Source organism: Vitis vinifera, chromosome 12 (genome assembly GCF_030704535.1).
Source record: "Vitis vinifera cultivar Pinot Noir 40024 chromosome 12, ASM3070453v1".
Lineage (NCBI taxonomy): Eukaryota > Viridiplantae > Streptophyta > Magnoliopsida > Vitales > Vitaceae > Vitis > Vitis vinifera.
The window spans coordinates 9,312,965-9,384,782 of record NC_081816.1 but is presented as its reverse complement, the minus strand read 5'-3'; the positions used below and the strand labels follow the sequence as shown (position 1 = coordinate 9,384,782).

General features: G+C 37.2%; 4 protein-coding genes and 2 pseudogenes across 6 annotated transcripts in view; 5 read left to right on the top strand and 1 right to left on the bottom strand.

Moving 5' to 3' along the window:
- The window catches only part of LOC100854467 (mitochondrial import inner membrane translocase subunit TIM50), a 6,594-nt gene extending 2,555 nt beyond the window's left edge, over positions 1-4,039 (bottom strand). Inside the window, exons 1-4 of the mRNA XM_003633282.4 lie at positions 3,655-4,039; positions 3,159-3,247; positions 473-509; positions 83-144 (exon numbers count right to left, since the gene is read on the bottom strand). Coding sequence (XP_003633330.1) covers positions 83-144; positions 473-509; positions 3,159-3,247; positions 3,655-3,931 — 465 coding nt within the window. The 5' untranslated portion in view covers positions 3,932-4,039. The remainder of the gene's footprint in view (positions 1-82; positions 145-472; positions 510-3,158; positions 3,248-3,654) is intronic.
- A 1,262-nt stretch (positions 4,040-5,301) lies between these two features.
- On the top strand, positions 5,302-10,060 carry LOC100266686 (glucan endo-1,3-beta-glucosidase 9). The gene is made up of 2 exons (XM_010659157.3): positions 5,302-5,828; positions 8,549-10,060. Exons 1-2 carry the CDS (start codon positions 5,356-5,358, stop codon positions 9,657-9,659), a joined length of 1,584 nt encoding a protein of 527 aa, XP_010657459.1. The 5' UTR covers positions 5,302-5,355; the 3' UTR covers positions 9,660-10,060.
- A 592-nt stretch (positions 10,061-10,652) lies between these two features.
- On the top strand, positions 10,653-22,241 carry LOC100261263 (transcription initiation factor TFIID subunit 15b). Of its 3 annotated transcripts, XR_787021.3 has the most exons (7): positions 10,653-10,986; positions 11,229-11,352; positions 11,495-12,215; positions 12,636-12,786; positions 12,862-12,943; positions 21,593-21,812; positions 21,931-22,241. XR_787021.3 is itself a non-coding variant. In XM_059740996.1 (6 exons), the coding sequence occupies exons 1-6, from the start codon at positions 10,758-10,760 to the stop codon at positions 21,708-21,710; spliced, it is 1,407 nt and encodes a 468-aa protein (XP_059596979.1). In that variant the 5' UTR covers positions 10,653-10,757; the 3' UTR covers positions 21,711-22,241. The 3 variants fall into 3 exon arrangements, 2 of the variants coding, with proteins under 2 accessions (XP_059596979.1, XP_010657456.1); XM_059740996.1 differs by having other exon boundaries at positions 10,653-10,968; positions 21,593-22,241; XM_010659154.3 differs by having other exon boundaries at positions 21,593-22,241.
- A 6,404-nt stretch (positions 22,242-28,645) lies between these two features.
- LOC100853881 (receptor-like protein 7) lies at positions 28,646-31,941 on the top strand (annotated as a pseudogene).
- Positions 31,942-40,883: 8,942 nt separating this feature from the next.
- Positions 40,884-43,805, top strand: LOC100245876 (receptor like protein 27). Its single transcript, XM_059740925.1, has 3 exons — positions 40,884-41,507; positions 41,619-41,736; positions 42,082-43,805. Exons 1-3 carry the CDS (start codon positions 40,884-40,886, stop codon positions 43,803-43,805), a joined length of 2,466 nt encoding a protein of 821 aa, XP_059596908.1.
- A 24,901-nt stretch (positions 43,806-68,706) lies between these two features.
- Positions 68,707-69,659, top strand: LOC104880933 (U-box domain-containing protein 34-like; annotated as a pseudogene).
- The last annotated feature ends 2,159 nt before the right edge of the window (positions 69,660-71,818 follow it).

The following is a 71,818-nucleotide window of genomic DNA, read 5'->3' as shown; positions in this document are numbered from 1 at the left end:
AGAAAGAAGAGAGAGAATATAAAAAGGTTGAATAGAGTAGCATAAAACAAAGACAGCTTGGACTTTGGAATATAATGCAAACCCGAATTTGTTCTTCAATTGGCCTCCTGAGATCCAAGTATAGCTCAATAGCTTTAGCAGGAACTGAAATACAAAATAGAAAAACATTGACAACAATGAAAAAATAACTTAAAAGAAGTGTATCAAAGCAAAATAATTCTTCTAAATAATGATGACAATGTATTCTTCAAGAAAGAAGAAAAAGAATATTTTGGAAAGGGATAAAAATTGTGGAGTAGTGCAAGCTCTGGATGAAAGAGCTCATATGATGGTTTTGGTGATCAAATAGGCAGAGAAGACTGCCTTGCAAAAGTGAATTGATAAATGAAACTATAACAACCAATAATTTTTCATACAGAAAGTGAAAGAGAAGGTGGGTCAGATGACTGGGAAAATAGATTCAGAGGCTTACCTGTCATAGCAGCAGAATAAAGCAAAGCTTGAAATTTCTGTGCAAGAGATGAAAATAATGTCAGAAGTGAAACTTAAAGCTGTAAGAAAACACTGATATTAATGACATAATGGACAATGGCAACAACAAGGAACCCTTATATTTGTAAAGCAGGCTTCCATGTATAATCATGTAAAATTTCCAAGACCTTTGCCACCTAAGAGATTTCAGAAACCATACAAATTGTTTTTAAAGAGATGAATACTGCGTTAAGCTAGCACGTAAAAAAATTAGAGCTAAATCCACACTTCTCCATTTTTTTGGCTTTGGATTTTTTGATAAGTACACAGTACATATATAAGAATGAAAATATATAGAAAGAGCTACAAAGGAGGTGCACCAAAATACACAGGGAGTATGCAAAGGGCTAAACAAAAAGAATAAAACAACATAACTCTATTACTAACCAATCCCAAGCCCAACCAATCAACAAAATCCACCATAGACATAAGTGCCTCCTCTATACAATGCCTTACGCAATCCAAAAAATTGCACATAAACAATGAGTTGAGTACTTGCTCCAAATGTTTCACATCATCAAAAGCCTTTAATTTTGCTCTCTAGAATGTCCAAAATAATCATGAAGGGGCAATTGCCCATGCTTTCCTCAATCTCTTCCCAGCATAGAACCCCTTCTACCTAAGCAAGATCAGTCTTGTTGAAGGTGATCTCACCCAAACTATCCCAAACATGGAAAAGACCAATTGTCACAACATGCTTGTTGAGACACAATGTTGAAGAGTAGGGTCAACACATTCTTCTTCCAGTTTACACATGTAACATTTGTTTGCTACAAACTCATCTTCTTTGTCAACTGATACAATCCTTCCCTATAATGCTTCCCATACAAACAACCCCACTCTCAACAACATCCATAGGTTCCAAACTTCCAAATAATACTAGCTGGAAAAGGCCTTGATTGAGAGCATACCATGTTTAGACTCCAACCAAGTCATCCTATCCTTCGTACCCATCTCACTTATCACTATATACTTTTGAAGACTACTCAAAAAAGTCTCGACCATCTCTAATTCTCAATCATGGAATTGCCTAAAAAAGCCAACGCTCCAAAGACCCCTCTCCTTGACCTGCTTCCATGCATCTGCTACCCATAAGCCTTTTGAACTAGCAATGACATATAAGGCGGGAAGGAGTCCCTCAAAGGGGAATCACCACACCACCTATTTGAACAAAACCTTACCCTCCTTCTGTCCCCTCCAATAAAGTGAACCCCACTTTGAAAAACCTCACATTTGTTCCTTATTGCCTTCCACAATCCTTCACCAAAACCTTCCTATGGCACACTGATGCACCAACCTCTCCCTTCTTCCCTCAACTTACTAATGATAACCCACTGCCATAAAGGTTTTCTTTTGAAGGCAAATCCTGAACCCCACCTACCCAAAAGAGCAGAGTTTAAAATAGATAGATTTTTAATGTCAAGGCCCCTTTTTCTTGGGTTTGTAAACTATAGACCACTTGACTAGATGAGGCTATTTTTTTTTCAAGAGCTCCACTCCCACAGTAGAAGCCTCTTTGGAATTTCTCAAGTCATAACATCACCTTTCTTGGAATCACTAGTAAGAACATGTAGATTAGTATGCTAGATAGAGTGCTCTTGATCAATGTGAGTTTGCCCCCTTTCAATAGATACTATCTCTTCCACAACAACAACTTTTTTTGAAATCTCTACTCCGGCACATCCCACACTGTAGTTGACTTGAAAGGCGTGCTCAAAGGAAGTCCCAAATACATGAATGAAGCTCCCCCATCCTACATCCCAACCCTTAAGCCAACACTTCCACATTATCTACCTCCCAACTAGGATAAGCTCACTCTTCCCCATGTTCATCGTTATCCCAAAAATTGCCTCAAGCCACATGAGAGTCCAATTCAGAAGACTAGATACTCTTGGCTAGCCTCATAGAAAATAATAGCATTGTCAGCATAAAGCAGGTAAGCCACCTCAACACTCTCACGATCCCTCCCTCCTACCTTGAAACTAGAAATGAAGTCTCCTTCCCTAGCCTTTATTAATAAATGACTAAGAGCCTCCATGACCAAAATGAATAAATAAGGGGAGAGAGGATCGCTTGCCTTAAGACACCATCTTTCATATCCACAAGCATTCCATATTTGTCATTCTCCTGCTGACCCAAGCTGAAGCAACAACCGCTAATAAATATATGGAATGCTAGAGACCCAACAAATTCTTACACAGAGAGAATGATTTTTTCTACACACAAATTCGACATCAGAACTACAAGCTTGATGTTGAATCTACAGCTATTATACAAAAATGTATACGACCAAAATGAAACATCCCCAAGATTCCAATCAAGAATTCATAAAAATATCAAAAAATTTGGATTGCTTCCATTTTAGACCAATATATTGATGTATAAAATGAGAATTTTGACATGTGGATCTCCTATACCATGCCAATCCTACTTATTATACTGCAATAAGCAGATTCAAGCAAATATGTATGTATATATATATATATAAATAACATTTTCATGGGTTTACAAATATATGGCATTTCCTCTTGATTTGAAAAAATTGCCTAAAAAATACAAATAAAATAACCACAGTAACAATTTAGCAACATGAATTTTATGAGAAAAATTACTTATCCCATACTTACATCAAGAGAAGATGCATTATCTCCTACGGTATACTTTGCTGAGGTCCGAAAAGCCTTTGTCTTCTCATCCACTTCGTCTAAGGTATATGCTGCAAATGCAAGAAAAAACATTAAATTCAAAATGCCATATCAATTTTCCATTTACCAACACTACATGCCTTGTGATTGTTCAGAATTTGATTCCATTACAGATTCCTATTCTAAGAAACACAAAATCCTTGCTTTCACCATAGAATTATTATTATTAAATTTTTTGTTCCGTCTGGGGTCTAAGAATTTAAGTCAATTCCAAAAAATGAAGCAAACCAAACAGTCAAACTCAAATCAGAGGCCTCCAAATCCATTTCCATCTCCACGATCCATGCAACCAAACACACCCACAAAATTTCCAGCTGGGTGCTTTCAATTCCACCAAATCACGAAGCAACCCAGTGTCACGATTACTCCAACAATGACACAAAAAATGAACAAAATAAAAAACAGTCCAAAAACGAACCGTAGCTGGCGTAACCGGCGGCGGCGGTAGCTCCAGCCAGAGTGCCGAAAATGGCGAACTTGAGAAAGGCTGATGATGATTTCTTGGCCACTGGCTCGGAGGGTGGAGCAGAGGGGGCTTGATCATTGATAAGAGATTCAGAAGAAGAAGAAGAAGAAGAAGAAGAAGAAGAGATGATGGCTTCTTTGGGAGGGTTTGCGGAGATGTTTGATGAAAATGGTCGACCGTAGAAACTGAAGGAGTTCGTAAGAGGACGCGATCGCAAGATTCGAAGCATTTTCAGAGGGGTTGTTTAGTAGGGTTTTGCAGGGGTTTTAGGTTCAGCGCCTGGTGGGGAGAGGAGGGTTTCTGTCAAAGGACTCCGTTTCTCTCTGGTAAAGAGTTCTATAGTGTTGTCACCAGACCAACTAGGGCTTGCCACGTCAGCTTTAGTAAATGATTTTTAATTGTTTAAATAATATTATAAAAGCTATTTATTTATTTATTTTGATAAAATCAAGGCTAAGATGCTCTATCTTTAATATTTTGATTCTTACATCAATCAATATTTGAATGATAATAATAATAATTGGCTACATAGATATAATTTGGTTTGAAAAAGCACCAAATAGAGAAAAAATAGTTAAATAAAATAAAAATATAAAATATAGATTATATTATATAAAAATTTAAAAAATATATAAAAATAATCTATTAAATTTAAATATTTTTTCTTAAATTTGTTCTCTAACATTTTCCTTCAATATTTTAAAAACCAATATATTAAAAAATAAAATCAAAACTTTGATATTATATCAAATTATCAATTTATCATAAAAATTGCCAAGAATAACAAATAATAATAAAAGGAAAAATAAAAGAAATTAAAAAATAAATTTAATTTTAATAATTTATTTTTTATTTTTAAAAATTATTTAACTTATTTTATCTTGCATATAAAAATTATTATTATTATTTTTGGTATAATAGACCAATATGAGATTATTTTTTTTTGGTTAGGCATTCCCACGCCTAGGTTTGTGTTTAACAAAGAAAGAGCCTCTTATTTTTTTTGTGCAATTGTTTTCACAATTGAAAAGGAAATTGCAAGAAATTTGTTGAATCTAAATGACAAAGTAATCTAAAAGAATTTGAGTCAAATGTTTTTTTTTTTTATCTTGCAAAGCATTTTTAAAAAATGGAAAAAAAAATACTTCAAAATTTTTTAAAAATACATGATAAAGAATTCGCTCAAAAGTACTTTTAGAAAAATTAGATTATATTTGGTAATTTTATTTTTTAAATAGGTTTTTGTTTTTATAGAAAAATATATAAAATTACGTTTGGTAACAAGATAATTATTTTTTATTTTTTATTTTAAAAATATAAAATATGATGGTTTTAAGAATGTCTTATAATCGTTTTCATTTATTTTTTTTTTATATTTTAAAAAATAATTATATAAATATAAAAAAGGACTAAAAATAAAATATTAAATATAAAATTTATTTTAAAAATATTAAAAACAAGTTTTTGTCTCTTAAGAAATTTTTGTTCCCTATAACATCATAAAATATTTTTTAAAAATTACTTTGGAAAAGTGTTTCATAAATCAGGGCCTAGAATCACTGAAAACACTTTTATTAGAAAACACTGCAAATGTAATCTTAAATGCAATCTTAATCTAAAAACTTTCAAACAACTTGAAACAATTCATTTGGAATGTCCAAACTCGATAGGACACCCAAGTGTGATCCAGGTGGTTCATACCCCACAAACAACAAAGCAAGAAACACAAACCCTCAACAAAATTCTCAAGCTGACCACACCCTGTTTCTGCCCCCAAAAACAATGCCTCCAAATCTTTGTCTGATCCTGCTCCTCTGCATATCCTCCTCCACCACTAGGGCTACTGCCATTGGCCTCAACTGGGGCACCGCCGCTTCCCACCCTCTCCCACCGCCCAGGGTGGTGGAGCTCTTGAAGAACAACAACATCGCCAGAGTGAAGCTTTTTGACGCTGACCCACTTGTTCTTCAAGCTCTTTCTGGTTCTAAAATTGCTGTCACTGTTGGGATTCCCAATTCCATGCTCAGGAGCTTGAACTCTTCCAAGAAAGCTGCGGAGAGCTGGGTCCATGATAATGTCACCCGATACGTCTCCAGTAGTGGCAGAGGCAGTGGAGTTCGAATCGAGTATATTTTCTGTTTTTCTCTTGTGGGTTTGTGTTTTTTCATTTCTGGTTTGATTGTATCGGGGTCTCGGTTTCTGAGTATTGTTTGGTGTGTTTTTCCTCTTCGTTTGGTTGCTGAGAAAAAAGTAGGAAAATGAAGGAAACTGAAGGAAATGGGGAGTTTGGGTTCTGTGGTTATTGTTGTTTTGATTTCTAGAAAGATTAAAGAAAACAACTTAGGCCACAGAGTTGTGTTTGAGCTCTATTGAAGGGGTTTTTTTGGTTAATTGGGTTTCAAATGAGGAAGATGTAAAACATCAAAACTTCAAATTCATTTCTGTTTCCTACATTTTCTTGGCAACCAAACAGAGTTGTTCTTTATGGAAACAAGAAGATGTTGCTGGTTACGGGATTCTTGTACTCGAGGTTTTGTTTACATGATTTGGGCTTTGGAATGTAGATAACTACTTGGTTGGTTTTGTATTTTGGTTGGCTAGAATGTTAGTTCAGTTTCACTCCTATTGCTTTTGAAGATTAGGCTTTCTTATGCACTTTGAGGAGTAGGATTTGGAACGAGGCCTTATAAAAGGTTTTTGGTTTGTAGTTTGGTTGCAGCTTCTTTAATCTGAGTTCTATTTGGCAATTTATTTGGTAGTCCCCTTTTATAGTAGAGAGATTTTGTGACATTGTGCTTCTATGTAAGCGACAACTTTAGAAACAATTCAGTAAGTTAATGAATAGAAACAATATGTGGATTTTCCCACCCATCAATGATGAGATTATGTTTTACTTTGGTTGCTGCTATGGCACCATTAATTCTAAGCCGAGATGCCTACTTCTCAAAAAAAAAAAAATTCTAAGCCGAGATGCTCATTACCCCTATTTTTTTCCAAGCACCCTACTGTTTAAATTAAACTCTAAATCTGTTCTTACCGGCTACCTGAACACTAAAATTCTGAGATTCCATTGCCATCTAGAAATTTCAGCAAGATTTTCCTTTCATTTCAAGCCCTACCTTAAACCATGGCAAATTTAACCCCTGTTCCATGCCTAAACCTACTTCTATATTCTCCTCTAGAAGCCCTAAGTTCAAAGTCCTAGTCCACTTGATGAATGCAGCTACTTTTAAGGGTTTTCTTGCAGCATATCCCTTTTAAATCTGTAAATGACTTGCTTATTTTCAAGAAATGGGCTTGATACCAGTTTCTGGGTGTCATCATATTGCTGTTTCACTCAAATGCCGAGTAAATCTGGTGCATGCTTAGGTGATAGTTGAGGAGGATTGAGTGGTTAACCCAATCAGAAGGGAATGAACTACCTCTATGTATGTAGATGAATTGTGAAGGTAATAAGCCACTCACAATTTGTTCTTGTTTTGTTTCATAAGAATAGTCGCATAAAAATCAATTTTGAGAGGATGGGTGTGCCTGTTGCTGCAGATATTGAGCAAAATGCCTGTAATTCTCTTATTCCTTTTCTACTGTGCCACACTTATAAAGCCATTACATGCAGATATCCACTGATTGTAGGCATTCTGGGATCCAAGATTCTTCTTTTCTTGGATTTTTTTGCATCAAGAACTCCTTTCTCAAACATTGCTCATGTGCTCCATGCTGTTAATGAAAAATGATATATTATTTATTCATTTATTTTTTGGGATAGGCAATGAAAACGATCATCATGCATTCTAACCGGCAGCATTTTGAATGGGTTTATGGTGAGCATGAAGGATAGTGTATTTGTGCAAGTGGGTTTATTCTTTATAAAAAGGTTTTACTGATCTATTCAGGCTTAGCAAAGGTCTTAAAATTCTTTAATGGCTGGGATATAGTAGTTGACATTTTTAGGGATGTTTACTTCTTGAAAGGATGCCTGGTTTGGAAGCTATGAATGGAACTGCTGATGTATGAGACATATCAAACTGTTTGTTTAATAAGTTATTGGGGGCATTTATGTATATTTATTTGGTCAGGTTTATCTGGGCTTCAGTTTAGCATTATGTTAGCCCTGGAGCTGCACTCTGGCAATATCAGTGATGTAGACTTGTTTGCCACTGTGACAAATGAATCTAATCCCGTGAGTCATAGTGAAGTGTCTTTTGATGACTTCTTTTTTACAGTATGTAGGTTTGGTTAACCCACTCAAAATCCCCACCAAACTCACCCTCTCCATGGCAAGAAAAAGGAAAAACCATTTATTGATAGGCTTTTCATTTCATAGGAGTGCAGTTTCTTTGGGGTTGGAATCTTATAATTGAGCTCCTGTGTCTCCTCTTTTATAGTCATTTCCCTGGACAGTGAGTTTATTCTGTTATTGATTTGTAAGATAAATCTAATATAACATTGAGCTTCTGGCAGACTCTATTTTGTCGAAGATTAGCCTATACTTGATATTAGCTCCAAGCATAGGAACAACTAGTTTGGGACGCCGTTTGGGCATTTCCTTTAAAATATACTCTTTGTTTTACCTATCAAAAAAAAAAAAAAAATCTAGTAAGAGCAGTTGTTTATGAGAGTAGCACTGAACTCAAAGCTGGAGGAAATAATCCTTCTCTTCGTACGTTAAGTTATATCTCTGTGAGTTATATCAAACCAATAAATGAATCCTTTTGGGAGTTTCATAGGCTATAAGCTGCACAACCATCCATTCTTTATTTGTTTTTATTGTTTTGATAACTTGATTGATTTGGTTTGGGTATCTCCTTTTCATTCACCCTGTACCAACTAAGTGAACTGTTTACAGGTATGTTGCTGTCGGAGATGAGCCATTCCTGCAAAGTTATGGTGACCAGTTTCATCCATTTGTAATTGGAGCAGCAACAAACATCCAGACAGCCTTGATCAGGGCAAACTTGGCAAGCGAGGTGAAGGTCGTGGTTCCTTTCAGTTCTGATACCATCCAGTCAGAATCCAACCTGCCCTCAAAAGGGCATTTCAGGTCTGATCTCAACAAAACCATGAGCCACCTCCTCACATTTCTCAACAAGCATCACTCGCCTTTCTTTGTGAACATCTCACCTTTCCTGAGTCTCCACCAGAACAAGAACATATCCCTCGACTTCTCCATCTTCAAAGAAACCGCACATCCTCACAGTGACAGCCACAGAACCTACAAAAATAGCTTTGACTTGATCTATGATACTGTGGTTACTGCATTATCAACAGTTGGATATCCGGAAATGGATATTGTTGTTGGGCAGATTGGTTGGCCTACTGATGGAGCAGCCAATGCTACCTCATCCGTAGCAGAGACCTTCATGAAAGGCCTCATAAGGCACCTCCAGAGCAAATCAGGAACCCCACTGAGGCCTCGAGTTCCACCAACTGAAACATACATCTTTTCCCTCTTAGATGAGGATCAAAGAAGCATAGCCGCAGGAAATTTTGAAAGGCATTGGGGTCTGTTCACCTTTGACGGCCAAGCTAAGTACCATGTAGACCTAGGCCAGGGATCAAGAAACCTAGTAAATGCACAGAACGTCAACTACCTTCCTTCCAGATGGTGTGTTGTGAACAACAACCGAGACTTGTCCAACGCAACTGCTAGTGCATCAGAGGCATGCTCAGTCGCAGACTGCACTGCTCTATCTCCTGGCAGCTCCTGTTTCAACATCAGTTGGCCCGCAAGCATATCTTATTCATTCAACAGCTACTACCAGCAACATAATCAACAAGCAGCTAGCTGTGACTTTGGCGGGTTGGGTTTGATCACTACTGTCGACCCATCAATGGAGAAATGCAGATTTTCTATTCAGCTCCACACTTCTCATTCATCCTCGCTTCATCCGCTTCATCTTCTCCACCAAATGCTCTTGGCAGCAGCAACCATTTTGGTATGTTTTTCCCAGTTTTAACATCATACAACAATTCCAGTAAGAGTTCTTTCAGTCATTTTCATCAAAAAGCCTCCTGTTGTGGATGTCTTCTGGGGTTGTGCAAGGTTCAACTGTTCAAGTTTTGTTTGCTCTATTTTTAGATGGAAAAGAGAGGGGGGAATGGAATGACTTTGAGGTTCCACCCCTTGTTCACTTCAAAGCTCTGTGATTGTTCCCATTTGTAATGGGATTTAGCTGTTCACTGAAAATTTCCAGAGTAGAAAGTACCATCTCAATCTATTAGCATCCTGTGAAGCCATCCTCTTTTTTTTTTTTTTTCTAATTTCTGTATTATTTTTCATAAAACATCCATAAAAGTATAAAAAATATTGTGGGTGTTTTAATCCTTGGATGGGAAAAACCTCTCCCTTTCTTGAGCACACTTGTTTACCTATATTTGATTTAATTCTTAATTATTTAGATAATTTCAAATTCAAATTCAAAATCTTTAGAATCTCTTACTTAGAATGGGGTTTTTGCAGGGAAACACTAGTACTGGTTCATGATTCTTTCAAAAGACTTTTTAATTTATTATGAAAATAAAAAATGTTATAAATTTATACATTCTTGATTTTTATTTCTTATTCTAGAAAAGAAAATAAGAGAAATAAAATTTTAAATAATTTATCACATTTAAATTTACCTTTTATTTACTTAAACTCCTCATATCATAGAATGAAAGAAAAAAGGAATAATCTTAAATTATAAATCTCTTTTTAAAAACTCTCTCTAAATAATTTTACTAATTTTTTAATAATAATTAAATTAAATACTTAAAACATAAAAATTTTAAATAAAAAAGATATATGAGTTGGGAATTACTTTCATTGCATAATTCATTAATTTCATAATTTCTTTTTATTTTTTTAAAATAAAAATTTGTTGCATATGAGCAACGCTATACCGAGACACAGTGGATCATTACCCAAAATTTTCATATTAGGGAACTGTTTGGCTGGAAAAGTTGAAAACAAAGGGAAGTCTGGGCTGGCGGAGGCCTTTATAAGTCAAACCCTAGGTCCTTTCTCTCTCTATTTCTCTCTAGAAAAACAAGCCCTAAGGAAAACCCTAGAGAACATGTCTGGTGTGTACGGTCACGACGGCGACGAATCGGGTCAGCCTCCCTCCTCCGGAGGCTACGGCGGTGGCGGTGGATACGGAGGAGGAGGATATGGTGGCGGAGGCGGTGGGGGAGGTTATGGGGGTAATAGTGGTGGCGGAGGTGGTGGACGGGGTGGAGGGTACGGTGGCGGTGGGGGCAGAGGAGGTGGTGGAGGAGGATATGGGGGTAATTCACAGAATCGAGGTACTTCAATCTTTTTTGTTCTCCCTAGTCATCCAATTTTTTTATTGTTTCTTTATTTAAGAGACGGGAAAATAATAACGTGCTTATCTTAGTTTAGTACAACAATTCGGCTTAGTTGATTTGGTTTTTTTTTTATTGTCGGAGTACCGCTCAGTTTTCTAATTCTTTTCTGTTCTTTCCTCAGTATAACTAGGGTCATTCACTTTCGTTTTTCCTTCCAAAATTTCGTCTTTGCTTTTCAGGAGGTGGAGGTGGCGGAGGATACCAAGGAGGGGATCGTGGCGGCCGAGGTGGTGGCGGCGGTGGAAGGGGAGGTGGCCGGGGAGGAAGCGGCAGAGATGGGGATTGGCTTTGCCCCAATCCAAGGTAAATTTTTTCCCTTTAAGATCTGTTTCATGTTGAATTTCTTTTTCCTATTCTCATATGGTGTATCACATAGTATCAAGGGCTTTCCTTTTGATTTCACTTTTTGATGGAGTTGTTACTGAAATTGGGCATTTGGGTGTAGCTGCGGGAATCTGAACTTTGCAAGAAGAGTTGAGTGTAACAAATGCGGTGCACCCTCTCCTGCTGGTGCAGGCAGCGATCGTGGTGGTGGCGGCGGCTATAACAGAGGAGGAAGTGGTGGGGGATTTGGTGGTAATCGAGGGGGAAGAGGTGGTAATTATGAGGGTGGCAGTGGAGGCAATAGAGGTGGTAATTATGAGGGTGGTAGTAGAGGGGGTTCTTATGGTGGTAATCAGGCAAGAGGTGGGGGTGGAGATGGTGGTTTTGGACAAGTTCCTCCAGCTGCACCCCAATCTTATGGTGGTGGGTCTGCTGGATATTATCCTCCTCCAAATTCTTTTGGTGGAAACACTAATTATGGTGGAGAGGCTGTTCCTCCACCAACAAGCTACACTGGTGGGCCTACATCGTATCCCCCATCATATGGCGGCCCTGCGAGTGGTTATGATGGTCTAGGTGATACAAGAGGTGGTGGTCGGGCTGGTCCACCTGCTGGTGGATATGATGGTGGATTTGGTGGTCCCAGACAACAGGGAGGTGGTTATGCTGGGGGTGGAGGTGGAGGTGGAGGTGGAGGCAGTACTACTGAGGCCCCTGTTAAGGTGAAGCAATGCGATGAAAATTGTGGGGATTCTTGTGATAATTCAAGAATTTACATATCAAATTTGCCACCGGATGTGACTGTTGATGAATTGAGAGAGCTTTTTGGTGGCATTGGACAAGTAAAATTTATTTTCTTTCTTTTCTAATTAAATGCACATAGATTACAATGCAATTTTAAAGTTGATAGCACTTGCACCTATTTGCTCTTTCTTATGCATATTCCAGTGGTGCTTGAGTTTCCTATAGTTCATCTGTGTAAGATTATATTATTTAATTTTTCCTACTGGGAAGAGGCATGCTACTGTTATTTGGGAGGGTGCTAGTAAATAGGTTTCCATGTATTATTTAATTTATGCAACTAAATACCATTAGGATTGGACTTTATGTATTACAATGCTTAGGCTATATATTACATTTCTTCTTTGGTCAGCTATGATACGTTTTTGTGGTAAAGGAAATTTTAATAACTAGTGCATACCTTTTGCATTTTCTATTTAGTGGTAGTTTGTTAATTTGTATATGCTACTGTCATCATTCAGGTTGGAAGAATTAAGCAGAAGCGAGGTTATAAGGATCAATGGCCATGGAATATAAAAATATACACTGATGAAGGTGGAAACAACAAAGGCGATGCATGTTTGTCTTATGAGGATCCTTCTGCTGCGCATTCTGCTGGTGGTTTTTATAACAGTATGTTTCAATCAACTTTTCTCTTATTTAGTTTGTCATACTTTCTTTGTATGCTTATTCTGTCTTGTCCATCAGATTATGAAATGAGGGGCTATAAAATCAATGTTGCAATGGCAGAGAAGTCTGCACCAAGGGCTCCACCTGCTTTTGGCCATGGGTATCTCCCCCATCCTTGTGCTCTCTCTTTGAGTTACCTTGATCTCTCTTGTTTAAGTTGCAAATTTGATTTGAGTTGTGCTAAATGAATATTGGATTGTTTCTTTCTATCCCAAATATTTAGTGACTTCTAGAACCAGTCAAGATGTTTAGATCACATCCCACTATCTAATGAGCAACTTTCAGATGCTATTTTGTTGATAAGGGTTTAGCAATTGTGGTTATCATACCCGCTAGTGATGCTAATATGCATGAATGTAAAGTCTGTTCTTACTGTTCTGCAATGGCTGTTTTCTCCTCTTGTAGTTCTACTGCCTTCTATGTGCTAATTTCCTTTGTTGAGTGCTTTCTATATCTAACTGTTACTAGCATATTTATGGAGACAGCACCTTGTGATAGAGAATGCATATTCCCTTTTCTATTTGCAATATTTGAAGCATATTATTGTTGAATGTATGGTCATAGACTGTGTCCTCTATTGTGGCATAGGCTGGATCTTTTTGGAGAATCGTTAGCTTTGTTTATTGATTAGTTTCTCCTTTGATAGGGGAAGGGAGCTCAACCTATAGACATTGGTTGGACTTTCTAGAGAGATTTGTGCTAATTACTAGCATATTTATGGGGACAACATCTTTTCCCTTTTCTATTTGTAATATTTGAAGCATATTATTGTTGAATGTATGGTCATAGACTGTGTCCTCTATTTTTTTGTAAGCTAGATCTTTTTGGAGAATTGTGAGATTTGTTTATTGAATAGTTTCTCCTTTGATAGGGGAAGGGAGCCCAACCTATAGACATTGGTTGGACTTTCCAGAGAAATTGTTCGCCTTTACTTCACCTCCTTTATTTTTTTTTACTTCCGTAGTGTGTTTCTGCAAGGTTGAATGGCATGAATAGTTATAATTAGTAAAGAAACACAAGGAAATTGTGAATGCTTGATTGGAGCCCCACTTCAAGTTAATATCCTCTAGATTGGATAACCTGTCGAGTGTTGAGGACATGAAACAAAGTAGTACTCACCCAAATAGGACGAGCCAAAACCAGATGGTTCTAGCTCAGTTTTTGTAGAATTTTTTGGAAATCAACTATCCGTAGATGGTTTTGCCTTTTGGGGATATTTTTTTGGGAAACCTTCTATTCATAGGTGGTTCTACCTTTTCAACTGTTGGGAGTTTTTGAGAAACTTGATATCCATAGTTGACCAGCTGTTAAGGAATCCTCCCACCTTGAGATAAGCCCATTGGTGCACCACAAGTTGACTTTCCCCTAGAATTCATCAACATGAGAGCCTTGAACGATTGGTTTTTGCCAATTCGTATTGAAGCCATTTCCAAAGATTTAGAGAATTGTTTATTGGAGCATTTCATTGTCTCATAATTAGTTTCTCCATAATTAAGTGGTGTATATCCATAATTAGTTTCTCCATTTTGGTTAATGGAACCTCCTTAGGTTTTTTCCAATCTCTTGGGGTCTAAGGTAGAGAGATCCTCTCTTGCCCTATTGATTTGTGATTGCAATGGAGGCACTTGGTTGCCTCCTAAGGAGAAAAGTGAATGAGGGTTTTTTGTTGACTTGCAGGTGAGAGGTAGAGGTGGTGAAGGGATTTAGGTTTCCCACTTATTGTTCACAAATGATATACTTGTATTTTGTGAGATTTCTTAGGATCAAATGATGTATTTATGCTGGTTACTTATGTGGTTTGAGGCCATTTCGGACTTGAGAATTAATTTGGATAAAAGTGAGTTAATTCCAGTGGGATCTATGGATAATGTGGAGGACTTGGTTGCAGAGCTTGGTTGTAAGGTTGGAAGCCTCCCTTCCTCTTACTTGGGGTTGTTGTTGGGTGCTTCTTTTAAATTTGTGGCTACTTCGAATGGAGTGGGGGAGAGGTTTTGGAAAAGGTTGGTTATGTGGAAGAGATAATACATTTCTAAGGGAGGGGAGGATCACCTTGATACGAAGCACTCTGGCTAGCTTGTCTATTTATTTCACATTTGCTTTCCATACCCAGGATGGTCAAGTTGAGGCTACAATAGATTAAGAGGGATTTTTTGTGAGGAGGTGGGGCTATTGAGCGGAAACCTCATCTTGTAAGGAGGGCAACCATTTGCTTAAATAAAAGAAAATGGGGATCGGGGGTTAAGTGCCTTTCTACTCTCAACAAGGCTCTTCTTTGTAAATGGAGTTGACGGTTTGCGAATGAGAGAGGGACCTTTTGGAACCAAGTGATTAGGGGGAAGTATGGGGAGGAATGAGGGGATGGTGTTCTCAGGAAGTAAGGGACGTGTATGGTGTAGGGTTGTGGAAAACAATTAAGAAGGATTGACACCTTGTTAGCAGCAGACTTTCCTTTGTGTGGGTGATGGGTGGAGGGTGAAATTTTGGAAGGATAAGTGATGCAGGCCATACCTTTGTGTGATTCCTTTCCCACTTTATATGCTTTAGCGGTTTCCAAGGACACTTAGGTAAAAGATGTTTGGAGTTTCTTTCATGGAGGGGGGAGTTGGAGCCCTCTCTTCTCTAAACCCTTAAATGATTAGGAGGTGGATGAAGTGGAGAGGTTCTTGTTGTGTCTGAATGGGAAGAGAGTGCAGAGGGATGGGGATGATAGGGTGCTTTGGAATGGGAGAAAGAGTGGCAAGTTCTCCGTTAGGTCTCTCTATAAATTCTTAGAGTCGAGTTCTCTAGTATCTTTCCCAATGAAAATCATTTGGAAGCCTTGGGTGCAGCCCAAGGTGAGCTTCTTTGCTATGTGAGCAACGTGGGGAAAATCTCTAACCTTGAACCAAATTCAGAAAAGAGGATGGTCCATAGCGAATAGATGTTATCCATGCCAAATGCATGAAGAATCTATAGATGACATCCTTCTCCATTGTGTTAAAACAAGGGCTTGATGGGAGGTGTTCTTTACTATTTTTGGGGTCTCTTGTGTGCTTCCTTCTTCGGTTAGGTTAACACTTTTGGGTTGGGATGGGTCCTTTGTGGACAAAAAGAGAAAGGAAGTTTGGAGAGTAGGCCCTTTATGCATCTTTTGGATGGTTTGGAAGGCAAAAAATAGAATTGCTTTCTACGATGACGTGCTTTCCATCCAAAGACTAAAATGTTCTTTTGTTTGTTTTTTTGGTTGGAAACTAAGTTGTTTGTAAAGGACGATCCTTCAAAACTAAGTTGTTTACAAATGATGATCCTTCGACGCTAATTGGTTTCATTGATTGGTTGGGCTCTCGATAAGGGTGAGAATGTTTTTGTACCTCCATTTTGGCAGGTTTTTTATTTTTTATTTTTATTTTTTTTTATTTCAGTTGTGTGGGGGTGGTTGTATTTATCTTGTATACTTTGGGTTGCTATTTTGATGCCTCTTTTTATATATATACTACTCTATACTTGTAAGAAAAAAAATAAAAACAAGAAACAAAATAGATTAGATCCTTGTGGTCAATGATGTTTTTAACAATTTTAAGCCTTTTGTGTATAGGATACCGATAATGGATTTGGTCCCTTGTGGTTAATGATGTTTCAATAGTTAAGAACTCATATCAAGCTTGCGTGGCTTATTTGTGGTAGTTGGATTGGAGGGTACTCATTATTTATTTATTTTTTTATAAGTAAAAGAGAAGAAACCGTATTGAAAAGAGACACTAAAATAACGGTTCAAAAGATATAGAAGAGATGCACCCCTCCCCAACTGGGACGAAAAACAGCCTTCAAAAGTGGAGGAGCCAAAAAAACCATCTTTTATGAACAATTTTGTCCTTGACTAAAGAAAATAAACAAAAGAACTCTTAAGTCTTTGAATGGACAACACATCAATTTTAAACGCAATTTTGTTCCTTGCCTTCCAAACCGTCCAAAAAATACATTAAGGGCATGCTCTCTAAACTTCTCTTCTCTTTTTTCCCACAAAGGACCCGTTCCAACCCAAGAGCGTCATCTTAATAGAGGCTGACAGCACCCACTGCACCCCAAAGAGAGTGAAAGTCAACGCCCAAAGAGTCCTTGTCTTGGCACAGTGGAGGAGGATATGATCTATCGATTCCTCATGCATTTGGCAAAGGTAGCATCTATTTGCTAAAGGCCATCCTCTTTTTAGAAGTTGGTCCAATGTAAGAGCCTTTCCCTAAGTGGCTTCCCACTCAAAAAAACTCATTTTGGGCTGCATACATGATTTCCAAATGACATTCGATGGGAAAGAGATTGAAGGGCCTGATTCAAATCCCACTAAACACTCTTTCCATTAAGGCCTAATAAAAATCTATGCACCTCCTCCATCTCCCAATCATTGAAGGGTCTAGAAAAATGCGGGCTCCAACTCCCCCCTCCCTCAGTGAAACTCCACACATTTTTTAGCTAGGTGTCCTTGGAAGCAACTAGAACAAATAAAGTAGGAAAAACAACACACAAAGGTGAATCTCCACATCATCTATCCTTCTAAAATTTCACCCTCTAACCATTGCTCACCACAAAGGAGAATTTACTGCTTACAACATGCCACTCCCTCCTAGTTGCTTTCCACAGCCCCACACCATATCCATCCCTCAATTCCTTGGAACACCAACCCCCTTGCTCCTCCCCACATTTTCCCCTAATCACTTGATTCCAAAAGTCCCCCTCTCTCATTTTCAAACCCCTAACTCTATTTGCATAAAAACGCCTTATTAAGAGAAGAAAGACACTTCATCCCAAACCCCCTTTTCTTTTGTCTAAGCAAACAAGTGCCCATCTTACAAGATGAGGTTTCCATTCAAGAGCCCCACCTCCCTACAAAAAATCCCTTTGAATTTGTTCTAACCTCAATCTGACCATCCTAGGTAAAGTAAGCACATACATGAAATAAATGGGCAAGCTAACCAAAGTACTCTGAATCAAAGTGAGCCTCCCTCCTTTGGAGATGTATTGTCTTTTCCACATTGCCAATGTCTTTCGAAACCTCTCCTTCACTCTATCCCAGATAGCCACAGACTTAAAAGGAGCTCCCAAAGGTAATCCCAAATAAGAGGAGGGGAGACTCCCAACCCTACAACCAAGTTTTGCAGCCTAAGCCTCCACGTTTTCCACACATCCCACTGAGATTAACTCACTTTTATCCAAATTAATTCTCAACCCCGAAATGATGTTAAACCACATTAGAGTCCAACTTAAATACGTCATCTGATCTTGAGAAGCCCCACAGAAAACCAACGTGTCATCGACGAACAATAAATGGGACACGTGAGCCCCTTCGCCACCTCTACCCCTCACCTTACAAGCTGACAAAAAATTGGGATTTATAGCTCTCCTTAGAAGGCAGCTAAGTGATAGCAATCACAAATAAGTACGGTGAGAGTGGGCCCCCTTTTCTTAAACCCCTAGAACTTTGGAAGAAGCCTAAGGAAGTCCCGTTAATCAAAACGGAAAAACTAGCTATAGAGATGCACCATTGCATCCATCGGAGTCATTTCTCCCCAAAACCCATCACACCCATAACTAAAAGAAAGGATCAGTCCATATGATCATACGCCTTCTCTATATCAAGCTTGCACAACACCGCCCCCTCATTGCTCTTCAAAATCGAATCTATGACGTCATTAGCAACAAGGGCGACATCTACGATTTGTCTACCCTCAAAGGCATTTTGGGCCTTGGAAACCACCTTACCCACTATCAGCTTTAACCAATTGACTAACACTTTAGCTAACCACTTGTATAATCCTCCCACCAACCTGATTGGCCTGAAATCCCTTAAATATTCTGCACCCCCTTTTTTTAGGATCAAAAGTAGGAAAGTTGCATTCAAACTTGTGACAAAACAGTTTTGGTCATGAAACTCCCTGAAAAACGCCATGACCTCCTCCTTCACTAACCCCCATGAGGATTGCCAGAAAGCCATAGAAAAACCATTAGGCCCTGGCGCTTTGTCTCCACTAAAGTCCTTAAGAGCCTCGAAAACCTCTAGCTCAGAAAAAGGCTCCTCCAGCCTAGCTCTTTCAACAGCCTCCAACCTTGCAAAAGACAGACCACTAATACTGGACCTCCACCCTCTTGCAGTAGACAACAGAAACTTAAACTCATTCACCATTCCTTTGATCTAATTATCCTCTATCAACCAAGTACCATTGATTTTAACCGGAGCCATCAAACTCCTCCTGTGCGCATTAGTCATCTTGTGGAAAAATCTAGTGTTTCTATCCCTCTCTTTCAGTCACAATTCCCTTGATTTTTGCCTCTTAAGAAATTTCTTCTAGGAGAACCCACTTTTTAAAATCCTCCTTTGCACCTCTCGTAGCTTCCAACTCATGAACAGCAAGTGGCTGAGCTGCCTCTACTTTGTCTCAAAAGTCCACCTGATTCAAAGCCAAAGCCTTGTTAACTTCAACTTTACCAAAGACATTCCTGTTCTAGTCTCTCAGTAAAGGCTTTCAGCTTAACAGCCATAACAAAACTAGCAGATCCACTGAAATTGAGACTCTCCCACTAAGCCTGCAACTTATCCTTGAAGCCCTCCTCCTTCAACCACATCATTTAATATACCTTCTCTTTGTTAATTAGCGTGGGCCTTCCAAGGACTGGTTTGGGGTCTTTTGGGGCCATTTGTAATAAGCATACTGTTTTCTCCTTTTGCTGCTTGTATGCTTTAGCAGATGCATTTATAGAGTTGAATGTTTCCATTTGTCTATGGGTTTGTTGCTACCTAATAATAGATTGAAGCTTTACCACCTAGAATGTGGATACCACATGTCTTCCCTATTGCTTGAGATGGAAAACCTTTAAGTTCCTTTATATTTATGAACTCTCAATTCTTAAGTAGTTCCATTTGGGCTGTGATTAGTTTGGAGGTCGAATGGTCAGGCTTTAGTGGTTATTCTTGATTAGTTTTGCATACTACCAGTTGCTGGCCTCTCAAGTTTCATGGCTTACATCTTCTATGTGATTTTGGAGCCCAATATTCTTTGGGATCATGGAATACAAAGGATTAGAGATCATTTAGTGACTTGACAGAGGTTATCTCAATATGAGGGAAAACTAATTTCATCTGATCCACCCGATAAAATATTGTTGCTTATTTTGTTTGATTATTTAAATTGGAAGATTATCAGGATTCAATGACTTTTGTCAGGTTAGGGATTGTGAGAAAGACGGTTAATTCAGTAGTTGAAATAATCTTTTTCTTTGATCTCGAAAACCTATTCATTTTATAGAATAATATAGAAACCATGAATATAGCAATATGAAAAGGATGGATACGACAACCAAACCGTGCTCAAATTATCTTGGAAGTTCTGTGCTGACTTGGGTTTGGAAATTAGTTACAAATATCAATATGTATCTGTGAATAATTTTGCATATTTCTTTATGAACCACATATAAACTCACACCTACCATGAATTGATTGGGCTAGAGCCAAATAGGTAGTTTTCTGGTTAGGGTTGGCTACATGCTGTCTTGACTAGATGAGCACTCCTGAGCTATCAAGCAGGCAGCAATTTTGACCTTATCTTCTAAAGTCCCCAAACTGGATTTCAAACTCAGTGTCTTCACACCATATTCCCTTCCCATGTGATGTATATCCTATGTAAGGAGTTATGGGCCTCTAAAGAGTAGTAGTAGTACTTACCTCTTTTGCTTGAGTGGTAGCTCTAAAGATCAACACTTCTTGCCTTTATTTATCGGCACATAAGAACTATATTAAAACAATGCCCAACAATATGAGACTATTCCCCCAAGTATCTATTTCATGTGTTTGTTTGGTACCTGATGAACAAATAACCATCATAGGTTCTCTTGCATTCTTGGTGTGATCCCTGCTCCTTTGTGAGGACTTAATTTGATCTTTATATGTGATTTTTGATGTTCTTGGACATAAATTTCCAAGATTTGATGAGTCAAGATGGAAAATTTTGGGATTGAGCTTGAGCAGTTACAATGTTGATTTGGGTAGGGAATAAAAGTTTTTTTGAAAATGAAAATGCATGGGACCTCTGGCCTCTCCTGTTCTGAATGGAAGCAGCATTCTTAGTGTGGGTTGTCCATTGCATTCAGCTGTTTCCATCTTTAACTATTTTGCCTATTTGAACTGGTTGGATGGTGCCTGCCCATCAGTGCATGTTTGTTTAGTGAGGTTAATTGGCCATTGGTTTGATGTGCACATATCTGACTGGATTCTTTGTCATCTTCAAAGTGAGGCTAAGACTTTTCTTCCTATATTAAACTTTTGGCCTGGTTTGGTTTCTTAGCGAGGGCCAAATTGAATTGCCCCCTTCAGCATTTTTATTGTAGGACACTCTTCTACTATCCCAATGAATAGTTGTGCTATTTCTTTCCTATACTGTTGTTTGTCTTTGAGGTCATGTGTCAAGGTCAAGTATATATTTCTCAGTATGTTTTTACTTGAAAATCCAAAACATTCGGATCTGTGTTTTTTGATGGTATAGATCTGGACCATTGCTTTCATCTCTGAGTTTAAGGTTCATCTTCTGAAGTCTTGACTTTTCTTTTCTTTATTGATTTGCATATACTTTAGATAAATGATAGTCTTTTGTTCTCTGCTAGAAGTGTCCATATAGTAAAAAATGGGGGAACACGCTTTCTTGTTTTTTATACTGCTTGATGGTTTCCTGAGAAATTGTCCAATGATTTTTAGATGCTGTATGAATGGTTAATCTTTGTGCTACAGGGGTGGTGGTAGAGGTGGCTATGGTGGTGGGGACCGGCGCAGAGACAATTACAGGGACAATGCAGGTTCTGGTCCAGATAGACATCATCATGGTGGAAATCGTTCGCGTCCATACTGAGATAACTTCAGCACTGAGCATTTAATGTACCTTAAATTATGGTCTGAGGGGTTTTATTATATTCCATTCACCCGGATTGTTCTTTAACTGGAGACTTAAGAGGTAGGTTGTTCACTTCTCTGAGCAAGACCCCTTTTTCTCCTTTATCTACTTCTGCTACATGGAGGGGTTTTTATTCTTAAGCTTGGGATTGATTTAAATTGTGTGAATGTTTTTCTAGAGGCAAGTGGATAATCTCCAAATTGCTGCTATAAGGTAGGTTGATATTTTCAGGTGAGTGCTGCTCAATTGAATTCTATCCCTTCTTTCAGAAATTGACCCAAGAGTGGTGAAATATGTGGAGTTAGCTTGCAATGTAGCCTTATGCTTGCATTTTCAGGTGGCACTAATAGAGTACTTTAATTGCATGGATGTGTAGGACATTGTTTCTGAAATTCTAATTTGCTATAGAATTCCTCTAGCCTGTCCTTTCTAAACGTCTAATTTACTGGAGAATTTATAGTTGAATTGAGCATTTTGCTTTGGAACTCAGCCGCCATGCCTTGGGTTGGACCATTTCATTTATGAGAGTAAATACCAAACCAACTCTTTTCAAACACAAACCTTATGACCTAGTTGAAGTGTGGAAACTTGTATACAGGGCAAATTCATTTTAATGTGAACTAGTCGAAGATAAGTTTAGCAAGACTTATCTATTTATGTCTGGGAAACAATTTTATCATATGATCACCTTCACTGCCTTTGTTGGCTATAGATGCGGGGTTCAATGAAGAACCTTCAAAATATTGAATATGAGGTTGTTAGTTCTGTTTAAATTTATATCTCTCTAATGGTTCAAAACTGTTGAACGAACATGGAATGAGCTCTGTAATGAAGGTCCTCGTAATGGATAGGACCATTGAGAACAACCAACTTGGTAGGGAAGAAGATAACAATAACTGAAAAGATCATCCATTGGATGCTGCTGCCCCCAGCCACTGCTATTTAATGCCCACCCTTTGAGGAGTAGCTCTTCTTTTGCCAACCACAGACAACCTTCTCCTGGAACTCAGTTTTGCACGGCTGGCTTCTATCAGTTGCTGCCAACCTACCTGATTCTCAGCGAGTCATCTCTGCTGCTACACCTTCGCGTCCCTCCAACTTGCAGCCTTAATCTTATGCTACTGCAGCTGCTGCAAATTGAGTTTTTGTTGTCCATTTGGGTTCATTTTTGAGCTTTACTAAATGTCGGTTATGGATTGTAGGCGGTTTAGCTTAGTGTTGGAAACTAGCCCTTCCCCTGCGTCAAATTGGTCCTGTGCCTGTGCCTATCCTGGAATTTGACGTTTAGTTGCTATGAAGCCAGTAGGTCTTGTATTTGGTTTTGGTGGATTTTTTTTTTTTAAAATTTGTCTTGTCCTTTTATTTATGTAAAAACTGGAATTATAATTAATTGTATGGGTGTATGGCCTTCAATACTGAAATTAAAGGGTGTTTTTCCCCGGGATTTGACAGCTGATTCTGAGATTTTGGGCACCATTAAGCCTGGATGATAGCTGAGATTTTTATTAAGGAAGCCAAAGGGGTGATGAAGTTCGTTTAGAGAAATGGAGAATGGAGTTCTATTCTCTTGTGTTTTCTCATGCATGGCTGGGGAAAAGCCCTTGCGATAATGAGCAGAAAAGGGTTTACATATGCATGGTTATAAACTGAAAAGTTAAAAGCTTGTTTGTAGATGTTTTTGAAAACAATTTTGTTTTTTTGAAGTTATTAAATGCTCAATTGTTTTGAGGAAAAGGTTTTCGAAAGTATTTTGTATGTTTTCATTTGTTTTCTATAACTTACTTCTAAGTTTTAGTTCAATGACAATTTAACATCAAATTTTAAATATATGTTGAAATAAAGCAAAACCATTTTAGAATAGGATGAAACCTTGAAAATAAGGGTTCTATAAAAGAAAAACTGTGGTGAAGGTGAGTCAAAAACTCAAGTTAGTATCTTTTTGTTTTTAAAAATGGAAAATAAAAACTGCATAGCTTGATTGATTGCAAACAATTTTTAGAGAGAAAAAAAAGGGTGTGTCAACTGTAAAAGGTAAAAGGATTTTCATTTCGATTTTATATTAATATTAAATTAAATTCTATTTAAATTTTGTGGAAAATTAACAAAACAATTTTATCAATAATATTTAGTAAAATATGAATGGTGTTTTTTGTATTAAGAAATAATGATAAAATATGGATATTAATATTTCAATAATGTACAAATTATTTTATCGAAAAAGAACTTGGTTAAAGTATTTTATTTAAAATGAAATAAAAAATAAGGGCAATTCACTCTTTTTAACATATGTAAATAAACTTCTTCCTTTTTTTTTTTTTTTTTTAATTTTATGTACACAATTACTATCTTAAATGCTAGTACATACTCTTTGTCTAAAAATTTAATTGTATTTTGCCCCGAACATTACATGACCCAAATAAAGTATAAACTCTAAGCATCTACTACACTCGTGATGATGTTTAATATTGCTTTAGAAAGAATTTGTGTTTAGTTCAATTAAGTTTTACTCTTCAATGGAGTTTATGCTACATATTATATTACATGTGGGTATAGGTTAAAAAGGTATTTCAAAGTGTTGATGATATTTTCTTATTAAAACTATGTTTGGTTCCGGAAACTACAAAAAAAAGAAAGAAAATGTTAATGAAAATAATTTTTTGTATATTTGATTTTACATTAAAAATATAAAATAAAAGAAAATATAATTAAAATTAATTAGAAATTTATATATTTTTAAATTATTTAATCTTTATACATATAAAAAAAATTGATTTACTTATTTTCCGTTGTTTTCTGATTGTTATGTTGAAAAAACATTATATAAATATAGAGAATAATTACGAATATTTTTTCAAGTCCTAGACATACTTTTGTTTTAGAGAACAACAATTTTCATAAACCGTTCTATAAAATTGTTTCTAGAAACACTTTTCACACGAAAACCTCACTTGAAGAATTATAAAATTGTTATCATTCTCCATATCAATCTCATAATTTTAATTTACATCGATATCTCATCATGTTAATTTTATCTTCTAACTTTTTATTTCTTTAATAATCTAGTTACTATTCTTGATTCATTGTGAAATGATCTATTTATGTGGTTGCCCATCAATTTTAGGAAAAAGAGATGAAATTAGTAAGAAAAATCCTATGAAAAGTATAGATTTGCTTTGCTTTCAATAGTAGAATAGACCATATATACACCATGGATCAGGACATTGAACCAGAAACTCTAAACAGGTATACCTCCATTTATGTGTTAGAATTCCAAAGGGATGTCTGGCCATTAGATTGGTCTTTTGCACGTGTCTAGACCTTTGGTCCTCCCTTAGAGCTTGACAATGGCATGGTGTGGAATAATGGATACATTATTCCATTCCAAATTAAACACACAAAGAGAGAAAACTTGACTAAACAACAAAAAAATAAAAAAGTATGAGCATACACATGAAACATCATGGATTAACAGTTGGATCAATTATGAGCATAAATGTGTTGACCTGTGGTCCTCCCTTAGAGCTTGACAATGACATGGTGTGGAAAAATGGATACATTATTACATCCCTCGTTAAACACGCAGAGAGAGAAGACTTCACTCAACAGAAGAAAACAAAAAGTATGAGCATACACATGAAACATCATGGATTAATGGTTGGATCAATTCTGAGCGTAAATGTCTTGACCTTTAAACATGGTACTTCTATCGTTCTCTTCACGTTTGCTGCTTGAGCTTGGAAAAAGAGTGAGCATGACTCCAAATGAAGATAGGTTGGTTCGTTTTTGAACCCAGCATTCTAAAACGATGTGGTGTGAAGTGTTGCTTGAAGCTCCTCAGCTTACGGAGACTTGGACGTGGTAGTGGGATTTTTTGTGGTGACCAAGACTTGGCAAGGGGCTTATTCTAGATAGCTATCAGTATCACTGCACCTTGTGGGTGTCCTTTCACTCTTCCGAATGAACTTTACCCGGTCTCATCACTAATGGAAATTTGGCTCCGCCAGAGCTTCTATCAAGTCACCGATTAAAGAGAGAGACAGTTCATTAGCTAAAGTCAATGCAGGTCATTTAATAAACAGAGATTTTGCTTAATACCACCCCTAAGCCTACGGAGACGACTTGACTTGTGAGCGAGATTTTTAATATTAGTAATAGAGATTCATGGAGGGGCAAATTCTGAAATAGTTTAAAATTTATGGGTAGACTGGCCTATTGGGTTGCTGTCAATGCACATTACTCATTACTATATAAGACTATGGATCACTTTATATTTGTATACTTATTTTTTTAAGATAGTATTAAAAAGCAATTGAAAATAACTACAAGTAGTTTTTCAAAAATAAATTACTTTTTGTTTTTAAGATTATAAATCTTTTTTTTTTTTTTTTTGATTCTAAAACATGTTTTCCCTCTTTTTTTTTTTTGTTTTTGTTTTAAAGAATAAAAAATGTCTTAAAAATCAAACATGCTTTAAATAATCCGACCATGGTTTTCTTGAGAGATTTAAATCCATATCTATTTCTTGTACAACCCTATTTCTTTTTCCATTTTTCTTTTCTTTTTATTTTGCTGTTGTTTGATTTTTCTCTCTTTTTCTTCTTGAAACTTGTTGTATTGTTGAGTAATGAGATGGTACTAACAATGCAAGTGGCATGTAGTCTGATGATTAAGTTAGTATTTTGGAAGCTGTTGGAAAATAGGGTTTTCCTTTGGGAGTGTTGCTCCGTGATTTTCCTCAAGGACGTTTATCCCTTAGCAGGATGTTTATCCCTTGTTCTTTATCTCTTATGACTTATGACTTATGGCTTACCTCCCTGAGAGCCTCCTCAGAGTTTATATATGTGAGATATTCGGAGAAGGTGGAACGTCGGTCGGATCCGGATGTGAGATATCCGGAGAAGGCGGAACGTCGGCCGGATAGAATTGCGGCTGTGAGATATCCGGCTGGAATGTCGACGGAGAAGAATTCCGGATGTGAGATATCTGGGTGGAATGTCGGCGGAGAAGAATTCCGGATGTGAGATATCCGGGTGGAATGAGCGATGACATGTGTCGCAAGGGGCCGTCTACGTGTCCAAAAGAGAGGGAGCCACGCGACAATTTTTAGGGAGGATCCCACAAGCCCAAGCCATGTCAAGGTGCCTATGGCCTGGGCCTGTTGTTCCCACTCGTCAGGTTCAGCTTCAACGAGCCATGACATTGCTCATTCCACCCGGATGGAAATTCTCACTCATTCCACCCCGATGGAAATTCTCACTTATTCCACCCGGATATCTCACATCCGGAATTCTGTCCGGCTGATGTTCCACCTTCTCCGGATATCTCACATCCGGAATTATGTCCGGCCCACGTTCCACCTTCTCCAGATATCTCACACCCGGCGCATGTCGCCGAATGGGAGAGGAGGACGCTTCAACTTCCCCGGGCAGACATGTCCGGATCATGCTGTAACGCTTATCCGGATAACATTCGTGACCAACGATTCAGATTCCCCAAATAGCTTGGCTCGTCAGATACTCGCAATTTCCCTTGAGGAATTGTTTTTTTTAAATATAATTTGGGAATTTTTTTTAAAAATATATATAAAAATATTTTTTTTAAGAGACGAGTTACCTTGAGGAATTGTTTTTTTTTTTTCCTTTTTTAATTTGGGATTTTTTTTTAAAATATTTTTTTTTCATGGGAACTCGTCTCTTGAAGAGACGAGTTCCCTTGAGGAATTGTTTTTTTTTTTTTTTTTTTTTTAATTTGGGAAATTTTTTTCATGGGAACTCGTCTCTTCAAGAGACGAGTTCCCTTGAGGAATTTTTTTTTTATTTTTATTTTTTTATAATTTGAGAATTTTTTTTGAACTCGTCTTTTCAAGAGACGAGTTCCCTTGAGGGTCTCTTCACGAGTTCCTCAAGGAATTTTTTTTTTTAATTTGGGATTTTTTTAAAAAAAAAATATATATTTTTTTTCATGGAAACTCGTCTCTTGAAGAGACGATTTCCCTTTTGAAATTTTTTTAAAATCGTCTTTTGAAATTTGAAAAGATTATTTTGGTTTAAAAAAAAATTTATCCGTTCACCCTCTCTCCTCTCTCCTATCTCCTCTCTCCTAGGTGGCATTGAAAAGATGATTTTGGTTTAAAAAAAATTTATTCATTCACCTTCTCTCCTAGGTGGCAAAAACTACCATATATTTGTAATAACTTCTTCTACTACAATAATTTAAGTATAACTTTTTTAAATTACTATACTATTGAAAAAAGTCCCACTAGAGCTTCTGTTAAGTCACCAATCGAAGAGAGGTTGTTCATCAGCTTAAGCCAATGTATGTCATTATCATATAATAAATGGAGATTTTTATTAGTAACAAGGACATGGAGGGGCAAATTCTGAAACAGTTAAAATTTGATGTAATAAGGTTGTTTTTAGTATCTTAAATTTTGAACCAATTTTAAAAGCCATTTTCTCTTTAAGCCTCAAAGAATTGTTCTATTTTATATAGGAGTTAGTATCATTTTTTTTTTGTTTTTAAAAATAGAAAATAAAAAGTCCAAAACAGTATCTTGATTCCAAACAATTTTTAGAAAAAAAAAAAATGTCATTTGTAAAAATAATTTCTTTTATTGTGTAAAAAGATTTGTAATTTCAATTTTATATTAATATTAAATTAAATTCCATTTAAATTTTGTGAAAAGTTTTTCATACTCGAAGATAATAATTACCTGGTCTCATCACTAATGGGGATTTGGGCTCCACCAGAGCTTCTTTATAGTCAACAATTGAAGAGGCAGGCAGTTTGCTTAAGTCAATGCAAATGGAAATTTTACTTAATGCCACCCCTAAGCCTACAGAAACGACTTGACTTGTGAGTGAGATTTTTAATATTAGTAACTGGGACTCATGGAGGGGCAAATTCTGAATCAGTTTAAAATTTATGGGCAGACTGGCCTACTGGGTTGCTGTCAATGCACATTACTCGTTACCATATAAGACTAGGGATCCTGCCTGTGATCCCTCATCACTCCCATTTGCTTTCTTATTATCCATAGAAAATATGGGCTCAACTTTGTATCTCTTCATGTTCATGCGCTTTCTCCTTTTACTCACATCTTTTTATCTAATGGTGGCTAACTCTTCTTCTTCTATGCGGCAGCCACTGTGCCATGATAGTGAGAGCTCTGCTTTGCTTCAGTTCAAGCAAAGCTTTTTGATTGATGAGTATGCCTCTGATGATCCTTCTGCTTATCCAGAAGTTGCAACGTGGAAATCCCATGGAGAAGGAGAAGGAGAAGAAAGTGATTGTTGCTCGTGGGATGGTGTTGAGTGTGACAGGGAGACTGGTCATGTAATCGGCCTTCACCTTGCCAGTAGTTGTCTCTATGGTTCTATCAACTCCAGCAGCACCCTCTTCAGTCTTGTTCATCTCCGGAGGCTTGACCTCTCTGATAATCATTTCAATTACTCTGTGATCCCATTTGGTGTTGGTCAGCTTTCAAGGCTTAGGAGTCTCGAACTCTCTTATTCTAGATTGTCTGGCCAAATCCCATCGGAACTCTTAGCACTGTCCAAATTGGTTTTCCTTGATCTTTCGGCAAACCCAATGTTGCAGCTCCGAAAGCCTGGCTTGAGAAATCTGGTTCAGAACTTAACCCACTTAAAGAAGCTTCATCTCAGTCAGGTGAACATTTTTTCAACAATACCTCGTGAGTTGGCAAGTTTATCTTCACTGACATCTCTCTTTCTCAGAAATTGTGGATTGCACGGTGAATTCCCAATGAAAAATTTTCAGTTACCAAGCCTACAGTATCTTAGTGTGAGGTACAATCCAGATCTGATTGGTTATTTACCTGAATTTCAGGAAACCAGTCCCTTAAAAATGTTGTTTCTTGCTGGTACAAGTTTTTATGGTGAGTTACCAGCTTCTATTGGGAGCCTTGGTTCTTTGACTGAATTGGACATCAGCTAGTGCAATTTCACAGGATTGTTCCCATCTCCACTTGCTCACCTTTCCCAGTTATCTTATTTAGACCTGTCAAATAACTCTTTTAGTGGTCAAATTCCTTCTTTCATGGCAAATCTTACCCAACTCACTTAGACCTTTCATCGAATGATTTCAATGTCGGAACCCTTGCTTGGCTTGGTAAGCATACAAAACTCACTTATTTGTATCTCGACCAGTTGAATTTAACTGGAGAAATCCCATCCTCTCTTGTAAACATGAGTGAACTAACTATTTTGAGTCTTTCAAGGAATCAATTGATTGGTCAGATCCCGTCTTGGCTCATGAACCTCACCCGACTGACTGAATTATATCTTGAGGAAAACAAATTAGAAGGTCCTATCCCAAGTTCATTATTTGAACTAGTAAATCTTCAATCTCTTTATCTACATTCCAATTACTTGACTGGAACAGTTGAACTCCACATGTTATCTAAGCTCAAAGATCTCACCAAGTTCCAATTATCCTACAATAGGTTATCATTGCTCAGTCACGCCAGTACCAATGCAACCTTCCCTAAATTTAGGCTTTTAGGACTGAATTCATGCAACTTAACCCAAATTCCTGATTTCCTGCAGAACCAAGATGAATTGGAGTTGCTCTTCCTTGTGATAACAAAATTCATGGTCCAATTCCAAAGTGGCTATGGAACATGAGCAAAGAAACCCTAGAGATTCTGGCCCTTCGTCAAAACCTTCTTACAGGCTTTGACCTACTCCCAGCTGTTCTCAGGTGGTCGAAGATGCGCATTTTAGACCTTGCATCTAACATGCTGCAAGGATCACTCCCAGTTCCCCCACCGTCAACCTATATCTATTCAGTCTCTGGAAATAAACTTACAGGAGAAATTCCACCATTGATCTGCAACCTGACTTCTCTTAGGTCACTTGATTTGTCTGATAACAACTTCAGTGGCGGGATTCCTCAATGCTTGACCAACCTTAGCTCTTCACTGTTTGTACTCAATCTCAGAGGCAACAACTTGCATGGTGCCATTCCTCAAATATGCACCAACACAAGCAGTTTGCGGATGATTGACTTAAGTGGGAATCAATTACAAGGGCAAATATTTAGATCACTAGCCAATTGCATCATGGTTGAGGAGCTTGTTCTTGGAAACAATATGATCAATGATAATTTCCCTTCCTGGTTGGGATCTCTCCCGAGGTTGCAGGTTCTCATTCTGCGATCCAACCTATTTCATGGGGCAATAGGGAGGCCCGAAACCAAATTTGAGTTTTCCAAGCTGCACATCATTGACCTCTCTCACAATCATTTTACAGGTAATTTGCCTTCAGAATACTTCCGAAATTGGGATGCCATGAGAATTGTGGATGCAGATCATTTGAAATACATCCAAGCAGATGTAGAATTTGAAGGCCCACAATATTCATGGAAAAGTGCTTACACTGTCTCAATGACAATAGTGAACAAAGGCTTGAGAAGGGAATATGAGAAGACCCCCGACATCTTAACAGTCATTGATCTTTCAAGCAACAAATTCTATGGAGAGATTCCGGAATCCATTGGGGATCGCAAGGGAATTCAAGCACTTAATCTTTCCAATAATGCTCTTACAGGCCCTATCCCCACATCCTTAGCAAACTTGACCCTGCTGGAGGCCTTGGACCTTTCTCAGAACAAGCTATCAAGAGAGATACCTCAGCAGCTAGTGCAGCTCACTTTCCTTGCATACTTCAATGTGTCTCATAATCATCTCACAGGGCCTATACCACAAGGAAAACAATTTGCAACATTTCCAGATACTTCCTTTGATGGGAACCCGGGATTGTGTGGAAGTCCTTTGTGAAGGGCATGTGGAAATTCTGAGGCGTCACCACCAGCTCCATCAACCCCTAAACAAGGTTCATCAAGTGGATTTGATTGGAAAATTGTATTAATGGGATATGGAAGCGGACTAGTGATTGGAATTTCTACTGGGTATTGCTTGACCGCATGGAAACATGAATGGTTTGTGAAAACTTTTGGAAGGAGGCAACCAAAATGGAGGAGGAAGGCAAGAAGGGGGCATAGAGGCTGAATTTATCAAACCACGATTTCCTTGAAAGGTCTCTTGATCCATGTATATTGCTTCCGTTGTTGGGTTTCATATTTCTTCTTTCCTTTTTCTTTTCTTACTTTGTCGTGGTGTTTTGAACTTTTGTTTTCTACGGTATTGCAAGTCTTTGATTTGAAATAATGGCAAAAACTTTATTCTCTAAGCACCTAACTACAAAACTGAAAAATCAAGGGCAAATAACAAATCAATTCTATGACATACAATATGGAATATTTTTAAGTTCATTAAATGATGAACCTTCTATTTGTCCATGGAATTCCATACAATTTTTTTTTTTCCCATTCTCTTTTATTTTTATTTCTTCTCTTTCTCAAATCTTTTCTTTATTTCATACTCTCTACAAAGCAGGCATTGTCTTTAATCCTGTCATAAGATGGTTTCATGCAAGTGCATTCGATCAAAGATATTATAAGGAATGAAGGCAAAATTAGTAAAGAAGGCATGGGACAAGTGCAGGGGTTACACTGCATTTCTTTCTATAGTAGCATAGATCCCTTATTATATATTTTAAAATTATTTAATTGTTACATAAAAAAGTAAACATAAATGAAACGAGTTTGAAGAAGTATATCAGAATAATTTATTAATTTTATATTTATTTTTTATTTTTCCTTATTATTTTCTTTCCTTTACATTTTCTCTTAATTTTTTCAAAACCAAACATAGCTTAAATTTTTCTAAAATAATGGAAGCCTAGAAAAATTACCTCTAGACATAATCATGAGATTTTGTGTTATGCAAGTATCACAATTCTTTGTGAGTGTATATAATAACTTTATCCTATAAAGTGATGAAAACACACAAATTTATTAAAGATCCTAAAATTTGTTTACCTTTGACAAAGTGGGAGATATCTCTCTTATGATTAATTGGTCACTTAAATCACTGTAAATTTATTTCGAAAATTACAAAATTCTGAAATGAAGTGTTCAAAAATAAGAATAGGTGCATGTGTTAGGGATGTACTGATATTGAAAACAATTTTATGTTCTTTAGAATTGAAGAAAAAAGGAAAACTTGATAATGCATGTACCAAATACAAGACAAGACAAGCCAAGAAGCAGAGAAAATAGAGAAAGGAGATTATGAGAGAACACAAAAATCCAATAGATTATTGTGCTATTGTTGTTTCTAACTTTTTTTTTTCTTTCTGAAGTGTTTCAATCCAATAAATCTGGGTGGAAATCAATTGCAAATAGACATATTCGCATCTCCACGAAAGACTTTGAGACGCGCAAATGGAAAGCTTGTTTTAGACTTTGAAATTTTCCTTCCAACTTCAATAAAGACTTGAAGGACGGGTCTATTATGGCATAACAAGGCCTTAGTCATTTCCGGAGAGCATTGCTCATTACCTGATTCCTAGTATATTCAAGAGTAGTGGTAAAGAGAGTGAATTAGAATTATGGGGTCAATTTTGTGTCTCTTCATCTTGATGCGCTTTCTCGTTTTACTCTCATCATTTCATCTAATTGTTATTAACTCTTCCTCATCTATGCAGAAGCCACTGTGCCATGATAATCAGTGATTTGTCTTGCTTCAGTTCAAGCAGAGCTTTTTTGATTGATGAATATGCTTCTGAAGATTCTTATGCTTATCCAAAAGTTGCAATATGGAAATCCCATGGAGAGAGACGTGATTGCTGCTCATGGGATTGTGTGGAGTGTGATAGGGAGAGTGGTCATGTGATCGGCCTTCACCTTGCCAGCAGTTGTCTCTGTGGCTCTATCAACTCCAGCAGCACCCGCTTCAGTCTTGTGCATTGCCGGAGCCTTGAGCTCTCTGATAGTGATTTCATTTACTCTGAGATCCCGCATGGAGTCAGTCAGCTTTCAAGGCTTAGAAGTCTCATCCTCTCCAATTCTCATTTCTCTGGCCAAATCCCATCGAAAATCTTAGCACTGTCCAAATTGGTTTCCCTTGATCTCTCGAGCAACCCAATTTTGCAGCTTCAAAAGCCTGACTTGAGAAATTTGGTTCAGAACTTAACCCACTTAAAAAAACTTAATCCAAGTCAGGCGAACATATCTTCTACTGTACCTGTTATTTTGGCAAAATTATCTCCTTTGATATCTCTTTCTCTTGAAAATTGTGGATTGCACGGTGAATTCCCCATGGGGATTTTGAAGCTGCCAAGCTTAGAACTCCTTAATTTGATGTTTAATAGATATCTGACTGGTCATTTGCCCTAATTTCCCAATGCTTGTCACCTCAAATATTTGGATCTCTTTGGGACAAGTTTCTCTGGTCAGATACCAGCCTCAATAGGATTATATCTGCTCATGCAATTTCAATGGGATGGTTCCAACTGTACTTGGCAACCTTACCCAGCTTGTCCTCCTGGACCTTTCGTATAACTCTTTTAAGGGCCAGCTCCCTTCTTCATTGGCCAACCTTATCCATCTCAATTTCTTGGATATTTCTAGGAATGATTTCAGTGTTGGGACCTCGTCTTGGATTGGCAAGCTGACCAAACTCACTGTTTTGGACCTTGACAAGATCAATTTAAATGGTGATATCTTGCCTTTTCTTTCAAACCTAACTGCACTACTGCACTGCATTATTTAAATCTGGAGAATAATCAACTAAATGGTAGAATTCCATCATGCCCTGGGAACCTGACTCTGTTAAAACAGTTAGGTCTTGGGTGCAATAATTTGGAAGGTCCAATACCAAGCTCAATATTTGAACTATTAAACCTTAATATTCTTTATCCATGTTCAAACAAGTTGAGCGGCAGTGGAGCTGAACATGCTTGTTAAGCTCAAAAATCTCAGAGCTCTCGACTTAACCCCTAACAATCTATCATTTCTCACTACCGTCTCAATGGTTCTCTTCCAAGGTTTACGTATTTAGGATTAGATTCATGCAAATTGATAGAATTCCCAAATTTCCTAAGGAACCAAGATGAGTTGAAGTTTTTAACACTTTCTGACAACAAAATTCGTGGCCAAATACCAAAATGTATATGAAACAGAGGTAAAGAAACTCTTCTGGTCATGGACCTATCACATAACTTCTTAACTGGCTTTTTGTCCTTCCATGGGTTACTCTGAAAGTTCTAGATCTTATTTATAATCGGCTGCAAGGTTCCCTTCCAGTTCCACCATCTTCCATAGCTAATTATTTTGTTTGTAACAACAGACTAAGTGGAAAAATTCCATCGTTGTTTTGCAACTTGCATCTTCTTTACATCCTTGATTTGTCGAATAACAACTTAAGTGGCCTGATTCCTCAATGTTTGAACAACTCCAGAAATTCTCTATTGGTGTTGAATCTATGAGGCAACAACTTTCATGGGAGAAATGATTGATTTTAGTTACAATCAGTTGGAGGGGCAGATACCAAGATCATTGGGCAATTGTAAAGAGCTTGAGATTCTTAATCTTGGAAACAATCAGATCAATGATACTTTACCCTTTTGGTTGGGATCTTTTCCAGAGTTGCAACTTCTCATTTTGCGGAATAACAGATTTCATAGTGCAATCGAGAGTCCTAGAACCAACTTTGAGTTCCCCATGTTGTGTATTATTGACCTCTCACACAATAATTTTGCAGGTAATTTGCCAGCAGGCTACTTTATCACTTGGGTTGCCATGAGCAAGGTCGATGAAGAGCATTTAGCAAATACAAGGATGGGATTTCTTCTCCCAGGATATGGGCTATACAAAAATTACACTTAATCGATGACAATGACCAACAAAGGCATGGAAAGGGTGTACCCGAAGATCCCTCACAGTTTTAAAGCAATTGATCTCTCAAGCAACAAATTTACAGGAGAGATCCCAAAATCCATTGGGAAACTCGGGGGACTTCATTTGCTCAACATTTCGTCCAACAGTCTTACTGGTCACATCCCATCTTTTCTTGGGAGCTTAGCATAGCTTGAGCCACTGGACCTATCCCAAAAAAATCTCTCAGGATAGATCCCTGAGCAGCTAAAGGGAATGACATTCCTTGAGTTCTTCAATGTTTCTCACAATCGTCTCATGGGACCTATACCACAAGGGAAATAATTTGATACATTTCAGAATGACTCATTCGAGGGAAATCCAGGATTGTGCGGAAATCCTTTGTCAAAGGAGTGTGGAAACTCTAAGCCAACAACACCAACATCAACCTACAAACAAGGTGGGGACTTGGAGAGTACTGGCCGCAAAGTTGAAATGATGATAGCATTGATGGGTTATGGAAGTGGTCTGGTAGTTGGAATGGTAATCGGGCACACCTTGACAACAAAAAACATGATTGTTTTTTCCAACACTTTAGGCAAGAGGCGGAGAAAATAGAGAAGGGAGAGTGATAAAGCATAAAGAAATTGAATTCCTTGCTGTTGTTGTTATTGGTTTTTTTTTTCCAAGTGTTGAAGGGATAATGTTGCAGTATTAGTATGTGGATTAATATTGAGCATTGTGATTTCCATGTAAGAAGTAAATAAAAGGTGCTCTTCTTTGTTATGTAATATTTTGCCATTTTACTTCTGTTTTCTCTAATTTGAGTTTTTGGTTGCATGCAACAATCATAATGAATACCTGTTGGCTGAGTTGGTCTTTGCTTTGGGCTCTTGGCCATGTCTGTTTTGTCTAATTCGATCATTGGAATGAATATCACACATGTGATTTATTTTTTCTCAATAAAGGATTATACTTCTTTTCTATATTTATTATATGATCTTTTCTTTTATACTATTTACAAAGAAATTATTGTTTTCAGTTTAATTTTAAGATATGTTTCATGTAATTGTCTTTTATCAAAGATATTATGAAGAATGGAAGTAAAAATAAATACGGAACATTTGTGACAAGTGTAGGGGTTGCATTTCTTTCTATAGCAGCATAGATCCAACTCCATATGTGAACATTGTTGCCCCACCCTTATCCCCAAGTCACTTGGCATTTTTTTTTTCTATAGCAGCATGGATTTATAATGGGGTGTATTATTTGAAAGGGGAATTAGATCAGCTCACTACTTGAACTAAAAGTACTTTAATTCTATGAAGCCTGCTAGATGATTTGGTGTATCACTTCATTCATCTTTTTTTTTTTTTTTTCTTGAGCCATTATCAAATCTGTTCCACACACTTGCCTATCAATTTCTTCAAATTGTCATAAACATTGGACGGAAAAGAGGTGAAATTATTGGGGAAACTCCCATGAAAAGATGAACTCCAGAAAGTCTTTTGACCTCTGGCGCTTGAGCTTGACAAGGGCTTTTGGTGTGGAAAAATGGATCTATTATTATTTATTCCGTTCATTTTAAAAAAAATAGTTTTTTATTTAAAAAAACAAAAATGATCTCAAATCAAAGGAGATTTGATTCATGAAATTGACTAATTGTTAAAAATAATTAACTTGAAGCTTAACAATTGATCTAATTAATACCAACAAATCATGAAACTTAAAACTGATTCAATTAACATTTAAAAATCATAAATCAAAACTCATCTTAAATGCTTTTGCTAGTTTATTCTTTACATATGAATGTAAATTTTTAAAATTTTATTAGGCAAATAAACTCTAAATTAAGCAAAACTTAATCCATTAGATTCATAAATAAGTCTAGTCATTCAAAATAATTTGAAACTCATATATTAAATGGTTCAAAAGCTAAAATTGGTCCAAATTGACTATGTTATTTCTCTCATGCACATAACTACACTATTATAATTTTTTTAGCAAACAAATATGCCAAATTAGTAGTAGAAAATAACAAACCCAAAGTACTAGTCTATAATAAGTCATGGTTCCACATGGATTTTTGTTATATTTTTATGGCAAATTAAGTAAGCAAATTTGAGATTTCTTTATGTTTCTTCATTCTAAAATGAATTTTAGCCATTACTAAAGAAAGCCTTCATGTTGATCTGCTTCATGTTTTACTCTCATCTTTTCCTCTAATGGTGGCTAACTCTTCTTCTTCTATGCGGCAACCATTGTGCCATGATCGTGACATTTATGCCTTGCTTCGGTTCAAGTAGAGGCTTTTGATTGATAGAGTATGCTTCTAATGATCATCATGCTTACTCAATAGTTACATTAATGTAGAAATCCCTAGATCTTGTTCAAGGTGCTAAATATTCATTCCATGCTTCAGTTACGTTAAGCCTTGTGTTAATGCAAATGTCACAAGCTTTGCTTTATATATATATATATATTTAACCTTAGATGCACATAACTTTTCAGTTCCTTTGAAGTACTTTTTGATTGTCAAAATATTTTATTTTATTTTATTTTTAAACTATTTTTTGAGTACAACAAATATACATATTCCAAAGAAATTAAGCATGGCAGACTGATATGTTGGATGTACTATGGTGTTTCAAGTCTTTCATTTGAAATAATTAAAGAAGCTTTAGACTCTAAGCACCTAACTCTGAAAATTTGGGAGCATGTAACAAATCAATTTAGTGAGCTACAATATATAATATTTTCAAGTTATCAAAAAGACGAATCTTCTATTTGTCCAAGGATGTGAACGTGGTTGCTTTGCTCTCCTGCAAAAGTCTTCCGCGTGTGTTGAAAATTGGCACTTAAAGGTCTATAATGGTGTTTGGTACATATCCGAAGGGAAGAAGAATCCACATGGTACGCAGTTGAATGTCTTATGTTTGAAGATAATAATTATGCTTGAGAGCATCCATGACATATCATGGATTAACTGTTGAATAAATTAATGATTCCAAACAGGATTTTCTCTTTCCCCATTAGACCTTCAAACACGGTTCTTCTGTCCATTTGAAGAAGTCTTTGGCCGGTCTCCTCATGTGTTGCCACCTAAGCTTTGAAAAACGTGAGCTTGACTCAAATGTAGGGTATGGGATTTGAATTCCAACCCATCAACATTTTTATTTCCTTCATTTGTTAATTATTAATGATGGCTTTTGGATCTTCATGTTTTGGCAGTTAGGCTTGACAGTTGACAACAACATTGATTATTAATTTTGTTGACTTGTTCGCTTTGTTTGGGAAGTGAGAGTCACAGAAAGATCCAAAGGAAGCTATATATATATATATATATATATATATATATATATATATATATATATATATATATATGCTAAAGAACAAAGAGGATAGGAGACAAAGTAACCAGACTCAGGTTGCACATGGACTTATTCACATCTCTGCTCTAAGACAAGGATACAAAACATACGTTATTTGCCAAAGTCTTTTGCGGGTCTCTCACTCACAATTTCTATAAAGGAGGGATACCATCAAGTTGGACTAAAACTATGAAAGAAGAGAGGGACAATTATAGTAATTACTTGGAAGAATAGTCTGAATATATACACTGAGCAGCATAGGTAAGGAGAAATAAAATAATTTCACAAAACATGTTTTCTAAGTTTTAAATAGATGTTAATTATTGCAAAACCTCGAAAATAAGGGATCTATAAAAGAAAAACTCTATAGTGGAGGTGAGTCAAAGCTCTTTAATAAGTCAATATTCTCTAAGAAACAAGTTTTATTATATTTGGTTTTGATAGGGAATAAGACAATTTATCATATCACTTATTATATTTTATGTTTAATCAAAGATATGATATGATAAATGATGAAATATATTACTCAACATATTTTTTATATAGCTAAGTTGAGATATAAGATATGTGCTTGGATCACAAATTTATTTTATATTACCATTTAAAAAAAATGATTAAACAAATTATTTTGTAGTTAAAAAAACTAAAAAAACATATAATATATATCATAAAATAACACTAATATATACAATTATTATATACTTAATAACGCTATCTAATATTTTTTATTTATAAATTTTAAATATTTTAATCACAAATATTATTAAAAATATAAATTACTTACTAAAGTATAAATATTTTTTTTTCTAAATTATAAACTATTGGGATGTAATATTTATTTTTATCTTACATAAATATTTAATATTGAAATATAATATTTTTCTTTACAAACTAATTAAAAGTAAGAATGTTACATGTAGAGTCATGCATTAAAGGTTAGATTAGTAAGAACCCTTAAGTGGGGTTGTCTTTCTCTTGACTGACTTGGGCTTGGAAAAAACCACAATATAAAAAAGGACATTGTGGTAGCTAGAAAACTGGGCCTCAATGCAGCTTTAATTGGTCTACTTTATTCTTCACCTAAAAAGGCAGGCCATGAAAAGTAAAAGAAAGAAGAGATCAATAGAAACCCTCCAAGCAAGGCTAAAAATAAAGAGATAGACCAAATCAATCTCACTCACCCTTCAACCTCAACTGCATTTAAAACAACCCCATTTGTCATATTTTCTTGAAGATTTCTAGGCCTAGAACAAAAACTACAAAATGTGATAAGGACACGCTTTCATGATTTTCAGGGAACCTAATCTCTGAAATGGGTTGAAAAATTCTAAATCATACCATATGGGCCCTTCTTTTTTCAATATTATAGACCTTGCAACATTAGAGTAGTTAAACAATAATGCTGCAAACTGAAGGTGTTAGTCTCATCACTTTTATTATTCTTTCTTCCTTTTATCAAGTTGGGTGCATTAGCATAAACTCGGTAATTTATATGGTTAGAAGTATTATCACTAGCTTGCATGTATTAGATTCTTCCACTTATTCATATGGAAAAAGGAAAAAGGCAAAATGACAGTTGCCTTGCATTTGAGTTAAGCTATTTAATGGGAAGTTAAGCAGCAGTACATGTCCCTAGAGGCTGTTTTACTATTGTTGTGGTTAACTAGCTTTATTCCGGCCTCATCCCTTGTGGAATTTGGGCTCCACCAGAGCTTTTATCAAGTCACCAATCGAAGAGAGAGGCGGTTCATCAGCTTAAGTCAATGCAAGTCATATAATAAATAGAGATTTAACTTAATGGCACCCCTAAGCCTAGGGAGACAACTTGACTTGTGAGTGAGATTTTTATTAGTAACAGGAACTCAAGGAGGGGCATGTTCTGAAACAGTTTAAAATTTATGGGCAGACTGGCCTACTGGGTTGCTGTCAATGCACATTAGTCATCATTACTATATAAGAGTATGGATCCTGCCTGTGAACCCTCATCACTCCCATTTGATTCTTATCATCCACAGAAAATATGGGCTCAGCTTTGTATGTCTTCATGTTTGTGCGCTTTCTCCTTTTCCTCTCATCTTTTTATCTAATGGTTACTAACTCTTCCTCATCCATGCATCGACCACTTTGCCATGATAGTGAGGGCTCTGCCTTACTTCAGTTCAAGCAAAGCTTTTTGATTGATGAGCATGCCTCTGGTAATCCTTCTGCTTATCCAAAAGTTGCAATGTGGAAATCCCATGGAGAAGGAGAAAGAGAAGGAAGCGATTGCTGCTCTTGGGATGGTGTTGAGTGTGATAGGGAGACTGGTCATGTGATCGGCCTTCACCTTGCCAGCAGTTGTCTCTATGGTTCTATCAACTCCAGCAGCACCCTCTTCAGTCTTGTTCATCTCCAGAGGCTTGACCTCTCTGATAATGATTTCAATTACTCTGAGATCCCATTTGGTGTTGGTCAGCTTTCAAGGCTTAGGAGTCTCGATCTTTCTTTTTCTGGATTCTCTGGCCAAATCCCATCGGAACTCTTAGCACTGTCCAAATTGGTTTTCCTTGATCTCTCGGCAAACCCAAAGTTGCAGCTCCAAAAGCCTGGCTTGAGAAATCTGGTTCAGAACTTAACTCACTTAAAGAAGCTTCATCTAAGTCAGGTGAACATTTCTTCAACAATACCTTATGAGTTGGCAAGTTTATCTTCACTGACATCTCTCTTTCTCGGAGAATGTGGATTGCACGGTGAATTCCCAATGAAAATTTTTCAGTTACCAAGCCTACAGTATCTTACTGTGAGGGACAATCTGGATCTGATTAGTTATTTGCCGGAATTTCAGGAAACCAGCCCCTTAAAAATGTTGGATCTTGCTGGTACAAGTTTTTCTGGTGAGTTACCAACTTCAATTGGGAGGCTTGGTTCTTTGACTGAATTGGATATCAGCTCATGCAATTTCACAGGGTCGGTCCCATCTTCACTTGGTCACCTTACCCAATTATACTATTTAGACCTTTCAAATAACCATTTCAGTGGCCAAATTCCTTCTTCCATGGCAAATCTTACCCAACTCATTTATTTATCACTTTCTTGGAATGATTTCAATGTCGGGACCCTTTCTTGGCTTGGTCAGCAAACAAAACTCACTTATTTGTATCTCAACCAAATAAATTTAATTGGAGAAATTCCGTTCTCTCTTGTAAATATGAGTCAACTAAATATTTTGAGTCTTTCAGATAATCAATTGAGTGGTCAGATCCCAAGTTCATTATTTGAACTGGTTAATCTTCAAGGTCTTTATCTACTTTCCAATTACTTGAATGGAACTGTGGAACTCCAACTGTTATCTAAGCTCAAAAATCTCATTTATCTCCAATTATCAGACAACAGGTTATCATTTCTTAGTTACACCAGAACCAATGCTACTCTCCCTAAATTCAAGCATTTAGGATTGGGTTCATGCAATTTAACTGAGTTTCCTGATTTCCTGCAGAACCAACATGAATTGGAGATTATCACCCTTTCTGAAAACAAAATTCATGGTCCAATTCCCAAGTGGGTGTGGAACATAAGCAAAGAAACCCTAGTGACTCTAGAACTTTCTGAAAACTTTTTAACAGGCTTTGACCAACGTCCATTTGTGCTTCCATGGTCCAAGTTACACACTTTACGGCTTGATTCTAACATGCTGCAAGGTCCACTTCCAGTTCCACCACCATCAACCGTTGAATATTTAGTCTCTGGAAATAAACTGACAGGAGAAATTTCGCCACTTATTTGCAACATGACTTCTCTTGAGTTACTTGATTTGTCTAGTAACAATTTGAGTGGTAGGATTCCTCAATGTCTAGCCAACTTCAGCAGATCTCTGTTTGTATTGGACCTGGGAAGCAACAGCCTTGATGGCCCCATTCCTGAAATATGCACGGTGTCTCATAATTTGAATGTGATTGATTTAGGTGACAATCAATTCCAAGGCCAAATACCGAGATCATTGGTCAATTGCACGATGCTTGAGCACCTTGTTCTCGGAAACAATAAAATCAATGATATTTTCCCTTTCTGGTTAGGAGCTCTTCCACAACTACAGGTTCTTATTTTGAGATCCAACAGATTCCATGGTGCAATAGGAAGCTGGCACACTAATTTCAGGTTTCCCAAGTTGCGCATCATCGACCTCTCTGACAATGAGTTTATAGGTGATTTGCCATCAGAGTATTTCCAAAATTGGGATGCCATGAAGCTTACAGATATTGCAAGCGGCCTTAGGTACATGCAGATAAGCCCAATGATTGACTTGAAAAATAATGTGATGATTACTGGTTACATGTACTCAATGACAATGACAAACAAAGGCATGCAGAGGTTTTATGAGAGGATCCTTGATACTTTCATGGCAATTGATTTCTCAGGCAACAATTTCAAAGGACAGATTCCAACCTCCATTGGAAGCCTCAAGGGGATTCATTTGCTCAACCTTGGAGGCAATGATCTTACTGGCCATATCCCATCCTCCCTGGGGAACCTAACACAGCTGGAGTCATTGGATCTTTCCCAGAACAAGCTCTCAGGAGAGATCCCTTGGCAATTAACAAGGCTAACATTCCTTGAGTTCTTCAATGTGTCTCATAATCATCTTACTGGGCATATACCACAAGGAAAACAATTTGCAACATTTGAAAATGCTTCATTTGATGGGAACCTGGGATTGTGTGGAAGTCCTTTGTCAAGGGAATGTGGAAGTTCCGAGGCATTACCACCAACATCTTCATCCTCCAAACAAGGTTCAACTACTAAATTTGATTGGAAAATTGTATTAATGGGATATGGAAGTGGGCTACTAATCGGAGTTTCAATTGGGTATTGCTTGACCTCATGGAAACATGAGTGGTTCGTGAAAACCATTGGAAAGCGGCAAAGAAAATGGACAAGGAAAGAAGGAAGGGGGCAGAGAGGCTAAATTTATCCAACCCAAATCTTCTTGAAAGATTTCTTAATCTATGTATACTATTTGCATTGTTGGACTTCTTTCTTCATTTCTATTTCCTTTTTAGTCATGGTGTTACTTCCACTTATGTTTGTGTTGGCGAATCGATGTAAAACTGCTTGGGTTTCTTAATAATATATAGTGTAGCAATGCAACTTGATTATGGCTTGTATTGAACTACAGACTGAAGGTGTTATTCTTGTCATTTCTTTTATCATTCCTTCTTCCTTTTATCAAGTTGTGCGCTTACATATTAGAAGTACTATCACTAGCTTGCATGTATTAGATTCTTCTATTTATTTCACATAGAAAAAGGACAAGAGTAAAATGAAAGTTGCCTTGCATTGGAGTTAAGCTATTTAATGGGAAGTTAAGCTACAGTATGCGTCCCTTGAGGCTATTTTACTTGCAAACCTTCTTGTAGTTGGCTAAGTCAAACTATTATTGGGCTCATCTACATCAACAATGTTCTTTTCTATCCAAGGTTTGAAATATCAGTAAATACAGATATATTGGTACTTGAATTTTATGGATATATTAGAAAATATTTTGACAAAAATATTCAAAATTCATGGGAAAGTTTGAAAAACTCAAAAAAAAAAAGAAGATAAAATAAGCAAAAATATAATGTTAAAGTTATTTTATAAATATAATTGATATAAATATAAAAATTTAGTTTAAATTCTTTTAATATATTTATCTTCATTTATTTTAATTTTTTTTAAAAATACTTTTATTAAAACATATTTTATTACATTTAAAAAAATTAAATTGATTTATATAAAATATTTTTAAAAGATTTAATTTCTAAAATTTTATTACAAATATGTGGTGAAATTATTTTCTATTAATATTAATTTATTTAAATAATTAAAATTATTAATAATTTATCTTATCAAATTAATTTTAATTTTTAAAATATTAGGACTTCATTATTTTTTTTATATTGTAGCAAATTTTGAGTAAAATTATATTATCAATATTTTAAAATAAAAACATTTAAAATTAAATAAAATTAATAGGATAAAGAAAAAAAATTAAGAGTGAAGTGATAGTAATTTTTAAAAATAAGATTAATGAGATAAATATAAAAAGTAGTTGAAAATAAAATGATAATATAAATTTAAAATAAAATATATATATTAAAAAATAATAATTAAAAATGGATAAATTTGAAAAAAAAAAAACTCAAAAAATTAGCAATTTTTTGTGCTTTTCTTCCCTGTCGCCCCACGCTCAATTTTTTCGTTGATATTTTGGTGATTTTGCTGAATTTTTTTCAAAATTCATGTCGATCGATAATTGGTGTCTGTTTCAAGCTCTGTTGATATCCAATATTTCACCGATATTTTGGCAAAAAAAAAAAAAAATAATAATAACCGACATTTCAATCCTTGTTTCTATCAAAAAGACTTTGTAATTGTGAAGATCCATCTAATTATTTGTCCTTGTTGAAAAAGTGAGAGGGAGAGATATCAACACCCACCCTATGTTTGGTTTTATCATTGAAAATATTAAGGACAATGAAATATAAATAAAATTAGTTAAAATTTTGTATATGTTAGCCCAAGGGTTCTCCTAATCAGGTTTTGATGATAACAAACCAGGGTTAAGTTACTAATTGGTTTGAATTGTTAAGAATCTCATGTATTAATTTAAAAATTCATCAAAGGACCTAATGGATACATGATCAAGACATTTGGAAGACCTTTAATCATAGAAAACAAATGTAAGATGAATGCATGGGTGCACTTAGGTTTTACATATCATTTCATGCATTTTTGGAAAAACTTGGTTTATTTTTTAAAGTTATAGTTTGTTTTCATTAAAACCCAAGTTTTATCAAATGTACTTGAGGCAAAACGTTTCAAAAATGACATATTAATTTACCTAAAGACCTTACCTAAGTGTTAGACGAGAAAATAACAAAAAAAAAAAAAAAAGGTTTTCGGAGTAAAAATGTTGAATCGGTCGAGGCACTGGGCCAACCAGCTCAACCAGCTAGGATACCGGTCGATTGGTTCCCTTTGCCCGGTCGAGGAGTGTAAAAACACACTTTCTCTTCCAGTAGCCTTTCCTTCCCTATCGAGGTATCTTCCTTCCTGGTCGACCTCTGATTGAGGTTCGATCGAAGCAACGGTAACATGCCAAAGCATTAAATGTTCCAATGGCTAGTGATCTGGTCGACCCCCAACTTGATCGATTGAGGCTGCTTTTTTATTTTCTTGGCTCTTAAGGTTAGAAACCTATAAATAGAGAGCTCCACTTCTTTTATGAGATATAGAACACTTGCATTTATTTTTCTACCCACTTGTTCTTGCCTTAAAAGCTCTCATTTCTTTCTTGGTGAATTAAATTTTCACCTGAATATCCTTTAGTGCACCTTTGTGATTCATCCTAGCTTTGATTTGTATTTAAGCTATCATTTAGCTAGGTTGAGGGTTTCATTTTTGTAAAATTGAGCGTTAAAGCCTTCAATTGAGTTGAATCTTGAAAAGATTGTGTAAGAGCCCATTGCAGTCGGAATCCAAGTGTAAAGAAGATTAGAGGCTTGGTTGAAGTTTCAAGTTAGTGGAACCCTCAATCTGTTAAGATCTTGATGAGAGTGGACGTAGGCAAGGAAGTGTTGAACCACTATAAAATTTGAGTTTGATTTTTCTAACTCTATCTCTTTATATTTGTTTCTATTGTGCTTGAATTTGTTGTGTTCAACAAGAATTTTAAAAACCCAATTCACCCTCTCTCTCTCTCTCTCTCCCCCCCCTCTTCTTAGGTGTTTTTCTCACTTAAGATTAGCCTTTATTTTCTCAATTGGTATCAGAGCTAGGCCTCTTGTTTTGCATAAGAGGAAATGGCTATTCCATCAAGCTCATCTCACATTGAAAGTTTTGCATAAAATAGAGCTCCATTTTTTATGGGAATCGACAATCCCTATTGGAAAACTAAAATGACTTGGTATTTACAATCAACCAATTTAGACGTATGGGATGTCATTGAAGATGACCTAACTTTTATTTCAAAACTATTTGATGGAGTCATGGTTTCAAAACCCAAGCAAGAATGGAATGAGCTTGATAGAAGAAATTTTCAATTAAATGATAAGGTCATTTACACTTTGCAATGCACTATGGATAGAAATGAAAATAATAGAATATGTCAATGTAGATCGGCTAAAGAGATTTGGAGATTGCTTGAAATAACTCATGAAGAAACAAATCAAGTGAAAGAGTCAAAAATCAATTTACTTGTTCATAGCTATGAATTGTTTTTTATGAAAGAAAATGAGACTATTGTTGAGATGATCACTAGGTTCACCGATATTGTCAATGGTTTTGAAGCATTGGGAAAGACCTACAAGGAATCTGAAAAGGTTATAAAGATCTTGAGGTCAGTCCCATCAAAGTGGCATACAAAGGTCACCACAATTCCAGAAGCCAAAGACTTGACCAAGCTACCTATGGAGGAGCTCATAGGGTCATTAATGACATATGATATCAATTTGGCAAAGAAGCTAAAAGAAAGTGAAGACAAAAAGAAGAAAAGCATAGCTCTCAAAGCTACACCTAAGAAAGAAGAAGAAATTAAAGAAAAAAAACAAAGTGAAAAAGATGATGATTTATCCCTCATCACAAGAAAGCTCAAAAAATACATGAGAGGTGAAAGTTTTGGAGGAAGAAGATTCACCTTTAGAAGAAACCTTTCTAAAAAGGAATCTTCATCTCATGTTGATAAGGAGAAATGGGAAGAGAAAAGAGATTTGGTATGTTTCAAATATAAGAAATTGGGACACATTAAATATGATTGTCCTCTCTACAAAAGTGAAGTCAAGAGGAGAATAAAGAAGGCAATGATGGCCACTTAGAGTGAAAGTGAAGAATCCTCTGAATAAGAAAAGGAGAAAGAAGTGGCAAACATGTGCTTCATGGCAATAGATGAACCTGATGAGGTAAACTCTAACTTTAGTGATGAAGATATACATGATGTTTTTGAAGAATTGTGTGAGGACTTTGAAAAAATTAGTTTGAAAAATATTTCTCTTAAAAAGAAAATTCAACAACTTGAAAAAGAATTTGGAGAAGTAAAAGAAAAATTTTCAAATGTTGAAATTTCTCTTGAAAAAGAAAAATAGATTTTGAGAAAGAAAAATGAATGGTTGACCTCCTCTCTTTCAATATTTTCTTGTGGACAAAAATCTTTTGAAATGATTCTAGCTAGCCAAAAAATGTGTTTTTGACAAGCAAGGGCTATGATTCAAATCTTTAAAAAATCAAAAGTATTTTAAAAACTATTTTGTAAAAGAATCCACAAGTGCAAGTCCTTCCAATACTTGCAACTTTTGTGGAAAAGGAGGGCACATTAGTAGTACATGTCATTTGAGAAATGGTTCTCAAAAGAATTCAAATGCAAAAACTAAAAAGGTTTGGATTGAAAAATCCAAGGTCACTAACCCTCAAAGACCCAAAAAGATATGGGTACCTAAATCAACTTGAGTTTTATATTGTAGGGTTCAAAGAAGGATAAGTGGTTCTTGGATAGTGGATGCTCAAGACACATGACCGGAGATGAATCCAAGTTTGCTTTCCTTACAAAGAAAAATGGAGGATATGTTACCTTTGGAGACAATGCAAAAGGAAGGTGTGGACCCGCATTTCTCACATGCACCCCCACTCGATCGACAAGACGAGTTTTTATTTGGTGAAAAATTAGTTTTGGAAAAGTCGGAGTCGCCACTTATTTTATTTTATTTTAAAGGGAAAATAAAACAAGAAATAAAACCCTAAAAAATGACTTCATAGTTTTTGGAAAAACGTGTCTTTGAAAAACCCAAGTCTAGGTCAAGGGATTAAGTTACTTATTGGGAAGGTACCTTTAGGAGGTAGCACCTCTCTAAGCCCTATAAAGGTCTCTATTGACTAAATTGAGGGAAATACGGTAATTAATTGATTAATTATAGATACCTAAGCAGGCTAGGTGATTTCAAAAATAACATGTCTAACAAGAAAGCCAAGCACAATCATAAAGAAGATTTAGGGTGCGTACCTAGACCACATCTTAAGGTTGTTACAAGACATCAGAGTTAGTTCAAATAATATATCTTCCAACATGCGCTTTATTAGAAATAATAGAACAATGAAAGATGTATATATCAAGACACTCAAGCACTATCAAGTATAGATGCAGTTCACAGTGACATGCATATTTATAGAATTTAGAAGGTGGGTGATAGATGACGTACCAAGACAGCATAAATAACTTATAATGCATTTCCACATGACATGAGGGGTTAGATAATAATAAAATAAAGAAATCCTAGCATGCTTGTTATCTAATTAGCATAAACAAAAATAATCAAAGTATACAAAATCATCAATTATCGCACACATCTTATATATAATTCCTAAAAAATAGATACATATGATTTCAATAAATGGCAAGGGTGACAACAAAGATGAGTTTTGAAAAGATGATTTTATGTAGGGGTTTCACCAATTCCCCAATTGATATACACAAATCTGGCTTGGAATTATCCCATTTATTTGGGACAACAAGCTTGGATTCGTGTCTTACTCAAAACCGTAGTTTTTATTGAAAACTAAGTAGGATGCGAACAGAAAAAAAATGGTTGCATATTATTTTTAAAAAAGCGAGATTTTGATTCTAAGGACTCTAAATGAATTATTTTTAACACAAATTTTTCAAAGGTATCTTTTGAGAAAAGCATTTGATTTAAAAATAAAGGAAATTAATATGAAAACAACAAAACACAAGAAATAAAATACCAAGCAAAACAGAGGAAAACGAATTCACAAAGTGAAAATTTTGACAATATGAGCAAACTAAAGTGGTAAGAATGGAAGCCAATCTTCACTATTTTTTGATGACCTCTAAAAATTAAAGATAAAATTATTATAGCAACTAACTAGAGATTTTTAGATCCTGTAAACTAACATTTTAACAAATCTAACTTTCAATTTACCACCAAGAATTACAAGCTAACATTTAAAAAAATCTAACTTTCATTCTATTACTAAGAACTATGGAAAACAAGTGTCTAAAAAAATCTATCTTTTAGATGATCATCAAGAATAAGAAAAAAAAAAAAAAAAAACAATTAAAGACTTCAAGAAAATCTTAAACTAGCATAGATAATCGAGAACTAATCGTTGGAATTTTAAATGCATCTAAACTTAAGATAAATCAATCACGCGCTTGTTTTTAAAATGAAACTAATAATACGAGATTATCATAATTATAAACTTAGTTTCAAAGAAATAATAAATGTCATTGGGCATCAGGATCACCAAAACAACATCTAATAAATCAAAGAACAACATATAATGGCATAGATCATCAAAAATCAATAACTTATTGCTTAGAAATGAATATAAATTAACATGGGTTTTTAAAATTAACTACTAAGGATTTTGGGAAAAATAAAAATCAACATGGATCAATATAGAAAAGATTTCATAAGTATGCACTAAGGTGATTGAATTATTAAATTGACTAAAAAAAAAGGTAGTTTGATTTCCACAATATGACACATTTTCGAAAGATTTCATGAGTGTTGATTTATAAAGAAAACAATTAATTTCCAATTCGATAGTTTTAATGAATTTTATTTATAAAAGAAAGTTTAGATTTAGACAAAATGCTTTAACTTCATTTAAAGGAAATGCTTTTAAAAAAATTATTTACAAGAAAATAAATGTTATTACTTTTGTAAAAGAAATATTTCATGAGTATTAAAAAAATAGTTGATTTCCAATTCGATAATTTTAATGAATTTTATTTACAAAAGAAAGTTTTGATTTAAAAAATGCTTTAACTTCATTTAAAGAAAATGCTTTCAAAAAAATTTATTTACAAAAAAAATAAAAATAAAAATACCATGATTCCCACGTGAAACAGTTCAGTGTTAAAACTTCATATAAAAAAAATACCATGAATGATTCTACTTCATTTACAAAGAAAAGAATTTCCTAGGAAGAAAATACCAAAATAATAATAATAATAATAATAGTAATAATAATAATAATAATAATAAAACCTCATATAAAAAAAAATTATTCCACCATTTAAAAATATTTTATAAATGTAAAAATATCTTTTACAATTTTATTTGAATTTTTCTTTAATAATTTTTTTAGACTTTATTTTATTTTCAAAAGGATGATTTCCACAACTTTTTATTTAGAAATTATTATTATTTTTTTGAACATAATCAATTTTATAAATAAGATAAACAATTATTTTATATTTTAATCCAAGAAAAGAAAAAAAATGTTTAAAATAATTTAAATATTACGATTTTTTTTTATTTGAACAAAGCTCTCATAAAAAATTATCCAAACACTTAAAAATTCTAACTTTTCCATTATCATCAAGAATTATCCAAAACTAAAAATTAAGCACAATATAACTTTTCATTAATATCCAAATTATTGAAAACTAAAAACTTACAAAATATTCTAACTTTTCATTAACATCACAAAATTATCCAAAACGAATAAAACATCTAATTTTTAAACTATCATCCCGAATTATCCAAGACAAATGCTTACAAAAATTAACATGGGATTAGCAATAATAATAATAATGATAACTAATATAAAACAAAAAATAAAAATAAAAAATTCAAAAACTAACAACTGAAAATCCTAACCTGATTTATATTTTATTCAAACAATTATTAACATATCTCATATAAATCCATTAGATATTTTTTTTTTTACAAAATAAACAACATGCCACTCACATAGCAACACGCATTCATTGGAAGTTTTTTTTTTTTTTTTTTAACAATCCCATGCCACTAACATATTTTGTAACTAGCTACATTCTCAAATGAAATTTTCAAATCAACTTTTCAATTTCTTATTATTGTTTCCTTCAAAGCCAACACGTCACCAACATACCTTCATGGATTCAATTTTTTTTTTTTATTCACAAATCAACATCCCACAAACATCCTGCAATCTGCCACATTTCACACCTTTTAAAATTTATACCATTAGTTCTTAGAGTTAAAAAAATATATCTATTAACATCCATCTATGTTAGACACATTCATTTCGTTCATAAATAAATCAATTAAAGCCAGTACCTTGTTACACACTGATCATGTATTTATTCCACTCATTCAGTTTTTTGAATTGCAGACAAACATCACCCACTGACACCTCTCACTGTCGACCATATTATATATATATATATATATAAGTTCAAGAAAAGCCATTAACTCCATCATAGCCTGCCATAATCTCCTTCTACACTCACTTGATCTTTAAAGTTCAACAAACAAAAAAAAATAAAAAATAAAATATCAAGATTACTAAACTGTGAGTTGTCAAAAATTGATGACCTGACTTGGAGCGTGTTCGGAAGCCACAATTGATGGAATGTGGATGTATCATTTTTCCTTTTTTTCTATGGTGCAACTGCACCTCTCTACTTGTCGGAATCGTGTGGCTGCTCCCGTGCTCCAAATTGTTATTCTTTTCCCTTGGTGCGACTGCCTCCACTTTCTTTCTCTTTCTAATGGTGCCTCTTTTGTTTCAAATGAATAGGGTGCTTCTTCTAATAGCAAAAAATTTCCAATAGAGAGGATCTCTCACTCTTCTTCCAGAATGGTGCAGTCGACTTTCTCCCTAAGACGTGGCTGAATCTATCTTCAAGCTCTCGCTAAAAAAAAAAAAAAAAAAAAAAAATCCTTCACCAACCTGCTCAAAGTCGTCTTGTTCCTCCCCCTTGGAATGGTAAGTCTTCTTTTCATGTAACGCTCACTATTTCCTTCATCCATGCGCGTGATGTTCTCCCAACTGTCCCTTGTATTTTTCCATAAAACCGACTTCATTCATTCACTAGAACGCTGGAGATCCCTCTTTCACGTACTGTTGAATCACCCTTGACCCTCATGGTGAATACATGCTGTCCATTTTTAAGTCCCTCGCATCACTTTCCAATGGTGGTTACGTGTGGACTTTCCTTGCAGATTTCCTCCAGCTCTCCCAAATCCATAGATGTCTTTAAAAGACACTCTTCTTCACATCCTGATTTTTCATTCCAAAAAATATATAGCCCATTGACCTTCTTTTTCCTTAAAAAAAATCTAGCCTTGATTCCCCATTCCCAAATATGTAATCGTTTCCTCATGCAAAACAAAATAAAATAAACTTAAAAAAGTAGAAAAAAAAAAAATTAATGAAAATCGTGAGATTGATAAATAAAATAAAAGAAGACTAAATTACGTAATTCTATGATTTAATAATGCAACCACATGCATATTTAAAGTCAAAACAATTCAAGTAATTTTCTATTAAATAAGCAAATAATAATAAAAAAGTAAACAAAATAAATATAATTATTAAATGCATGCAATAATAATAAAAAGATTAAAAAATAAAAATAAAGCACGTGCTAGTCATACAAGCCATGCAAGCCTACTTGCCAAGCAAACCATGCATCCATGCACAAAAATGATCTAAATGGGTCTAGGATGCCTAAGTGGGTCTAAGGTGCCTAAATGGACCTAGAGTGGTGCCTAAGTGGGCCTAGTGACACGGACTTAATCGTTTCCTAAGCTCGTGCGACACTTAGACAAGTCAAGACGCTTGATCTTGCTAAGTCAGCCTTACTCCCAACACTTAGCTAGCTAGGCTAAGATGCTCACAACTCGGAAGCTTGAGAAAGCGTAATAGGCGGCTCTTAAAGCAATAAGGTCACCTATTTGTAAGCACTGTATAGCTTCCCTTAACTCCTCACACGGTAACGATAGGCTATACGGGGAGAAGTCCAATGGCTTTCAAGTTCGTGAAGGGGTGGCATGAGCAAGCTGACATAACACGTAGAGAGTTCCATTGGTGCCTATAAATAGGTGACCTTGTACTCCCTGTGACGTTGCTTCTTGTCAGCCCACTTCTTCATTTTCTTAGCGGTCTTGTCCAAGCATGAGCTTGCTATGTCAACTTGCTCGTGCCACCCCTTTGTGAACTTGAAAACTGCTAGACTTCTTCCCATATGGCTTATCGTTAGCGTGTGAGGAGTTAAGGGTTGCTGCCAGTGGCTAGCTCGAACGGGCTCTTGTTGGTTGCCTCACTCCTTTGCAAGTTGTATGAGAACTAGGCTATATCTAGAACCTTAGCCCAATCCTTCTGGTTGGCACTCACGAAGTACCTTAAGTATAGCTCCAGTAAGGTGTTCACTCTCTTAGTCTGCCTATCTATCTATAGGTTAAAGCTAGTGGAGAAGTGAAGCTCTGAACCTATAAGCTTGAAGAGCTTCGTCCAAAACTTCCTAGTGAAACAGGGATCGCGATCACTGATAATGTACTTTGGCAACCCCCAATACTTACTACATACTTTAAGAATAGCCTGGTTGTCTCCTCCGCAATGCAGTCAGTCAGGGCTGCTATGAAGGTTGCATACTTAGAGTTGTGACACTGTCTCATGGCCGCTCTACTATGGTTAGTGGTTCCAACAGACCTCTAGGCTATCGTTGCTCCACTTTGTCTTGTTGGCACCCAAGACAAGTCCTCACATAGGCCTTAACTTCATCCCATATTTGAGGCCAGTAGTAAGCTAACTGAAGTAGTGCCCTTGTGTGTCGTTGCCTAGGGTGCCCAGCCCTCTTGGTGTCATGGCACTCCTTAATCAGATTCTTCCTTATGTTCTCCCACTTAGGCATGTAGAGTCATCTCCCCTTAATATAGAGTAGGTCGTCCTTCACCCAAAATCGCTTTGTTTTCCTTTCGTGAGTTAGGAGGATAAGGCTCTTAGCCACTGGATCATGTTGTAGCCCCTCCCTTAGAAGATCCATTATGTCTCCTTGGAGCTGACTCGTCATGGATGCTAGTTCCGCCTTACGGCTTAGGGCATCGACCACATGATTAGTGTTTCCTGGTTTATACTCTAGCGTATAGTCGAGCTCGGCCAGGAAGTCTTGCCACCTAGCTTGCTTATGACTCAACTTCTTCTATATTTGGAAATAGCTAGTGGCAACATTGTTAGTCTTCACTATGAAGTGGGACCCTATAAGATAGTGCCTCCAAGTGTGCAAACAATGGATGATGGCAGTCATTTCCTTTTCTTGCACCGTGTAGCGCCTCTCCATGTCATTTAACTTACGATTCTTGAAGGCAATGAGATGCCTATCTTGCATAAGAACTCCCCCTATAGCGAAGTCTGAGGCATCTGTGTGTACCTCAAAAACCTTGGTATGGTCGGGTAATACCAACACCGGCTCCTCAGTCATAGCCTTCTTTAGATCTTCAAAGGCTTGTTGGCACCTTTCATTCCATTCACATGCCTTATTCTTCTTAAGAAGATTAGTGAGTAGAGCAGCCCTTGCCGAATAACCTTTGACGAATCGCTGGTAGTAATTAACTAAATCAAGGAAGATCTGAGTTGAGGTACCTTGGTTGGTGGATCCCATTCCTGGATGGCTTTCACCTTGCTGTCATCCATCATCAACTTGCCATCTTTGATGCGATGTCCTAGGAAGCTTACTTCTTCCTTAGCAAATGAGCATTTCTCCTTCTTCACATATAGCTCATTCTGCCTTAGGATCTTAAAGACCTTCCTTAAATGCTCTACATGCTCTTTTAGGGTATTACTATAGATGACTATGTCATCTAAGTATACAACCACGAACTTGTCTAAATATGGGTGGAAGATTTTATTCATGAGAGTGTAGAACATTGGTGAGGCCGAAGGGCATCACTAAGAACTCATATGATCCATACTTGGTCACACATGTGGTTTTGGCTCATCCCCTTCTGCAATCCTTACTTAGTAGTAGCATGACCTCAAGTCTAGCTTTGTGAAGTATCTCGTCATTCCAAGTTGATTGAACAAGTCAATGATGAGCGGAATAGGCCTTGTTCTTTACCGTCACCTTGTTGAGTGCTCGGTAGTCTATGCACATTTGTAGGGACCTATCGTGCTTCTTCTAAAATAAAATCGGTGCGCCATAGGGAGCCTTGGATGGCTGGATGAACCCTGCATCCAGCAACTCCTTAAGTTGTCTCCTTAGCTCTTTTAGATCGGGCGGTGCCATCCTATATGGCCTCATAGCAGGGGGGCTTAACTCCTAACTCTAACTCGATCTTATAGTCTTCCTCTCTCCTAGGAGTATGTCGCTTGGGCAACTCAGGTGGCATCACGTCCTTGAATTCATCAAGGACTCCCTCAATTTCCTTAGGCATGGGTTTTCCTGACCCATCATCCCTTTCTTCCTTCAGGGTGGCGAGGTAGTTCACCTCTTTCCTCTTTAACTGCTTCTTAACTTACATAGTTGATAACATAGGGGTCTTGGGCGTACCTTCGGTGACCGTAGGGACCATGCATGCCTTTTTCTCCTCTAAGATAGCCATTGAGCATAGGAAAGGTAGTGGCACGACCTTGACCTTCTGTAGGAAGTCCATCCCTAGTACCATCTTGAAGTCATCCATGGTTGCCACTATGAAGTCGACCCTTCCTTTCCAAGAGCCAATGTGCATAGCCACCTTGTGAGCTACTTCGTGTGATGGCTTGGTAGTTGAATTGTTTGCCTTAAGCCAACCTCCTTCCTTGAATGCTTGGAGCTTTAGCCTCTTTGTCTCATCTTCCGAGACAAAGTTATGAGTGGCACCGGTGTTCACTAGGGCCTTGGTGGTTTTCCCATTCACAAGGGCCTCTACATACATTAGCCCTTTGCTTTGAGGCATCTTAGGCATCGGCTTGGCTTTAAGGGCATTTAGGAGTTGCAATGATCCCACCTGAGTATCACCCTCCTTCTCCTTTTCCTCGATCATAGCATTTAGGGCTTTCCTCTTGGGGCAGTCCCGTACCCAATGTGACCCATCACATAGGAAGCAATTGGTCCTGGGCATGAACCCCTTTTGTTTGTCTTTGCCCTTACCATCATTGCCACTAGAGGTCTTACTTGATCATTCCTTAGGGGTCTCCCCTTCTATAATCCACCAAGGACTCTGTTACCGCCATGGCTGTAGCTAGGTCTTGGACACTACGTCTCCTCAACTCTTACTTAGCCCAGCTTTGCAAATTGTCCATGAAGTTGAATAGTAGATCCTCCTTGGACATGTTAGATATCTCAAGCATAAGTGTAGAGAACTCTTTGACATATTCACGGATCAAGGCCGTGTGCTTGAGATGCTTCATATTCTTCCTTACTACATCTTTAGGGTGGAATTGCCTTTTGATTTCTTGCTTAAAGGCATCCCATGTGTCTATGGTGCATGCCCCTTTTTCTATGTTGGAAAACCTTCGTCACCACCATAGAGTAGCATTATCAGTGAGGTAGAGGGTCGCGGTGCGTACCTTAATGGCTTCATCCGTCAGTGCGATAGCCTCAAAGTAGCGCTCCAAGTGCCACAAGAAGTTATCCAGCTCCTTGGCATCCTTCTTGCCACTGAATGTGTGTGGCTTGGGCAACTCCACCCTTAGTGCCTCATGAGTGGCCATGAATCGTGCTGATACCGTAGTCTTGTAGATGGTCAGCTCTTGTTGAATCTCCTGGTCTCGGGCCTGCATGCACGCAACCAAGGCCTTCACCATTGACTCCACACTAGCGAACTTGTGTGACATGAACTCCTCGTGTGACACCGGCTGAACTTGTGAGCCTAGCACCTCCTCATGAAGGTCTTGGATCTTCTCCCTTAGATCCTCTAAGCCCTTCTCCATGCCTTGCTCGATCAAGTCCACCCCTTCTCGGGTGTCTGCCATGACTAGCTTCACCTTGGCTAGCCTTGCTTCCATGTTGGCTATGGCATCACGAGATTTATCCTTCCTACCCCTACCCCATGTAGTAGGCTTAATCTCCCTCCCATGGGTTTGCTCGCTAGTCTCCTCTACGTTAGAGCCCGACATGCTTTCTTTACTATGCCCTCTTTGTAGTCGCGCTCTGATACCACTTGTCACGGACTTAGTCGTTCCCTAAGCTCATGCGGCACTTAGACAAGTCAAGACTCTTGATCTTGCTAAGTCAGCCTTACTCCTAACTCTTAGCTTGCTAGGCTAAGATGCTCACGACTCGGAAGCTTGAGAAGGCATTGTAGGCAACTCTTAAAGAATGGAAGCTTTATTGCTTTCAAAGGAAGCTATACAGTGCTTAGAAGCTCACTTGCTTGGTGTCTTGGCCAAATGAGGCCCTCACCTATTTGTAGGCACCAATGGAACTCTCTGGAACCTTGGAGAGTTCCTTACAAATCAAGAAGATTCTAGAATACCCTACACAACTCTATGTATAAGCTTATGTACAAGATATCTCTAGAATTCTCTAAAAAGCCTTGGACTCCTCTCATGTCTTCCACCATAGTGTAGAGATGTGTGGACTTCTCTAGACACCTCTAGAACTTTCCACACTCTTCCCACTGATGGCTAAGTGTATGAATCTCCAGAAGCTTCCTGGGTTTTATATAAACAAATGGGGAGACTCATTTGAAACATCCTGTGACACTAGGGTGCCTAAGTGGGCTTAGGGTGCGTAAGTGGGCCTAAGGTGCCTAAGTGGGCCTAGGGTGCCTAAATAGGTCTAAGGTGCCTAAGTGAGCCTAAGGTGCCTAAATAGGCCTAGGGTGCCTAAATGGGCCTAGTGTGCCTAAGTGAGCCTAGGGTGCCTAAATGGGCCTAAGGTGCCTAAGTGGGCCTAGTATGCCTAAATGGGCCTAGTGTACCTAGGGTGCCTAAATGGGCCTAGGGTGCCTAAGTGGGCCTAGGGTGCCTAAGTGGGTCTAAAGTGCCTAAATGGGCCTAGAGTGCCTAAGTGGGCCTAGGGTGCCTAATTGGGCCTAGGGTGCCTAAATGGGCCTAAGGTGCCTAAGTGGGCCTAAGGTGCCTAAATGGGCCTACGTTGCCTAAATGAGCCTAGGGTGCCTAAGTGGGCCTAAGGTGCCTAAGTGATCCTAAGTCTAAATAGGGCTGCCAAGAGTCACAATGGGATCAGGTAAATCCCTCAATCAAAGTCTCCAAGGTGGCTTAGAAAAGATAGGCTACATGAGTAGCAATGGGCCACTAGGAAATTGCTGTAAAGTATCGAACAAATACCTAATAGGACATGTGCTAGGAAAACAAAATGGAGGGACTACAAATATGCCCCTCTTCGGTAGAGATCACGAGTGTAGGGAATGTGAGTAAAAATACGAATAATGAGTGGAATGAAGTGAACTATACCGAAGAACTAAAAGAAAAGGACTAGAGATTTTGTCCTAGCACATGACGAGAGTAAGCTTGGAACATGGGGTCGCAATCACAAAGATGGAACAACTTTATGTTGTGAGCTCAAGGCTCTATGTGGAAAATGATGACTCTGGATCATAGATGAGAAAAACAACTCTAGGTTGTGAGCTCTAGGCTCCAAATGGAAAAGAAATTACTCTAGGTCATAAATAAGAAAAACGACTCTGGGTTGTGAGCTCTAAGCTCTCTAAATGAAAAAAGAAATGACTCTAGGCCATAAATGAAAAATGACTCTAGGTCAAGAGCTATGAGCTCTAAATGGAAAAGAAATTACTCTAGGTCATAAATGAAAAATCGACTCTAGGTCGAGAGCTCTATGCCCTAAATGGAAAAGAAATGACTCTGGGTCATAAATGAAAATTAACTCTAGGTCGAGAGCTCCAGGCTCTAAATGGAAAATAAATGACTCTGAGTAATAAATGAAAAATCGACTCTAGGTCAAGAGCTTTGGGATCTAAATGGAAAAGAAATGACTTTAGGTCATAAATGAAAAATGACTCTAGGTCGAGAGCTTTGGGCTCTAAATGGAAAAGAAATGACTCTGGGTCATAAATGAAAATCGACTCTAGGTCGAGAGCTTTGGGCTCTAAATGAAAAATAAATGACTCTAGGTCATAAATGAAAAATGACTCTGAGTCGAGAGCTCTAAGCTCTAAATGGAAAAGAAATGTGTAGACCCCCATTTGGGGCTCGTTTTTGTGCAGCCCAATTTTGCCAAGTGTCACGATCTCAAGGAGCCACGTGTCCATGCATGGTTGGTTGGTGAGGAATCAGGTTAGTGGTTTGGAGGACCAATGAGAGGTTGACACGCGGCAATGAGATTCCAAAGAAAAGCTGCAGGCCGTTGCAAGGGAGTGCAGGAGCTGCAGGAGGAAGGTGCCTTTTTCTGTTAGAGGAGGAGCGTATCTGCAAGAGGAAGGTGCTTTTCAGAGGGAAGGAGGATATTTTGACAGGGGATTTTCTGGAGCAAGGGAAAAAGGGCAAGCTGGAAAAAGGAGAGGGGATTGCTGAAGCTGAGAGGAACCACAGAGAGAGAAAGAACCAGAGAGTGAGAGTTTTCCAGAGAGAGAACAGAGAGCTTGGGAGAGAAGGGTTCCAGAGAGAGAGCTGGGGAGAGTTTTCTGAAGCATGGTATCTTTTCTCGGCGGGGGGCTTCCGGGAGCTTTTGGGGTGAGATTTTCTGTAGCATTGTAATTTTAGGATGTGAGATTTGGAGAGAGGAGAACGAGAGAGAAAGAACAGGGAGGTTTGAGGTTGGAGCAGAGAGGTGAGTTTTTGGAGGGGAGCTTTTGTGTGGTTTTTTTGGGAGTTGCAGACAGGTAGTTTCGAGAAGAGAGTGAGAGGTTCCTGGAGACGAGAAGCAGGGGAAGGTCCAGGAGCTTTAGGAGAGCAGTGGAGTTACAGCCGAAAGCACCCAGCTGAGGAAGAGATTTTCAGGTTTGGTTACCATGGTTTTCACGTATGTTTTCACTCTTCATACTTTGCCTATATCATTCTCTGTGATCTTAACTTTGCTTGTTGAGTTGTTGATTACTACCAAAAAGTGCTATTTTGTAGGCCTAATTATAATGGTTTTAAGCACCTTTGAGTAGTAATCATATTCATTTAACCCAATTAATTCATTAAGGTCCTTAGTAATTGGTTTTAACCATTTTGTGGCAAGTTTACATGTTTATATCAGCTTATGAATCAATTCAAGCATGCCAAATGATGGAGGAGCTACTTGGACAAGTTAAAGCAAGCTTTTAGCTACACCAAAGCAAGCCAACAAAAGGAGAAAAGCAAAGAGAAGCAAAGAGAAGCAAAAAGAAGCAAAGAGGAAAACAGAGGACAGCAGCTGCAGTCTTATTTGGCACTTTTGGAGCACTTCCCGAAGTCCAATTTTTACATGCTATATACCATTTTAAAGATTTTGAAGTCAAGAATCCAACGCTTCAAACCGTGCATGATTTGGAGCTGAAACGAGGAAGATATGGCCTTCGGAAGACAACTCCTCCAGGTGTGCGAGAATTTCGCACACCCCCCTTTAGCTGTGCGAATGGTGTGCGAAGTTCGCACACCTTCTTCAGGTGTGCGAAAATTTCGCACACCCCTTGCGTGGTGCGAATTTTGCTCTGTTTTTGCCGACTCCACTTTAGATATTTTCTTTTGTATTTTTTGATGTAATTTCCTTTCTTCTCCTTGTAACAAGCCAATCACAAGCTTTTGCTTTTGTAAAGACTATATAAGGGGTGGAAATCACCTCTTGGAAGATATAATATAGGTTACGTTTTACACTTTGAAAATATACAGAGCCTTGCTCTGTTTTTCTCTCTTCTCCTGTTCTTCCCCATTTCTATTTTCTTGGTAGCCAAACAGCCTCTAAGGGCTTTTCCTCAGAGGATGATTGGCTAAAACTTTTAGTTTCTCAAAGTATGGATGTTATGTGATGACTTGGATGCAATCCCATGGAAATTTCTCGCACCCGGAAGGTAAGGTAGTCGTTTTTCATTAAAGGTTCATTAATGCAAAGTTTGGTTTTTATTTCCTTTGGACAACTTCCAACGGCCAATACTTGATAAGCTTTTGGATTTCTATCCATTAGTTATCTCCTACGAGCTATTGGAAGGTGAGGTTTTCAATTCCAAGTTTTGTATTAATCCGTTAGAACCAATTTCAATGGCCATTGAAAGGTGAGTTTATCACCTGGAATGACTTTGAGTTGCCAATATTTGGTAAGCTTTTGGCTTTAGACCATTAGTTATCTCTTACGAGCCATTCAAAGGAAGTCTAAGGTGAATAACCATTGATGAAATTCACTACCATCTGTTTTGCCATTTTAAAGGATTAAAACGTGATTTGCTAAATCCATACCGGTTCGGGAAGCAAGCATCACCATAGTTGCAACCCCAACGCGAGGAGCCTATCCTGAGATTTCCAATTTGCATAAGAGCCAGAGCATAGCTATCCTATCTTTGAGAAACTTGTTTTTACACCCTTTCATTTTAGTCTTTAATGTTAGCTTAGATTAGTTTAAATCTTTCTAAAACATTTACATATTCTTTTAAAGCTAACATCCATAAGAAAATCACCTATTTTCCTAACTTGAATATCACTTGTGTTTGCGAAAACCCTTCCCAGTGAACGATCCTAGAACCACTATGCTATAGTAGCTTGGCTACTTTAGTAATAGTATTCAAGGTATAAATTTTGTTGATACGCCTTTAAAGCTAAGCTACCATGAGTCGCATCAAATGGCGCCGTTGCCGGGGAAGGTGCCACAAGCACAGTGAAGCAACCATTAAGGGTAACTTGTGATCTTCATCACAAGTTTGGTGAGTTTTCTTATAATTTTTTTTTTTAGTTTAGTTTTTATTTAGTTAAATTTTTTTATTCTCTTTTCTTTTATTTTTGTTTTAATTTCAATTTGTGCATTCCTTGTTGGATTCGAGACCAAGAGGGAAGCTTGGTACAAGTTGAAGAAAAGAGGCTTAGTTGACTATCATTTTTTTTAGAAATGGAAATTCCACATGAAGATCAAAGCTCTCATTATGATCATGATAAGGACAAATTTGCATACCTATCCATGAGGGATCGGATTGAGTTAGGGAAAAGGCAAGTTCAACAAAGCCAATGGGGTAGTAAGTATGTCTTAAATGAAGACATAAGCATGAAGGCAAAGCTAGCATCTATGGCTAGAAGGATAGAGGAGTTTGAATTGAGGAATGTGCATACTGAAGCACAACCACAAGCCATGCCAACTTCATTTGAGTATATAAACCATCCCAACCTTGCAACCCAACCTCAACCTCAACCATCAATGAGTACATCTTCATTGGAGCAAGCCATTTTGAAGATAAGCAAAGTCATGGAGGACTTTGTAGGTGAGCAACAAAAGATCAACTCTCATCTTAATGAAAAGATTGATAATTTAGAGAGTTCAATAAATGTAAGAATGGAGGAGGTTTATAATGATCTATCACTAAGGATAGAAAAAGTTCAAGACTCCATTGAGAATCTCACCAATCTCGACATAGCAAGGGGGAAAAGGAAGCTTCCTCCTCAACCCCACCATAACCTTCAAGGAACCAATGCAAAAAGATCAAGGAAAGTGTTGAAGATCGACCCTTTGGTGGGGGATTGCTATGACAACTCTATGGACCAACCTTCCATTGAAAATCATAAGGTTCAAGATGATAAAGGGTTACTTGAACCCTTTAAAGCATCCACTTCTCCAGGGAAGAGAAGAGAAACGAATTCCCTTGGACCAAATGGGAAGGATGCCAATTTTGTTTGGGATCCAGGGGGAATTCAACATGAAGTGGGTGTGTGAGTGAGGATGAGCTAAATAGTTCATCTTCTTTTTGGGGTACATGCTATCAGCTTCATTTAAATTCTATGCTTTCTTTAAATTTATGCATGTTTTAGTTTGAATTCTTAGCTTTAATTTAGTTTTAATATGTTTTTAAGATGAGTTTTGAAGTGTTCATGCAGGTACGATGCTTGCAAAAATCGAAATGGAGGTGAAACAGAGGAAACAAGGGAGCCAAAATGCATAAGCAAAGCTCTCAGTGGAATTTCGCACCATGAACACACTCAGTGCGAATTTTTCGCACAGTGACAGTACATGGTGCGAAAAGAAGCATTCTTGATGACAGTCATGACAGCCACTTTTGGAGCACTTCCCGAAGTCCATTTCATGCATACCATATGTCTTTTCGAAGCTTGGGAAGTCAGGAGTCCATAGCTTCAAACGGTGCTCAATTTGGATTTGAAACGAAGAAGTTATGGCCATTTGAAAAAAATCCAATTTCGCATTTGCACGAGTGAATAGTGCCCTGTGCGAAATTCGCACACCCCCTTGTGGTGTGCGAAAATTTCGCACACCACTTACCCTGTGCGAATTTGCTTTTGCACCACTTTTCAAAAATTGCATGCTCTCTGTCTTGGAGAATCACAGGTATGCGAAAATTTCGCACACCATTTTCCCCTGTGCGAAAATTTCGCACACCACCCCTCCCTTGTGTGAAATTTTCGCACCACTCTTCCCTTGTGCGAATTTTTGAGCTTCTTCATCCCTACCCTCCCCAATTCCAAGCCTTTGAGCCTTGTCCTCAACTGCTCAAAGTGGGGCCCACTCATCATTTTTGTAAATATTTAGTATAAATTCCTCTCTCATTCAATTTTTGAATTTTGAAACAGGTGGTTCAACCTTCTCAACTCCAAGTCCACATCACATGAGGTACCACTTCCTTCCTCCTTATTTTCGATTCAAACATTGAGGACAATGTTCATCTCGGTTGGGGGGAGAGTTGAGGAAGTAAGTATTAGTTTAAATTTTTATCATACTTAGTTAAATTAGCTACTTTTTGTTTAAATTTTAAAATTTTTTGCTTTAAACTCCATGGATATTAAGGATTAACTCTCAAAATTAAATGAGAGAAGTCAAGTTTCAACTTGATTACATGAGTCTTAGAGTTTGTATTATGCTCTTCTAAAAGTTGATGAATTGTTGAAACTCCCATTGCATGCAAACTTATCTCTTCCACCTTAAGCTATTCGCACACACATACATTAGATTCCGATTATAAGATGTGAAACTATCTCACCCTCTAAGCTTGAGAAACCATAATTTGACACCTTTAACCTCTCTTTAATAGTGTTGGGACACCTCATAAAGACCAATGAGTCTTTGAAAAAATAAAAATAAAAAAAGAAGAAAAAGAAAAAGAAAAAGAAAAAAAAATATAGAATAAACTTCTTTGCTTGCCTTAAAACCTGAGCATGGTCCGAAGGGGTGGCGAAAGCCTTTTAAGCCTGGTGCCCTAAGCCTTTATTGGTTGGGAGTCACCGATCCTCTGCTTGTTACATGGGTGAATTGGTTAAGTTTAGTAAGTGAAAAGAATTGTGAATAAAAGGTGCGTTCCTAGCCTATCAAGAGATGGTTAATTTTGCTAAACTTAAAGAAAGACTTAGGTTGGGGGGAGATGATAGTTATCCATACTATACTCGGAAGCTAATCACATTAACACTTAGCTTTTAGTGGAAGAATTTGATTTGGATCTTTTAAGAGTGGAAATTCTTTTTATGCTTAAACTTGCATAATATCCATTCTTTGTACTCTATGATCAAGTGAATGCTTTGACAACTCTTATTATAGGTTGAGTTTCACATCTTTATTGATCCATGGATGTCCATCATGCCACTCATATCATTTTTTGGAGTGATTTGCATGATCCCTTTTATGTATATTATTATAGTTTACTTAGTTTTTATCTCCTCCATTGCTAAGGGACTAGCAATGAGTCAGTTGGGGGGTGTGATTACTACCAAAAAGTGCTATTTTGTAGACCTAATTATAATGGTTTTAAGCACCTTTGAGTAGTAATCATATTCATTTAACCCAATTAATTCATTAAGGTCCTTAGTAATTGGTTTTAACCATTTTGTGGCAAGTTTACATGTTTATATCAGCTTATGAATCAATTCAAGCATGCCAAATGATGGAGGAGCTACTTGGACAAGTTAAAGCAAGCTTTTAGCTACACCAAAGCAAGCCAACAAAAGGAGAAAAGCAAAGAGAAGCAAAGAGAAGCAAAAAGAAGCAAAGAGGAAAACAGAGGACAGCAGCTGCAGTCTTCTTTGGCACTTTTGGAGCACTTCCCGAAGTCCAATTTTTACATGCTATATACCATTTTAAAGATTTTGAAGTCAAGAATCCAACGCTTCAAACCGTTCATGATTTGGAGCTGAAACGAGGAAGATATGGCCTTCGGAAGACAACTCCTCCAGGTGTGCGAGAATTTCGCACACCCCCCTTTAGCTGTGCGAATGGTGTGCGAAGTTCGCACACCTTCTTCAGGTGTGCGAAAATTTCGCACACCCCTTGCATGGTGCGAATTTTGCTCTGTTTTTGCCGACTCCACTTTAGATATTTTCTTTTGTATTTTTTGATGTAATTTCCTTTCTTCTCCTTGTAACAAGCCAATCACAAGCTTTTGCTTTTGTAAAGACTATATAAGGGGTGGAAATCACCTCTTGGAAGATATAATATAGGTTACGTTTTACACTTTGAAAATATACAGAGCCTTGCTCTGTTTTTCTCTCTTCTCCTGTTCTTCCCCATTTCTATTTTCTTGGTAGCCAAACAGCCTCTAAGGGCTTTTCCTCAGAGGATGATTGGCTAAAACTTTTAGTTTCTCAAAGTATGGATGTTATGTGATGACTTGGATGCAATCCCATGGAAATTTCTCGCACCCGGAAGGTAAGGTAGTCGTTTTTCATTAAAGGTTCATTAATGCAAAGTTTGGTTTTTATTTCCTTTGGACAACTTCCAACGGCCAATACTTGATAAGCTTTTGGATTTCTATCCATTAGTTATCTCCTACGAGCTATTGGAAGGTGAGGTTTTCAATTCCAAGTTTTGTATTAATCCGTTAGAACCAATTACAATGGCCATTGAAAGGTGAGTTTATCACCTGGAATGACTTTGAGTTGCCAATATTTGGTAAGCTTTTGGCTTTAGACCATTAGTTATCTCTTACGAGCCATTCAAAGGAAGTCTAAGGTGAATAACCATTGATGAAATTCACTACCATCTGTTTTGCCATTTTAAAGGATTAAAACGTGATTTGCTAAATCCATACCGGTTCGGGAAGCAAGCATCACCATAGTTGCAACCCCAACGCGAGGAGCCTATCCTGAGATTTCCAATTTGCATAAGAGCCAGAGCATAGCTATCCTATCTTTGAGAAACTTGTTTTTACACCCTTTCATTTTAGTCTTTAATGTTAGCTTAGATTAGTTTAAATCTTTCTAAAACATTTACATCTTCTTTTAAAGCTAACATCCATAAGAAAATCACCTATTTTCCTAACTTGAATATCACTTGTGTTTGCGAAAACCCTTCCCAGTGAACGATCCTAGAACCACTATGCTATAGTAGCTTGGCTACTTTAGTAATAGTATTCAAGGTATAAATTTTGTTGATACGCCTTTAAAGCTAAGCTACCATGAGTCGCATCAGTTGTTTTGGTTGGGTGTTTTTTTTGGTTAAATATTTGAAGAGCTCGTTGAGTTTTGTGTTCTGTTTTTTTGTGAATATTCTCTGTTTTTATACTTTTTTTTAACCCACTGTTTGTTGGACCTATGGATCAAATGATGAAATGGGTTTGACATTGATTGTTAAAGGCTTCATGTTATTTTCATGTTATTATTCTTTGGTTTCCTCCGTTTCTCTTGGGACGTACATGCTCGGCTGGAAATGATCATGAGAACAGAAGCTCTTTGGAGTTCTACACTGGAATTTACGGGCTTGAGAAGTCGAGAATCAAGGAGATATTTAATCAGGCAAAGGAGAGGCAAATAGACCATGGGAGGATCGGGAAAAGGTTTTATGCTATGACGCTGAACGTTACGGAACCGAATATTCATGATTTCGGCAAGCTCAATCAGGAGCAGGAAACATTGCAACTCTCTGTTCTGGTATCCTATAGTAGCTCAGTTATGGATTGACCGAATGCCAAGTCTTGGTTCAGGCACCCTCTCGTGAGCTTACACAATGGATTGAGAAGGTTATGCGAGCACTTGGCGATTACCTTGGGTGGAGGGTACATGCGTATGCTGTTGGGACCAGCGCCCGTGAGGACTAGTGTATTCTTCCAAGCAGTGTTCATGTCATTGATGGCGCACCTGGTCACATGATCGACATGATGGGCAAAGACACGTTTATCCCATCAAGAACAGTTGTGTCTTGAACTAAGAACGCGTGGTCACTGCTGATGGTTGTGTGCTTCTTTTGGAAAGAATTCCCAGACGTGATTCACGGAAGGCCGTTTATCTACAACATGGAATATTGGATTCCTCTATGTGGTGGGCGTTAGGGATGGAGTCCTTTGGTCAATTGACAGGTGCATGTGTGCCCACGCCTTATCTCTTAGCCACCCTGGTATTTGTTGTCGGTGTCTTGATACCTATTTCTGCACATGCATGGTTGTCCAAAGCTCCTTCTAAAGCACCTCCAAATCATCCACTCATATGCTTGGACACCATGCAAGCCAAGCCACCATATCCCGTCCATTATCTATACCCATTTCTTTTACCTATCACCCTTCTCATTTTCCAAATTCACATATTTATCACATCACCACTAACCCATTTCTCATCACCCTTCATATCCCTCATACTCGGCATATCTCCACTCATTTTTCTCACCATTTCCGTCACATCCATGGCTCACTTTCTTGTACCCATTTCCTCTCACTAAACTTACTAATACCCACCTACACCCATATCTTCATTTTTTATATACTCATTTACCCACATCCCGTTCGTCATTACAGTCACCTCACCACTCACCTCATGCGGTTCGTTTCCTTCTCCTCCATGCATTCATAAAGTCTCATACACATAATGGCCCTCAATGATCTCCACACTCTTACACTATCCCACTTACCCATGTTCAAAGGAATGCATGGCTGCAATACTGAGGATATTAAGGAGTCCTAGAGAGTGCCACGGTGCAGACGTAGGCATTTCCATGCAGTGAACAGCCTGCAAGATGCCCAGGAACGCATCGGTACGTCCGTCTCCACAGTTTTGAAGTGGAGACGAGCCTTCATGATGTGAGCTTGCAAGAGCTTGCTGCTTGGGCAAGGAACCATAATGGGGCCAAGCTTATGGGCTTGAATATCGCGCTCCTCATGTTGATGAGCCATTAGAAGGTGATGCCCATGTGGCTCTGGATCTGTCCTTATGGCCAGGTGGTTGCACCCACTCCAAGAACGAAACCAGATAAGACTCCTTGTTGCTGCTATCACTGCCAATCCATTTGATGCATCCTTGTATATGCTTCATGTAGTTCAAGATGGCTAATGGGAGCTTAGAAGACCGGATTTTCAGGCGAGGAGACTTTCCACTGTCTTGGCAGCCGAGGTTCCGAATCGCAGCTGAAATTAGCACTGGACTATTGTTCCCCCACCAGACTAAATCAGAGCCACAAGTGCACCATGACCTAAAACTGGCGAGCATACTGCTGGACCCCAACTACGTGAGCAAGATTAGTGACGTTGGGTTGGTCAGGCTGGTTCCCCTATCTGTAGCTGACAGTGTGACCCAGTATCAGATGAAATCAACAGCTGGGAATTTCTGCTATATAGATCCAGAGTATCAGCAAGCAGGCATGCTGGGCATAAAATCTGATGTCTACTCCCTTGGCATCATGCTTCTACAGATAATAACAGCCAAGCCGCCAATGGAGTTGATCCACCTTGTTGAAAGAGCTATCAGAAAAGGTATATTCAAATAGGTATTGGATCTGATTGTGTCTGATTGGCCACTTGAAGAGACATTGAGCTTCGCTAAGATAGCCCTCCAGTGTGCAGAATTAAGGCGGAAAGACGGACCTGATCTTGGCAAGGCTGTGTTGCCAGAACTCAACAGAATGGGAGAGTTTTCAGAGGAACATTTGGACCCACAGGCACGACCTGTTTTGCATGGCCGCCTTATGCATGTAACCCAAGGGCCACGTGTCATCTTCCCTTTCCTCCAATCCTCTTTGATTTTGAAAAAGATTTTCCCAAACTTCATTTTGTAAATAATTTCCTAAATTCCGGTTTTTTTAAATAACTTCAAGTCTCCAAAGCCTTCATCCTTAGAGTTTTTAGGACTCACAATCCCATTTTCAATAAAATTTTGGTTGTCGTTTTCTTTCCGGCAAGCCACTTTTGAATTTTCATGATTTTTAAAATGTTTTAAAATAAACATGAATTTAAATTCCGTAATTCCGAATGATGGAATTTATGGAATTGATTCATGCAAAATAAATGGGCTTTGGTGGGGGCCCAACATCAAATAAAATTCATTTAAAATAAAAATGAATTTTGAGTGGAGTGTCATGCGTGCTTTTGATGATTTTGTACTCTATTTAGTGACATGTGAGCTATGTTTATGCTCTTTATTTTGCACTAACCCTCTCTCTTGATAGCGCATAGTGGTTCGCTGCTCAGGTACACACTCATTCCTACTCTGTTTAGTCTATGTGCATTTTTTGACTCCCGTATGTGCATGTTTCGCTCTGAGTATTCATTGATTTATTCATCCATTGCCATGTCAGCTTTCATTTTATTAGTAGAGACCCGACCTTAGGGACTTAGAGGGGTGCTACGGTCTTTATCGTACCTTCCCGATAAGTAACCTGACCCCCAAACCCGATCCGATTTTTCACAGACCACCTTTTCCAAAACAAGGAGTCACATTTAGGGTTTTTCTTTCTTATTTTGTTTACCCTTTAAAAATAAAACAAAAATAAGTGGCGACTCCAAGTCATTTTCAAATAATCAATAAAAATCAATTCTTCAAATAAAAATCGAGCTCGCCATCGAGTGGGAAACGCATCGAGCAATCGAAATACGGGGTCCACAAAATGACTTTAGGTCATGAATGAAAAATGACTTTGGGTCAAGAGCTCTGGGCTCTAAATGGAAAAGAAATGACTTTGGGCCATAAATGAAAAATGACTCTAGGTCGAGAACTCCAGGCTCTAAATGGAAAAGAAATGACTATGGGTTATAAATGAAAAATGACTCTGGGTTAAGAGCTTTATGCTCTAAATGGAAAAGAAATGACTTTGGGTCATAAATGAAAAATGACTCTAGGTCGAGAGCTTTGGGCTCTAAATGGAAAACAAATTACTGTCGGTCATAAATGAAAAATGACTCTGGGTCATAAATGAAAAACGACTCTGGGTCATAAATGAAAAACGACTTTAGGTCGAGATCTTTGGGCTCTAAATGAAAAAGAAATGACTCTGGGTCATAAATGAAAAACAACTCTAGGTTGAGAGCTCTAGGCTCTAAATGAAAAAGAAATGAAGACCAACTCGAAAGTGGATAGGAAACAAAAAGGCTCCAAGACATATGCTCAAAATGTTGAGGGTCGGACTACTGAACTTAGGAAGACAAATATGCCCCAGTATCCAAGGTGCTCATACCACTGAAACAACCAATAAACCAATCATCCATTGAAATCAATAAGTCAGAAACTGATGCATCATGACAAACCTCTAAAAAATCTGAATTGAAAGAACTCTCTATGTCTCACAAGTAGCTTTGGTGACAAACCTCAAAATGTAAATCTCAGAATATGTATCGAAACTCATATAAAAGTACATATCAGAGTGTACAAAAAATACTTCTCATCTAGATAACCCAATATGTAAGGTAATCAATGGCAAAAGCAATCTATCTCATGAACATCTGGCTAAAAGATCCACCCATGCTCCTCGAGTGAAACCTGATGTGACCCATCTCTATCTCAACAAATTCATGTACGGAGGTCCTAATACAGTCAATCATCGGAAGCCCCATACTAGTACTCAATCTAAAACCAAGTTGGCCATTGTCCCAATCTCAAGGATACTCAAAGAAAATGAGAAAATATGCCCCAGTATAAGATTTGATGTCAAGGTCATGAGGTTAATAAACAACACCTATTATCCATCGTTATACCAACACGTAAACAAAATCTCATCAAGGAGAGGAGAATATGCCCCAGTATAATGTATGATGTCGAAGTCGTGAGGTAAACAACCAACATTAATTGTCCATCCTCGTACTACTACCTGAACACAATCTCATCGAGAAGAGGGGAATATGCCTCAGTATGGATATCTAATGTCGAAATCATAAGTTAAACAACCAACAATAATCATCCATTTATGCATAATCTCATCAAGGAGAGGGAAATATGCCCTAGTATCGATATCTGGTACAC

Coding starts and splice junctions, on each gene's coding strand:
- LOC100245876 (XM_059740925.1), top strand. CDS start 40,884: ATGGGCTCAGCTTTGTATGTCTTCATGTTTGTGCGCTTTCTCCTTTTC. Junction 41,508..41,618: donor AGAAGCTTCATCTAAGTCAG/GTGAACATTTCT, acceptor AAAATTTTTCAG/TTACCAAGCCTACAGTATCT. Junction 41,737..42,081: donor TGCTGGTACAAGTTTTTCTG/GTGAGTTACCAA, acceptor TGAGTCTTTCAG/ATAATCAATTGAGTGGTCAG.
- LOC100266686 (XM_010659157.3), top strand. CDS start 5,356: ATGTCCAAACTCGATAGGACACCCAAGTGTGATCCAGGTGGTTCATAC. Junction 5,829..8,548: donor GGCAGTGGAGTTCGAATCGA/GTATATTTTCTG, acceptor AACTGTTTACAG/GTATGTTGCTGTCGGAGATG.
- LOC100261263 (XM_010659154.3), top strand. CDS start 10,758: ATGTCTGGTGTGTACGGTCACGACGGCGACGAATCGGGTCAGCCTCCC. Junction 10,987..11,228: donor GGGTAATTCACAGAATCGAG/GTACTTCAATCT, acceptor TTTGCTTTTCAG/GAGGTGGAGGTGGCGGAGGA. Junction 12,216..12,635: donor TTTTTGGTGGCATTGGACAA/GTAAAATTTATT, acceptor GTCATCATTCAG/GTTGGAAGAATTAAGCAGAA.